Source organism: Choloepus didactylus, assembly GCF_015220235.1.
Source record: "Choloepus didactylus isolate mChoDid1 chromosome 11 unlocalized genomic scaffold, mChoDid1.pri SUPER_11_unloc2, whole genome shotgun sequence".
Lineage (NCBI taxonomy): Eukaryota > Metazoa > Chordata > Mammalia > Pilosa > Megalonychidae > Choloepus > Choloepus didactylus.
The window spans coordinates 1,375,607-1,447,695 of record NW_023637579.1 but is presented as its reverse complement, the minus strand read 5'-3'; the positions used below and the strand labels follow the sequence as shown (position 1 = coordinate 1,447,695).

Here is a 72,089-nt window from a genome sequence, read left to right as displayed (position 1 = left end):
AGTCATTACTCTTACTGGAGTTTTTATTTCTTTATGCAACTATTGTTCTCTACTCTCTGCCTACAGAATTCCCTATAAAATCTCTTGTAGGGATTGGTTGAGTGGTAATGAACATCCTTAGCTTTTTATCTAGAAATTTCCTGATCTTTCCCTCACTTTTGAAAGAGTTTTGCCAGATATAAAGTTCTTGGTTAGCATTTTTTTTTTTTGCTTTCACCACTTTAAATATATCATCTCACTGATTTTCTGCCTCCAGTGTTTCTATGAGAAATCAACACAATATTATTTACACTCCCTTGACAAATTGCTTCTCTCTTGAAGTTTACAGAATTATTTCTTTATCATTTTCAATTGACAGTTTGATTCTAATGTGCCACACTGTGAGTCTTTTTCCTTTATCTTGTTTGGGGTTCATTATGTATCTTGGCTATGTATATGAATGTCTTTTGTTAAATTTAGGAAGTTTTCAGCCATTTTCTTTAAACATTCTCTCCACATCTTTTTCCTTCTTGGACTCCCACAGTGTGTGTGTGTGTGTGTGTGTGTGTGTGTGTGTGTGTGTGTGTGTGTGTGTGTGTAGCAGTGGCCCACAGTTTCCTCAGGCTCTGTTCACTGTTCTTCAGTCTTCTTTTTACTCCTCAGACTGAATGATGTCAATTATTTTATCTTCAAATTCTCTGGTTCTTTCTTTTCCTAGCTCCAATCTGCTGTTTAATCCCTCCAAGGATTTTTTTTATTTCTGTTGCTGTGGTCTCTGGTTCAATTTTTTTCCTTTTAATAATTTCCATCTCTGTAATGATAGTCCCTTTGTGATCATCTATCATTTTCAAGATTTCCTTTAGTCCTCTGTCAATAACTTTCTTTTGTTTTTTGAGCCTATGTATGACCTTTTTTTAAACTATTAAATTCCTTCTCTGGTGTGTTTCAGGGCAAGTTCTCCTCATTGACTGTTTCTATTGCTATAAACTTTTCCTTTATATGGGCCAACCCCTCATGCTTCTTTTTATATTTTGCTATCTTTTGTTGAAACCTGGACATTTTGTTATTTTACTCTGCTGTTATTGGTATTTAGATTTTCTGTGGTGTTATCCTTAAGCTAGTAGCCAGCTAGTTTTATAGCAGAGGTTGCCTTGAAAGCCAGGAACAACAAAAAGGAAAGGAAAAAGAAAACATCTTTCTGAGTCTTTGCAGATTGAATTCTACCAGTGCTGTCCTTTGGTTTTTATCCAGACAATCAGCTTAGAGAAAAACATGAAGACAAAACCTAGGGGCCTCCCTGGTCCCTTCTGTGCGTGAGTTTTGTTTTGGGTATGAAGTTGTGGCTGCAGGAATTCCCTCATTCACAGGGATATGAATGTCCCCTCTTCCCTGGGAAACAGTTTCCTCATGCTACTTGGCACTGCACTCTATGTCCCACAGCCAGCAATTCCTTGCCTGAGGCAGCCACGACCTAACTGCTCTCCCAGAGCATTTGGCAGGAGTGCTCTCTAAGCTGTTTTCTACATGTGGGGAAGTTCCTTTCATGTTGATCCTCTGACAGGTGTCCTGGTTCAGTCCCTCAGGGCACTATGAGAGAGATTGGGACAGGCATATATGCTCCCATTACGTCCACAAGGGTTCCTCTGCTTCCTCCAGAACTGGGATCAGGGATCTGTACTGGGGACATGGACCAGCTCTGGACTGTGCTAGTGAACCTCTGGGGAGTGGTTTGCCTGTGCATCAGAGATGTTACCACTTTTTATTTCTCAGTAGTAAAATATGGGAACATACTCAGTGAAGGTTCTTGTGGCTTTAAGAAACAGAAACCAGTTCAATCTAACTTAAACAAGAAAGGAAAATGGACTACCTTGATAAAAGGGTGTGTCTCCTGGGGCACACAGAAATGCAGCTTGCTGTCCAAAGGACTTGAATCCTGGGAATTAGAAAGCTCTCAGGGATCCTGGCAGAATATTTCTTTCTCTCTTATAATAAACCACAGATACAGTTTCTAATCTCTGTTTATTTGCATAAGAAGCACCTTTTCTTTTTTCTACAGAAAATACCAGCTTTGTTTATAGAATTCTCTACACACTTGATGGCTGACAGATTTCCACCCCTACAAATATCCCTCTGAACAAGCAAATATTTCATATTGAAAATAACGTCTGTCCCAGTCTCAAATTTATGAGAGAGAGAGAATCTGATTAGGAAAATTTAGGACAACAGCCCAAACCTGGTTCAAACAACTATGAACCAGGAATCAGGCCCATGGATAAAATTATGACTTCCAGGGCCCTTTCCTATGGAGTATGAGGCAGTCAGTTCTCAGAGCTCTTTGGCCCACTTTCTGGGAGGTCATTTTCTATCTTACTTGGTCACATCCAAAGTGGGTGTTGGGGATAATCCCTTCCATTCCATTGGGATACCAAACTTTCCCAGACCACTTCCTGCCTTGTACTGGAGATGGGTCCCAGGCTTTTTAGACCAGGCTCATGTTTCTTTGGCAATGCTTCCAATTCTCTAAAAATATCCAGTCTTCTATCAGATTCCAGACACTTCTATGAGCCAACAACCATACCTAAAGTTTTCTTTGAGAAACTTCTATTGTACTTTTTTTTTGTCATTAGAGTTTGTGTATTTTATATCAGGTAGGAAGTAAATAGTGTGTGTGGACTGCTCCACTCTCCCAGCCCAAGGCCTCTTGACTCCAGACCTCAACCTCCATGGCTCTGTCTTTGAAGAAATTTTTCCTTCAGTTTGTTCCTTGTCTGTCTTCTCCACACTGTTCTGAAGGGGTTGAGCGTGTGCCCCAGAGATGGAAGGGAATCTGGGAGCTGCCCCGATGTTTGAGGGGGGGTGGGGCCGAGAAGGTGGTCTCCCCAATGTGTGGCTATGTTGGAGCACTCACCTAAGCATTTGGAGAGGAAACAGCTGCCAGAAAGGCCCTTAGGAAGGGTTAGACTCCTGCACTCTCAAGCCCCGAGGATGCAACGTTTTTCTGTAAATGACTCTCAGACTTTGAAATCTAATGGAGTTTGTCCTGCGGGTTTTAGGAACTATTTTGGTCCTGTTAACCCTGTTTTCCTTACTCTTTGTCCTTATGACAATGGGAATGTTTATCCTATGAATGTACCTCCTTTGTATATTGGAAGCATATAACTTGTTCTAAGTCCACAGATCCAAAGCTAAAGGAAAAGTATGCTTTAGGACTGACCACGCCTATATTTGATTTTGAAGGGATTTTGTACTTAACTATTGTTCCTGAAATGATCTAAGTTTCTGTGGTATTGTGAGATGAATGTATTTTGTATTTGGAAAGAATATGTTTTTCTGGGGTCCAGGGGGTGGAGTGTGCCGGTTTGAATGTATTATGTCCCCCAGAAAAAGCCATATTCTTTGATGCAATCTTGTGGGGCAGACAGAATAGTGGGGATTAAGTTGGAATGTTTGGATTAGGTTGTTTGCATGGAGATGCACCCCACCCAACTGTAGATGATAACTGATGGGATATTTCCATGGAGGTGTGGCCCCACCCATGCAGGGTGGGCCTTGATCAGTGGAGCCATATAAATGAGCTGGCTCAAAGAGAAGGAACTCAGTGCAGCTGTGAGTGACATTTTGAAGAGGAGCAAGCTTGCTAGAGAGGAAACGTCCTGGGAGAAAGCCATTTTGAAACCAGAACTTTGGAGCAGACGCCAGCCACATGCCTTCCCAGCTAACAGAGGTTTTCCGGACGCCATTGGCCATCCTCCAGTGAAGGTACCCGATTACTGATGTGTTACCTTGGACACTTTATGGCCTTAAGACTGTAGCTGTGTAGCCAAATAAACCCCCTTTTTATAAAAGCCAATCCATCTCTGGTGTTTTGCATTCTGCAGCATTAGCAAACTAGGACAATGCGTCATGTTGAAGTTAAGTTGGTATCAAAGAAAAAGAAGATTGTTATAGATTTAAGATGTTAAATTTAAGCCCCACAGTAAACACAAATAAATTATCAGAGAATATGACCATAGAGATGAAAAGTAGAGTAGGGGTTACAAGAAGTGGGGGAAGGGGCAATGGGGAGTTAAGAAATAAGTGTAGGGTTTCTCTTTGGGTTGAAGGAAAACTTCTAGAAATGGATGGTGGGAAGGTGATAGCATTGCAACATTCTAAATGTGATTAATCCCACTAATGGAATGCTGGGGGGGGGGTGGAATAGGAAGATTTAGGCTATATATATGTTTCCACAATTGAAAAAAAAGTCAGTCTAAATAGATGACAATTAAATGCCAAGGATGATCCTGGATGGGATCTGAGGATGGAGGACAGGAGGCTCAAAGGGACACAGATGGGACATAAGAAAAAAAAAGGAAATATAGAATGTAAGCTTTGTATCAATGTTGGATCTCTTGTATTTCTTAGCTGCGCTTAATGGGATTGCATAAAAGAATGTTCTTGTTCATGGGAATTGTATATGTGAATTATAGTGTTTGTTCAAGGGTGTGTGCAGCTAGCTCTCATATGTTCAGAGGACAGAGCAATAGATGATGGATGATAGGGAGGAAGGGAGGGTGGGAGAGAGAGAAGGAGGGAAAGAAAGAAATGGTGGTGTGACAGGATGTTAAAGGTGGTGGATCGGGGTATCAGGGGAGGGGGGTCGGGGTATGCTGGAGTTCTATGTATGGGGTTTGTACTATTTTTGCAACTGTTCCTGTAAGTTTGAATTTATTTCAAAATAAAATTTATTTTAAAAAAAAGGCACTATAAGAGATAAAAAAAAATTAACAATGAAAAAATATGCAGAGCCCCCTTGAGCAGCTGGTGGAGAATGCAGGGGTGTTGGGCTTCCCCACCTTGATGGTTGCTGATGTGCTCATAGACATAGGGGACTGGTGGTTTGATGGGCTGAGCCCTCTACCACAGGACTTGCCATTGGGAAGACTGTTGCTGCAAAGAAGAGGATAGGCCTGTCTATACTTGTGCCTAAGAGCCTCCTCCAGAATGCCTTTGTTGCTCAGATGTGGCCCTATCTCTCTAGCTAAGTCAACTTGACAGGTGAAATCACTGCCCTCCCCCCTACATGGGATCTGACACCCAGGGGAGTAAATCTCCCTTGCAATGTGGAATATGACTCCCAGGGAGGAATGTAGACCTGGCATCATGGGATGGGAACAACTTCTTGACCAAAAGGGGAACATGAAAGGAAATAAGCTTCAGTAGCAGAGAGATTCCAAAAGGACCCAAGAGGTCACTGTGGTGGGCACTCTAACACACAATACAGACAACCTTTTTATGTTCTAGTGAATTGGAGTAGCTAGCAGTAAATACCTGAAACTATCAAACTACAACCCAGAACCCATGAATCTTGAAGACAATTGTATAAAAATGCAGCTTATGAGGGGTGACAATGTGATTGGGAAAGCCATATGGACCACACACCCATTTGTCTAGTTTATGGATGGATGAGTAGAAAAATGGGGGAAGAAAAAAAAAGGCATACAGTGTTCTTTTTTACTTTAATTGTTCTTTTTCACTTTAATTTTTATTCTCATTATTTTTTGCGCGTGTGGTAATGAAAATGTCAAAAATTAATTTTGGTGATGAGTGCGCAACTATATAATGGTACTGTAAACAACTGAACGTACGCTTTGTTTTGTATGACTGCATGGTATGTGCACATATCTGAATAAAAATGAATTAAAAAAAAAAAGCTAAGAGTGTTCATCACCATAAGAACTGCCCTACAAGCAGTGCTAAAGGGAGCTTTTCAGACTAAAAGGAAAGTACACTAAACAGTGGTTTAAAACAGAAGAAAGAAAGGAAAAACTCTAATCATATGGGTAGGTTAAAACGCCACCACTTCAGAATATATAATGGTGCAACTGCTCTGGAAGGCAGTTTGGGACTTCCTCAGGAAGCTAAGTATAGATTTGTCTTATGATCCAGCAATCCCATTACTAGGTATACACTTGGAGGAACCGAAAGCTAGGGCATGAACAGATATTTGTAAACTGATGTTTATAGTGGCATTATTCACGATTGCCAAGAGATGAAAAAAGCCCAAATGTGCATCATTGGATGCGTGGATACACAAACTGTGGCATATACATACAGTGGAATATTCCACAGCTGTAAACACAATAAAGTCATGATGCTTGCAATAATATGTATGAACTTTGAGGACATTATGTTGAGTGAAATTAGCCAGAAACAAAAGGACAAATACTTCATTGTCCCACTGATATGAACTAGGTATAATGAGTAAACTCTGAGGATTCAAATTAAGAACACAGGTTATCAGGAAGTAGAAGGAGGATAGTGATTGGGCATTTGATGCTGAAGGAGTATAGTGTTCTAAAGCCCCAGAAATGGATAGCACAATACTAGGTAGTGACAGTACAATATTGCACGTATAATGAACAAAGCTGAGTGTGAGTATGGTTGAAGGAGGAATGCTAGGGGCATGTATGACAGCAGAAGGATAGACAGAGGCTAAAACTGGGACTGTAAAACTTAACAAAAACTAAAGTGGACAATCATGGTGATTAAACATAGAAATGCAAAAAGTTTTTACATGAGGGAGAACAAGTAAATGTCAACATTGCCAGGTGTTGAAAATGGGACGCTATATGGGAAAAATACAATCAATGGAAACTAGGGTCTACAGTTAACAATAATATTGTAATATTCTTCCATTAATTATAACAAAGGCAATAAACCAAAGCTAATGTCAACACAGGGAATATATGGGACAGGTATGGATTCTTTTTTTTTCTCCCTTTTTCCCCTCTTCTTTCTTTGCAGTAGAAATTAAAATGTTCTCATATAGAGTACCATGGTGAAAGCATAATCATGTGATTATACCAGGAGCTCTTTATCACTTAGGATAGGTTGCATAGTGTGTGAATAAATGCTACAAGTGCTGGAGAAGATGTGGAGAGAGAGATATCTATTCACTGTTGGTAGGGAAGTAGAATGGTGAAGCCCCTCTGGAGGGCAACGTGGTGGTTCCATAGGAGTCTCAGTACAGGGTTGCCATATGATCCTGCAAACCCATTATTTGGTACATGCTGGGAAGAACTGAAAGCAGGGACATGAACAGGCATTTACCCATCGGTGCTTATGGTAGCAATATTCATTGTGGGGGGATAAGGGACATAGAGTGATTTGGGTGTTCTTTTTAATTTTTTTTCTTTACTTTGGAGTAATGAAAATGTCCTAAAATTGATTGTGGTGATGAGTGTACAATTACATGTTGATACTGTAAGCCACTGATTGTATACTTTGGATGGATTATATGTTGTGTGAATACACCTCAGTAAATTGGCACTTAACAAAAAACACCACAACTACTGAATAGAATTTTTGCAACATTACTCTGCTTCTTTCAGGCCCTATCTATAATTAAATGTGTAAAATTAATGATAAATTTTTGGTTTCAGATATACAGCATGTAAAGACGTAATTTGTAAAAACTGAAACAAAAAGGTAGGGGAGAAAGGGGTATAGTAACAGTGTATGTGTGTGTGCTATTAAAATGAAGTTTGTATCATATCAAACATTTTTGTTACAGATATATACTAAATATAGCCTGCTGGAAATCACAAGAAAATACATGACAAATATATACAGAAAAACAATGAAAGAACTCTGTGCCAGTTTGAATGCATTATGTCCCCCAAAACACCATTATCTTTGGTGCAGTCTTGTGTGGGCAGACATATTAGTGTTGATGAGATCTGCAATTCTTTGATTGTTCCATGGAGATGAGACCACACAACTGTAGGTGATAACTCTGATTGGATAATTTCCATGGTGGTGTGGCCCCGCTCATTCAGCATGGGCCTTGATTAGTTTACTGGAGCACTATATAAGCTCAGACAGAAGGAGCTCACTGCTGTAGCTTAGACCGACATTTTGAAGATGATCATTGAAAGCAGATGCAGACATTTTGGAGAATGCTTCTGCCAAGAGGGACAACTTGAAGAATGCACAAGAGTTGAGAGAGGAGCTGCAGATTACACAGACATTTTGGAGACAGCCTTTGAAAGCAGACTTTTGCTCTGGAGAAGCTAAGAGGGGACAAACACCCCCAAGAACAACTAAGAGTGACATTTTTGAGGAGCTGCAGCCTAGAGAGGAACATCCTGGGAGAAAGCCATTTTGAAACCAGAACTCTGGAGCAGATGCCAGCCGCATGCTTTTACAGCTAACAGAGGTTTTCTGGACAACATTGGCCATCCTTCAGTGAAGGTACCCCTTTACCTTGGATACTTTATGGCCTTAAGACTGTAACTTTGTAGCCAAATAAACCCCCTTCATAAAAGCCTATCCATTTCTTGTGTTTTGCATTCTGGCAGTATTAGCAAACTGGAACAGGCTCCAAATGGCACAAAACAAAAAATCAAATAAATACGAAAGAAGACATTAAGGAAAGAATTGAGGGGGAAAACATATGACTTACAAACAGCAAACAGCAAAATGGCAGTTTAAGGTTCTGCATTATCAGTAGTTACTTTCAATGTATATGGATTAAATGTGCCAGTCAAAAGGCAGAGATTGGCAAAATGGAAGAAAAAGCATGACCTAAGTAAATGGTATTTACAAGACACCTTAAATCGAAAGGCACAAGTAGGTCAAAGGTGAAAGGTGGCAGAAAAATATAACATGCAAACAGCAACAAAAAGAGAGATGGAGTAGTTATACTATTATCAGATTAAAACTGTTTATGAGGATAGAAAATACTCGGGAGTTGGAGATAAGAGAATAGAGTTTGACAGCCTTAGATTGTAAGCAAAAGAAATCAAGGTCAAGATCTGGAAGCAAGAAGAAAATGCTAACATTACCTTATGATGCTGATAAGGTTTACATTCTCCAATGCAAGTTTTGTGGCCTAGTCTTTTGAGGACCATTGTCTGTTCAGGAAGATTGGATTAAGCACATAAAGCAACATGTTGTAAACGCTAATCTTCCGTGGAATGGAGCTGGCATGGTGGAAGTCATGTCACTAACTTAAAAGCTGGCCTCCATTACAAAGACTTCATTTTCTCTACTAATGGCAGAAGCAGCTTCATAGAACAAGGAAACCTTTCAAATAGCAAATTTGAATTGGATGTAAACTTGAATTTCTTTGTCTTTTTTTTAAAGCCACATTAAATTATCCATTTATAAATACTAAAGCAGGAAAATGGGGAGAAATTGAATTATAGTGACATCAGAGCAAACTGAGTACTTAAAACAGTAAGTAGTCTATGTGTTTTATATATGGTAGAAGATGTGTTTTTAAGGTTTACTAAATTTTGTTGGTTAACTGTTCACTCAAAAGATCGTTACATGTAAGCAGCCATTTATAAACTGTTGCACATGGGTGCTTACAGACAGACAATTGGAAAATTATGTTTTCTGCAGTGTTATCAGAATCAAGGCTCTGTTTATTCCCAAGACTTGCAGAGAAAAATGAGATATTGTATCTGTATGTATTTAGTGTTTTGTATAATACCAGGAAGTCCTAACTAAATTTACTCAATTTAGGGCCTTAAATATCATGTACTTCATAGTTTGGGACTGTTCACTCAAATAGGGCAAGGAGTACTATCTATCTAGATGTGTAGGTATTTTTGTTTTTAAATCACATGAAACTTTTTTTTAATACTAAAAAGAGGATTTGTTTAAACAAATATTTCTAAAAGAAATATGTACATAGTCCTGGAAATTATTTGTGGTAAGGAAATATTCTTTGCCCCAGTAACATTTCTCAGACAATAAAGTATTGCATGCATGCTACCTCCTACTTTGTCAACAAAAATGCTATTACCCTTTACATTTTTGTATCATAATAGATTTTAAAAATCTAATGTTCTTTATTGCAGGACATCCTTTGGTTAACAAATTTGTTTCTTTTTAATGTTTTAAAATTTGACATGCTTACAGGACAGGTTTGCCTCGTACTTTAATTAACATTGTAGAAATGCAATTAATAAATGATGCTCACTACACAATTTAGAATTGAGTTTCTCATTTATATTCTCTTCCAAATTTGATCAGTTAGCAAAACTTAATACATCATTTGATATACTTCTACATATGCTAAGAATGTTTACAATTTAAATTTTAGAACTTGTTTAGGATGTGATAATACATATGAAAATTTTGTTAACACTATTCTCATGCTAAGAACTGACATAACTGAATTACTGAAATAAAGATGCTATGAGGAATGGAAAATGTAGCGCAGGTGTCTTGGTCATGATAAATTGTGATTCTTCTTTTAAACACCTTCAGCAAAGAAATTAGTTCTTTTAATCTGAAATCAGATTCCTTTACAAATGACAATTTTGTATGCAAGCACTATTTCATTTTTTATTTCATGTAGTATGGCTAATACTATAATTGAACCAAAGATATGCATTGATACTTCATATGTAAATAAAGTCAAAAACCATTAAAATAAGGAGTATTTTGGTAGAGTATATACATACCTCATTGCCAGTTAAGTTGCTTTCCTTTGGTCTATCTCCTTACCAGAAAAAATCTGTAAATATAAAAAGGCTTAAAGAGAAAAAAAGCCTGTTATGAGGAATAAAGAACATTACTAAATACAATAAAGGGGTTAATTCAACAAGAAGACTTAACAATTATATGTATGTATGCACTTTAAGTGCAGGACCCCCAGATTATGAATCAAATATTGGGAGATTTGAAGAGAGAAATGAGTAAACATTAAGAGTAGGAGATCTCAATACACTACTTTCAGAAAGAAGAGCAATAAGGAAATAGAAGTCTGGAAAGATAATATAAACTGACCAACCCTAACAGATACTTAGAAAGAACACTATACCCAACAGCATCATAGTACACATTCTTCTCTAGTGCACGTGGGTCTTCCTCCAGGATGGTCCATGTTTGACCAAAAATCAAGTGTCAATAAATTAAAAATATACATAAATCATACGAACTACAGTCTCTAATCACAATGAAATGAAACTAGAAACCAATCACAGAGGTAGAAAAATTAAACTAAGAGGCAAACCTGTCCTGTAAGCATGTCAAATTTTAAAACATTAAAAAGAACTGGAAAATTCACAAATATGTGGAAATAAACTCTTAAGCAACAATGAGCCAAAGAAGAAATCAACTGGAAATTAGGAAGCATCTTCAGGTGATGAAAATGAAAACACAATGTAGCAAAACTTCTGGGTTAGATCAAAGGCAGTGCTGAGAGGAAATTTTATAGCTCTTAATGCTAACATTGAAACAAAGAAAGACTCACCTCCTCAGGCAGATGCAGGAGGCAGGACCCACCCAGACCCTCCTCCTGCCTTGAGCAGGCGAGAGCTGTGAACAGCCTCCACCCCGAGGGCGGTGACCTTGGGGCAGCCGGGCTGGCGCAGTCCATGCAGCAGTGCCCGGGCTGGCGGCTGCAGTGCCCAGGAACGCTGGGGCTGACTGAGGCTCCAGGGAGCTAGACTTGGAGCCGGAGCCCGGACGCCCTCTCCCGCGGTTCCTGGGCGCCTCTCTCCGTTGCAAAGTCCCCAGCTGAGAGGAAACCCGGTGGCAGAGGCCCAGAGGGGTGGTGGTGGGCGGGTGGGTATGCTCCTGACCTCCACTAAGAAGCTAGAAAAAGCAAAGCAAATTTAATCTAAATAAATAAATAAAAGGAAGGAAATAATACCTACAACTGTGAAAAGCATTGAAGTAAAAGCAGGAAAAAAATATAAAAAGTTGGTTCTTTGATATATTTACAGCCTCCCCCTCCCCAGCCTCGAGGATCTGGGGGAAGGTGCGGATGTGTTGGACATCCTCACCTGGACTGGTGTTGATGTTGTCACAAACATTGGGACTGGCGGTTTGATGTGCTGAGCCTTCGAGCATGGGACTTGCCCTTATGACGCTCATTACCACAAAGGAGAGTCTAAAGTTGCATGTAATGGTGCCTAAGAGTCTCCCCTTGAGTACCTCTTTGTTGCTCAGATGTGGCCCTCTCTGTCTCTAACTGAGCCATCTCGACAGGTGAACTCACTGCCCTCCCCCCTACATGGGACCCGACTCCCAGGGGTGTAAATCTCCCTGGCAATGCAGAATATGACTCCCGGGGATGAATGTGGACCCGGCATCGTGGGACTGAGAGTATCTTCTTGACCAGAAGGGGGATGCAAAATGAGACGAAATAGTTTCAGTGCCTGAGAGATTTCAAATGGAGTCGAGAGGTCACTCTGGTGGACATTCTTATGCACTATATAGATAACACCTCTTAGGCTTTAATGTATTGGAATAGCTAGAAGTAAATACCTGAAACTACCAAACTCCAACCCAGCAGTCTGGACTCCTGAAGACAATTATATAATAATGTAGATTACAAGGGGTGACAGTGTGATTGTGAAGACCTCATGGATCACCCCCCCTTTATCTAGTTTATGGATGAGTGGAGGAATGGGGATAAAAACTAAAGGACGAATGGGGTGGGATGGGGGGATGATTTGGGTGTTCTTTTTCACTTTTATTTTTTATTCTTATTCTGGTTCTTTCTGATGTAAGGAAAATGTTCAGAGATAGATTGTGGTGATGAACGCATAACTATGTTATCATACTGTGGACAATGGATTGTATACCATGGATGATTGTATGGTGTGTGAATGTATTTCAATAAAACTGAATTTAATTAAAAAAAAGTTGGTTCTTTGAAAAATGAATAAAATTAATAAATATCTAGCTAGACAGATTAAGAAGATAGGAAACACAATAACAATACTGGAGATGACAGAAGGGAACAAAAAGAGACCTAAAGTCATTAAAAGGAAAGTAAAGGAATATTATGAACAATTTCATGCAACTGAATGAAACCATTTAGACAAAATGGAAAATTTCCTTAAAATACACAAATTACCAAAACTGACAGAAGAAACCAATAATCTGAATTGCCCAATGAAGAAATTAAATTTATAATTTAACATTTTTCATATGGGAAACACCAGAGCCATATGATTTCTTTGCTGAAATCTATGAAACATTTAAGGGAAAAATAGTGAAAATCTTCCCCAACCATTTCAAAGAAATAAAAGAGGAGGGAGTACTTCAGAACTAATTTTATGAGACAGCATAACCCTAATAATCAAAATCTGGCAATGATATTGAGGAACAAGGGAAATTTTGGAGTTTCTACCAGATGTTGAGGGTCTTGCTTTACATTCTTGGACACTAACCACGGGATGCCCTCAGCACCTGTCCTTCTCCGCTCTGGTTAAAGCACCCAAGAAGGGCCAGGGGTTAGAGCACTGGATATAGGGAGGGAGGCTGCCACCAGCCAAAGCCTTTTCCATCACTGATAGGAGTTTGGGCATCAGCAACTCCAAGATTCTCTGCCTCTGATGCTCACTTTTGGAGGCAAGGTATGTCTCTGGCCTCAGATCTCTTGTCTTCCAGGGCTCAGAAGTTTCTCTTTTAACTTTTTTAAGCTTTGCATCCTTATTCCCTATCCCCACCCCACCCCCTGTTAATCTATATTCTAGATTTTTCTTTTATGTCTGGCTTATTTCACTCCACATAATGTAGTCAAGGTTCATCCATGTTGTCACAATTATCAGAACTTCATTCCTCTTTATGGCTCCATTATAATACATTTAATTGAGGTTTAATTTACATACGGTAAATGCACCATTTTTAGTGTATGATCTGAGTTTATCAAATGCCAACAGTCATGGAACCACTACTACAATAAAGATATAACAATTTTCATCAACTGCAAAGAGGAATTGATTTGAAAAGTTGGGTGGAACTTGAGTGAAGGTGACAAAGTGATTCCTGTTTCAGATTAGCCAGGAAAAAGGACTACAGATGTGATGAACTTATGTTCTATTCTGTGTCTGCTGCTCAGATATCCAGACATCACACTCTTTTACTCTCAAAAGGGACCCAGTTTGTCTGATAAATTCAAGTATCAGAGATCTGGCTCCAGTCAAGATAGAGTAGCCCCATTCCTCACTAGTTCTCTCTCTTACAACAGGAAACCTCAGGCATCATAAAACACACAAATGTAGGAAAGGCTCTGAACCATGGAAAGAAAAAGGTGAGTTGGCTAGGGACCTCAGGACTTGAGAGAAAATGTGGTGGTGAGTTCACAGTGCCTCCCATATATCCCAAGTGTGGTGCTAGAAAAGCCCACAACCCAGAACCAACAGGTGCAGATAAGGACGCCCGACCCTCTCACTAAATGACCATGAAAGTCACAGCAAAAATGTTTTCAATAATACCTTCATGTCCAAACCCCAAAGGAAATGCTGTCCAAGGTGTCGGCAAGCCGAACAGGGAGCTGAATGTCCACCCCAGCTGGCAGTAACAAGCCAGAGTGAGGTGGCAGGAGTTGGGGCTCTGCCTTAGGGGTGGTGTCAGCAAGGCCCTTCAGGGACCTGGACTTCTACCTTCACACATCAACAGCGAGGTGGAATGACTCAGGGCAAGGCAGTGCTGGTAAACCCTTTGCAGCCCTTTCCTCACCCACTGACTCCTGGTATCAGCAATTCCAAGCAGGAAGCTGAACAGGCCATCCCATCTGTCAACTACCAGATGAGGCTGAGGCAGAGTGAGGAGTGGTGGAAACACACAAGGGCTCTATTTTGTGCCTGGGTGGTGTCAGGTGGCCCAGAAGGGAGCTGAACATCTCCCTCCAACTGGAACTGTATACTATCAACAGAATCTAGGGTCACATAACATAACACCCAGTGTCCAGGATACAATGGAAAATTACTTGTTATACCAAGAACTCAGAAAATTTCAACATGCATGAGATGACAATCATTAGATGACAAGCCTGAGATGGGATAGGTATAGGGATTATCAAGAATGATTTTAAATTGTATGACTGCCCTAAATGTAAACAAAATGTAGATTGGCTTCCAGTCTCTACACTGTTTGGTTAGGCCTGCTATCAAAATTAATTCCAATTATTTTCATTTTAAACACATATATCTCAAAACAATTCAAACCTCTGGGTACTTTGCTAAATTTCACCACTTCTTTGCAGCAAATAATATACTATTTTGGTATTTCAGCAATCAGAATTTGAAGAATGCCTAAACTAACCCCATTTAACTACATCAAAGAATTTCAGACTTTGAGATATTTAGGTTAGTGTCTCAAGTCACTTTCTGGTTTGGGTTTATACTCTATGTATGCATGTCATGTACATCATCCTTTATTTGCAGCCTGGGATTTTTTTTATTTTTTTTATTTTTTTATCTTCATTTTATTGAGATATATTCACATACCACGCAGTCATACAAAACAAATCGTACATTCGATTGTTCACAGTACCATTACATAGTTGTACATTCATCACCTAAATCAATCCCTGACACCTTCATTAGCACACACACAAAAATAACAAGAATAATAGTTAGAGTGAAAAAGAGCAATTGAAGTAAAAAAGAACACTGGGTACCTTTGTCTGTTTGTTTCCTTCCCCTATTTTTCTACTCATCCATCCATAAACTAGACAAAGTGGAGTGTGGTCCTTATGGCTTTCCCAATCCCATTGTCACCCCTCATAAGCTACATTTTTATACAACTGTCTTCGAGATTCATGGGTTCTGGGTTGTAGTTTGATAGTTTCAGGTATCCACCACCAGCTACCCCAATTCTTTAGAACCTAAAAAGGGTTGTCTAAAGTGTGCGTAAGAGTGCCCACCAGAGTGGCAGCCTGGGATTTACTGGCATAAACCATCCATCCCAAAACTCATCTTCATTACACAAATTGATCAAATCATTGGGTTAGTTTTGGGAAAGATACAATGGTGTGTGAGATGGCCTGATCAAATTCTAGGGCCAATAACACACAGAAAGAAGGAAGTTACAAAACAGGTCACATGTTCAAACTAATGTAAAAGTTTCACAAACAGTGCACAGGCAGATCTGAATTTTTTGTTATCCATAAAGCAACAATTGTTCAATATCTGAACTGGCATGAAGATATGTTTCTTATTTCTTAAAGAATATGTCATTTAGATAGCATATAAATGAATATATATCTTGAAGACACTACCTGTTCCAGACTTGCTATCATAGGCATGCCTATCTGGGACTAACAATGTGAGAAACAAAGCCTGAGAGAATCCATTCTTAGCAGAGTTGCCTTGCAAGAATTACTAAAAGAAATCCTTCAGGTTCAAAGGACATGATATCAGATAGTAAGTTACATTCACTGGAAGAAAGGAAGAGCAAGAAAAATGGTAACTATGTGGGTAAATATGAAAGATGACATAAATAATTTTTTTCTCTTAATTTCTTTAAAAGACATAAGATTTCAGGATGAGCCTGAAGTAGAATGAATAAATTAAAATTAATATTTTAATCCCAGAGCAACCATTAAGAAACTAAAAATTATGTAGGTAAGAAATCAACAGAGGGTCTGAAATGGTAAACCAGAACAAAATATTTGTTTAACACAAAAGAAGGCAGACAGGAGGAAAGAGGAACAAACACACATGCACACAGACCCACACACACCTATGAGACAGAGGGGAAAAACAGCAAATGGAAACTGTAACTGCACTGATTTATCATAATTACATTAAATATGAATGGACTCCCACTCCAATGAAAATGCAAATATTGTCAGAATAGACAAATAAGTAAGGTCTAACTATCTGTTGTATACAACAGACACCCTAGATTCAATAACATAAATAAATTGAAAGTAAAAGGATAGAAAAAGATATGCAATGCAAACAATAACTATTATAGCTGGGAAAACTATAGTCAATACCGGAGAAAGCTGACTTTTTTTACATTTGTCATTGTGAAATATAACATATATACAGAAAAGTGATAACTTTCAAATTACAATTTAACAAGTAGCTACAGAGCAAATTTCAAAGAATGTTATGGGCTACAATTCCACAATTTCAGTTATTTCCTTCTAGTTATTCTGATACCCTAGAGTCTAAAAAGCAATTATATAAAGATTCAGTAATCATTATCCCTTGTTAAATCCTCTCTTGTCTGTTGCTACTCCTCCCTCTCATTTCATCATTGTCTCAATCTTCAGAGATATCAAAGTTAACTTTAAGGCAAGAAATATTACTAGAGACAAAGAGGGAAACTCATAAAAAGGGTGATTCATCAGGAATACATAACAATTATAAATGTGTGCATCTAACCACAGAGTCCCTTCATCATAAAGCAAAAACTGACAGAATTGAAAAGAGAAATAAACAATGCCAGAATCACAGACGTTTTAATATCTCACTCTAATAACTGATAAAAACTAGACAGAAATACAGCAGGGAGATAGAAGAGACAAAAAAACACTATCAACCAACTCGATTTACTGACATTTATGAACACTTCACTCAGCAGAAGGCACTTTTTTAGCACACTTAGAACACTAACAAGACAAATGCTAAGCCAAGAAATGCTTGCAATAAATTTTAAAATAGTTGAGTATGTTCTCTAAATGCAGTGGAATCAAATTAGAAATCAATAACAGAAAGGAATTAGGGAAACCCCCAAATATCTGGACATTAAACAACCTACATCTATATAACCTATTAGTGAAAAAGAAATCACAGGGGCAATTAGAAATTATCTTGAACTGAGTGGGAACAAAAACAAAACAGCAAAAACTGATGAAACGCAGCCAAAGCAGTATTGAGAGGGAAATGCACAGCTTTATATTAGAATGAAGTCTCATAAGAGTAATCTAACATTTCACCTTAAGAACCAGAAAAATAATAGCAAACTAACACCAAACAAGTAGAAGGAAGGAATTTATAATGAGCAGAGATGAATCAATGGCATACAAAACAGAAAGATAGTAGAGAAAATCAATGAAATCAAATGTGCCTTTGAAAAAGTCAAAGAAATTAAGTGGTATGCTAGACGATCCAAGGGGAAAAAAAGAGAGAGAAAAGACAAAGTTCACAAAAATCAGGAATGAGGGGAGGAATAACACTAATAACTCAAGAGAAATTAAAAGGATGATAATATTATGGATACCTATATGCCAACAAACTAGACAACTTAGATGAAATAGCCAAATTCCTAGAAAAGATATAAATCACCAAAAGTATCACAAGAAGAAAGAGAAACAAGTAAAGGTGTTAAATGAGCAATTAAAAATATTCCTACAAGCAAAATCCTAAGGCCAGATAACTTTATTGATGAATGTAATCAAATATTTAAAGAAGAAATAATACCATGCCCATGTAAACAGTTTCAGAGGGAAAACTTCCAACCCATTCTTTGAAGCCAGTATTACCCTGACAACACAGCCATGAAAAGATGTCACAAGAAAAAAATATTACAAACCAATATCCTCATGAACTCAGGTACAGAAAGGATCTTTAAGAAAATATAAGGAAAACAAATTTAGTGACGTATAAAAAGGATGACAAAACATGACTGATTGGGATTTATCCCAGGAATGCAAGGTTCATTTAATATCTGAAAATAAATTAATGTAATGCACCATATTAACAAAAAAGGGAAGAAAACCCATGTGATCATCTCAAGTGATGCAGAAAGACATTTAACAAATTCAACATCCTCTCATGACAATAAACAACGATGACACAGCAGCCAATATTTATTAAGTAGTAACCCCACACCACTCTGTGCAAGTGCTTTTTATTTAGGTAAATTACCTGAAAATCTCACAGGTAAAAAATGGCCATTATGACTTGAATCTAGACCTGTCTGATACCAGAGCCCATGATTTTAAATGCTACATTCTGCTGAAAGAACAAGGTGTTTTCAGAGTGAAGGTTTGTTAAAGTCTCCAGAATTCACTGCTGATAGAGTCAGATACAATTTGTAAACTGAAAGTCTTTATCTATGGTTTCCAGCTCACTAGGCTTCTACAAAAAATGACTGACAGGATCAGGGATGGGAAAATAGGAATATATTGAGAAATTGTCCTAATAGAAAAGGTTACATGGAAAATTCTTCTCATGAACTGGGCAGCCTTACCATGTGTCCTTGAACACTATTACAAAATCTAAAGTTTTACATTTACAACTAAATTATTCCTAACTTGGAAGTAACTGTGTCTGCAGTACTTTTTATGGCCCATGTACAACATAAGACTGTGATAGAAATGACAATGTTCACTTTAATCTGAATCCATTCCTTAACTGGCTTGTCTTCCTCCAGTGAGGAGGCAGATTCTATAAACCTGGGACGTGGACTCTCACTTTTTTTCCTGCATGCTTACATCCTGGCTGACTTAATCCCATTTTAAGCTCTCATCTCAACAGTTACCTCCAGAAGCCTTCCCTGTGGATTCCTACATCACTTGTACTTTAGTTTTATCATGGAATTCATTACACTGTACGGTAAATGCTAGACCACACCTTGCTGAGCTTTGTATCTCCAGCATGCATTCCACTACCAAGCACAGAGCAGGCAGTACATAGTGAATGGATGAATAAATAAATGCATTTGAGACTACTGTTTTATAGTCTTAAAAATGTATAGGGTTTAGAGGATCTATATAATACCTCAGGTGTTTTCAGTCTTTATTAAGTAAAACAATTCCCTTGTCCAGAAGAAAAATCTAAGCAAACGTCCAATATGTGAGAGACCGAAGTGAAGCTGCTCTGGAGGAAAGAGAGGTTGCCAGGGAGGGTCACCTCATCTTTGCAGATGAGCCCCACAAAGAGCCCTTGAACATACCAGGAGTTCAGAGAATCCAGTTTCAAAAATCACACCTTTGATATGTTAGAGAAGGAAGAAAGACAGCTAATAAAAATGAATACAGGAAAGATATGTTATATATTTTACACTTTCCATTTTGGTTGTTGCGTTCCTTTATCTTTTATTATGTCTTTGAGAGCCTCCTGACTTAGGACATGTTGACTTAAAAAAACTAAAATAAAATAGGAAAACCATCATGGGTAGGAAGAATCCTTAAAATTACAAACCAGAATTCTTCTCATGTTGTTTTTGATTCTACTCACCTTCCAAAGGGTGAAATTGTCTTCTCTGAATAAGACCAACTTGGATTAAATTGGAAAATACTGAAACTCTTTTGAAATCCTATTGTACATGAAGCCCTATAAATAAAACTTTTATGATTACTGACCCAAAATTTGGAAAAACCAAAAAAGAGAGAGCAGGACTATATGATTTTCAGTTTAAAGGCTCTGAATATGGTGTCTATTACAAACATGGATTATAAAGAACCAGAGAAAAATGGCTGTATACACTTAAAATTGTGCTCAATGTCTAAAGGTTTTTTGCTTTAAACTTGAAAAATCTTTGTTACATAGAAAAATCAATAAAATAAAATAATTGTGTCAAGAAAATTCAATTTGGAAAATACTTACACAGAGTCACATTTAGTTTATTTTATAGTAAATAGATAAAATAATAAGTGGGCAGACTTTATCCTGGAATCTGGTTTAAAAAGTAGCACTTCAATAACTCAAATAGTTCATTATTAGCATCATCTGCAATGCCAAAGATTTTAGATGTCAAATATTTGAGAAGAGTTCCAAATAACCATAACATCCCAAGATAACCTACAAAAGAAAAATAAACAACAAAAAAAATCTTGATATGTCCATTCCATAGATGTAGCCTAGAAAGAAAATAATAAACGCTTTAATGAAAAACCTCTATAGTCTGAGAAAATGTAAAAAGGCACCTTAAATCAATATAAAGAGTATTCCTCCAAAATTAAGAGGCAGTAACTAAAAATAAAAATATACAAACTTGGTATTGTCAAGTTAATAGACTTTGTAGATTTATAGAGCAATTGCAGTTAGATTCTCCTTTCTCTGACAGTTTCTTACCCATGAGTGCACAGACCTGAAACATGGATAAGAAGCAATAAAACTAAATTCTTTAACTACTTACCCAATATTACATCTTCCCTTGCTTCATGAAAAGGGCAATTTGACACACTAAAATTGAGCCTTAATATGTTAGAAAACTTTAGATCCCCTGTATTGCATAGATCATTTCTTTAAATGTAAAACATAAAACCACTGGCAGATTTTAGAGAAGGAAAATTTATGCATGCGGCATCATCATGTAGTTTTCATATTCACTGATATCCGCTAATAATTATTAACTCAAAACTGCAAAATAGATTTTAATAGAGCAACAAAAGGCTTTTCTGTCAAATCTTAAGTCTCCCCACTCCCTGGCTGGAAAACTGAATTCCAAGCTTGGGACTGGGTCCACCACATAGCGATTGCACAGAGCAGCTTTTCCAAAACCACAGATGACCACACCGAGCCTTTTTAAAAAGTTTAGTGAGAGGGGGACTTGCCTGCAGACCCTTCCAGACGGATTGGTTTCACAGGCCCCATCTGCGGTTGGAGGTCTACCTACTCTGATCGCTGTGTCACTAGCAAAGAGAAAATGCTGCCAAATTTAGCAAGAACACACCATTCATTCTTAGATACAAACTGACTTTTTAAACATGTTAAAATGCAAAGGACATGCATATTAAAATAGATGAAATATGGCGGTTATTTCGTCATTTTTCTCATCGTGATACTTTAGGAAGACGGTGCTTCTGCGGCTGAGCAATCCTTCAGCCCGGGAAGGGGTCGGCCGTTCTTCTCCACATATCACTGGTGAGAGCAAGCCGACTACAGCGGAGGTGCGCTCCTTCCTCGTTTCCCTTTACCCGGGGAAAGGCCTATCATCGCGAGAGTTCCGTATTCCCGGGAACTTCCGCCAGTTCTCAGATCACGCGAGATCACAAAGGGAGCAACAGCTTGGGGCACGCCATGCGGCAGTGACGCAAGTAAGATGGCGGCGGCGACTTAAGTGAGTCCGTTGCTCAGGCTCTCGTAATTGAGCTCTCGAGAGTCCGTCGTTCCCGCAGGCCGCCTGTCGGCTGGCGGGAGCTGGTCGCTGGCCCGGCTGCGGGCGGAGGGCTTCCCAGAGGCGCGGCGGCTGCCACCCGGGCCGTGTGAACCCTGGCCGCCCTTCCTCTAGAGTGGGGCGGGGGAGTGCGCTGGCAGCACCCGCCCGAGAATACCAGGTAAAAGTTTTTATTTATGTTAATTTATATTCAATTTATGAAAACTAATTTGTATAGATATTGCTGTTCTAATTATAATGCATTAAGATTTAAAAAGATAGTAGGTATTAAGAAAATTGTGAGCAATCGCTCACATATTCTAAGTGACTGAAGGTACTTAGGTCTATTGGGTTGCTAGTTCAGCTCTTCCTTATGGGTCTTATCAGTTTGCATGCGTTTTTCTAAGTTGATAAAAACTTCCCAAAGAGGAGTTAACCTTTCCTTTCAAAGCATAGGAGGGTTATCAGGTCATAATAAATCTCGCTGGAGACCTTAATGTACATCAGACAAAATTCTAAATACTTAGAATGTACTAATTCATTATTTCTCACAAGATATTACATAGGAAATAGTCATAATTGTTATTCACATTGGTAGATGAGAAACTTTAGGCAAAGAGAGGGTAATGAACTTGACAGATTCTGTCAGTTAATAAAACTTGCCACTCATGGTCGTCGGCGAGGGGGGGTGGTCTCAGGATCAAGGGTTATAAGGTTAAATAATAGGTAGGTCTTATTGTTCCCACCACACAGAGTGGAAATGAGAGCATAGAAAGGCCACCTCACCTCAAGACTGTAACCTTGGCGTTCGTGTTTTCTCCTATAGCTTTCCTTCTGGTGACATACAAGACCCTAGTCTTCCTCTTTCAACCATACTCACACTCAGCTCTGTTGATAATTACATTTATAGTATTGTGCTTTGCATTTCTAAACCTATACACTCAACTTTATTAAATATTCTGTACTCATTAATCATGAATTGCCCAGTTTCTACCCTCTTTATCTCCTGATAATCTGTGCTCTTGAAATTAATTCCCAGAGTTTGCTCCTTATAGTTAGTTCATATTAGTGAGGCCATAGAATATTTGTTCTATTATTTCTGACTTATTTCATTCAACATAATGTCATCAAGGTTCATCCACATTGTTGCATGCATGATGACTTGATTCCTTCTTACTACTGTGCAATATTCCATCATTTGTATATATCAGTTTGTTTATCCACTCATCTGTTTCTGGAGATTTGGGCTGTTTTCATCTATTGACAATTGTGAATAATGCTATTATAAACATTGGTGTGCAAATGTCTATTCGTGTCTTGCTTTTAATTCTTCCAAGTATATACCTAATAACGAGCTTGCTCGATCCTGTGACAACTTATACTTAGCTTTTTGAGGAATCATCAAACTGTCTTTCAGAGTGGCTGCACCATTTTACATTCCCACAAACAGTGAATAACTGTACCTGTTTCTCCATATGCTTTCTAGCACTTGTAGTTTTCTGGTTATTTTGGTAATGGCCATTCTGTATGTGTGAAATGGTGTTTCACTGTGGTTTTGATACATGTTCTAGTTTGCTAATGCTGCCAGAATGCAGAACACCAGAGATGGATTGGCTTTTATAAGAGGGGGTTTATTTGTTTACACAGTTACAGTCTTAAGGCCATAAAGTGTCCAAGGTAACACATCAGCAATCGGGTACCTTCACTGGAGGATGGCCAATGGCGTCCGGAAAACCTCTGTTAGCTGGGAAGGCGTGTGGCTGGCATCTGCTCCAAAGTTCTGGTTTCAAAATGGCTTTCTCCCAGGACTTTCCTCTCTAGGGTGCAGTTCCCCAAAAATGTCATTCTCAGTTGCTCTTGGCGCATCTGTCCTCTCTTAGCTTCTCCAGAGCAAAAGTCTGCTCTCAACCACCGTCTTCAAACTGTCTCTCATCTGCAGCTACTCTCAGCTTCTGTGCATTCTTCAAAGCATCCCCCTTGGCTGTAGGAAGCTTGCTCCTTCTGTCTGAACTTATACAGTGCTCTAGTAAACTAATCAAGGCCCATGCTGAATGGGTGGGACCACACCTCCATGGAAATTATCCAATCAGACTTATCACTCACAGTTGGATGTGGTTCATTTCCGTGGAAACTACGTAATCCAAAGGTTCCAACTTAATCCCCACTAATATATCTGCCCCCACAAGATTGCATCTAAGAACATGGCTTTTTCTGGGGGACATAATATATACAAACTGGTACAGTGTGCATTTTCCTGACAACTAGTTATGTTGAGCATTTTTTTCATAAACTTTTTAGCATTTGTATTTCATGTTTGGATAAGTGTCTTTCCATGTGTTTTGGCTATTTTATCCCTGCAAATTGTATCAAGATCTATTCATTTACCATATATTCCATCCAAAGTATACAATCATTGTATCACAGTATAATCACTTAGTTGTGCAATCATCATCCCATTTAGTTTTCAACCATTTTCATTGCCCCCAAATGAAAACTAATAGACATAAAAAAAGAAAACCCATTTGTATTTCGTCTTGGAAAAATGTTTATCCGTGTCTTTTGCCCATTTTTTAAGTAGGTTGTTTGTCTTTTTGTTGTTGAGTTTTAGGATTTCTTTATATATTCTGGATATTAAGCCCTTATCAGATAAGTAGTTTCTGAATATTTTCTCCCATTGAGTAGGCTGCCTTTTTACTTTCTTGACAAAGTCCTTTGATATCTTCTTTCATTGCGTTTGGTTTGGGTGTAATGTCCAGGAAACCACCTCCTACTGCATGATCTTTAAGATAGTTCTTTTATGGTTATATGGTCCCAGCTCTGTTGTTTTATGTCTTTGATCCATGTTGAGTTAATTTCTGTGTAACGAATGAGATAGGGATTGTCTTTCATTCTTTTTGATAATGGCTATCTAGTTCTCCCAGTAGCATTTGTTGAAGAGGCTGTTCTGTCCCAGTGAGTGGACTTTGCTGCCTAATCAGAAATCAGTTGGCTGGAGATGATAGGGTCTTTGCTGAACTTTTGACTTGATTCCATTGGCCAGTATATCTCTCCTTAGGCAATACCTTGCTGTTTTGACTACTGTTGCTTTTTAATATGTTTTAAAGCCAGGAAGTATGAGACCTCCAATTTATTTTTCTTTTTCAAGATGTTTTTAGCTGTTCAGGGCACCTTGCTTTTCCAAATAAATTTGATTATTGGTTTTCTAGGTCTGCAAAGCCAGTTGTTGGGGTTTGGATTGATGTTGTGTTGGCTCTGTAGATCAATTTGGGTAGAATTGACATCTCAATGACATTTATTTAACCTTCCACTCCATGAACACGGAATGTCTTTCCATTCATTTACGTCGTCTTTGGTTTTTTTCCACAATGTTTTGTAGTTTTCTGTGTGCAAGTCCTTTTTGTCCTTGCTTGAGTTTATTCCTAGATACTTGAATCTTTTAGTTGCTTTTGTAAATGGAATTTTTTCCTTCATTACCTCCTTAGATAGCTCATTTAGAATTTATAGAAACACCATTGATTATTGCGTGTTGATCTTGTATCTTGCCATGTTGCTGAACTTATTTATCAGCTGAAGTTGCTTTCTTCTGTTTTTTTTTTCCCAGAATTTTCTAACTACAGGATCCTGTCATCTGCAAAGAGCAAGTGTTTGACTTCTTCCTTTCCAATTTGGATGCCTTTTGTTTCTTTTTCTTGGCTAATTGCTCCAGCTGGAATTTCCAGCACAATGTTGAATAACAATAGTGAGAATGGGCTTCCTTTTCTTGTTCCAGATCTTAGAGAGAAGACTGTCAATCTATTCCCATTGAGTGTAATGTTAGCTGTGGGTTTTTCATATATGCCTTTTATCATGTTGAGGAAATTTCCTTTAGTTCCTATCTTTCCAGGTGTTTTTATCTAGAAAGGATGTTTGATTTATCAAATATGTTTTCTGCATTGAGATGATTCTGTCATTTTTCCTTTTCAATTTGTTAATGTGGTATATTTTATTAATTGATTTTCTTGTATTGAACTTTCCTTGCATACCTGGGGAAAAAACCACTTTATCATAGGGTAGCATTCTTTTACTGTGCTAGTGGATTCAACTTGTGTTTTGTTGAGGAGTTTTGCGTCTATATTCATTAGAGAGATTGGTTTGAAGTTTTCTTTTCTTGTAGTATTTTTGTCTGGGTTTGGTAGTATGATGATGTTGGTTTCATAGAATGACATATAGCAGTCCTTCCTTAATTTTTTGGAAGACTTTGAGCAGGACTGGTATCCTTACTGGAATACTTATTAGAGTTCACCTGTGAAGTCATCTGGTCCTGGGCTTTTCTTTGCTGGGAGATTTTTGATTACTGATTCAATATCTTTTTTTGTGATTGGTGTTTTGATGTCTTCTGTTTCTTTTGTCAGTGTATGTTGTCCATGTGTTTCTAGGAAGTTGTCCACTTCATCTAAGTTCTCTAGTTTGTTGGCATACAGTAGCTCATAGTATCCTCTTGTGATCTCTTTTATTTCTGTGGGGTCAGTTGTAACATCATCCCTCCCATTTCTTATTGTATTTATTTGCATCCTCTTTTTTTGTCAGTCTAGCTAAGGGTCCATCATTTTTATTCATTTTCTTTAGCAATCAACTCCTGGCTTTGTTGATTCTCTGTTGTTTTTTATTCAGTTTTATTGAGATATTCACATGTCATATAATCATCTGTGCTGTACAACCAACTGTTCATGGAACCATCATATCGTTGTGCATTCATCACCCCAATCTATTTTTTGAACATTTTCTTTATACCAGAAAAAGTAAAAATAAGAATAAAAAATTAAAGTAAAAAAGAACTCCCAAATCATCCCCCACCCTATTTTTTTTTATTTTTGTTTGTTTTTGTTTTTTAAAGTATCAAAAAACTAAAAAGCAAACAATAAAAAACATTTAAAACAAAACAAAAACAAAGCAATAAGAAAACACAAACAACCTAAAATAATTACATTGCTTCCCACCATGTTTTTCATTTAGTTTTTGTCCCCATTTTTTTACTCATCTGTCCATACACTGGATAAAGGGAATGTGATCCATGAGGCTTTCACAGTCACACTGTCACTGCTTGTAAGCTACATTGTTATACAATCATCTTCAAGAGTCAATGCAACTGGATTGCAGTTTGATAGTTTCAGGTATTTATTTCTAGGTATTCCAGGACATTAAAACTGAAAAAGGGTTATCTTTATAGTGCCTAACAGTGCCCACCTGAGTGACCGCTCAACTCAATTTGGAATCTTGGAGCCACTGAAACTTTATTTTGTTTCATTTCACATCCCCCTTTTGGTCAAGAAGATGTAGGGTCAGACAACAACACCACTAGCAAGAATCTCATATCCCTCCCTTACATCCTCCTCTCATACACATTTAGCTTTGGTATACTGCGTTTGTTATATTTAATGGAAGCATATTACAATGTGCATAGACTCCAGTTTCCTTTGGTTATATTTTTCCCCCCATATGTTCCTCTTTTCAACACTCTGCATGGTTGACATTCATTTGTTCTCCCATATGCAAGAACATTTTTATATTTGTACATTTAGTCACAATCATTGACTACTCCAATTTTTCCAAAGTTAAGCAGTCCCAGTCCTTATCTTCTGTCTTTACCTCAGGTGACATACATGTCCCTAACCCACCTCTTTCCGTTTTACTCATGGAAATCTTTGTTCAGTGTACTTACAATATTATGCTACCATCACACAGTGTTATGCTATCTATTTCTGGATCTATACAGTCAATCCTGCTGAACATTATGTGTCCTTCAACATCAAATGCCCCATCTCTACCCTCTTTCTATCTGCTGATAACCTGTGTTAGCTTTTAAATCTCAAATTTGCTCATAAATGTTAGTTCATGTTAGCGAGACTGTAGAGTACTTATCCTTTTGTTTCTGGCTAACTTCGCTCAACATAATGCCCTCAAGGTTCATCCACATTATTATATGTTCCATGTCTTTCTTCTGTCTTATAGCTGTGTAATATTCCATCATGTGTATGTACCAAGGTTTTTTATCCACTCATTTGTTGATGGACATTTGGGCTGTTTCCATCTCTTAGTTATCATGAATAATGCCGTAGTAAACATTGCTTTACAAATGTCCATTCATGTTAACTTTCAGTTCCTCTGAATATATACCTAACGGTGGAATAGCTGAGGAACCATCACAGTGTTTTCCAGAGTGGTTGCACAATTCTGCATTCCCACCAACAGTGAATAAGTGTGACTCTTTCTCCACATCCTCTCCAGCACTTGTAATTTACTGTTTTATGGCTAATGTCCATTCTGCTAGGTGTGAGATGATATCTCATTGTGGTTTTGATTTACATTTCCCTAATAGCCAGTGAAGTTGAGCATTTCTAATATGCTTTTGAGCCATTTGTATTTCCTCTTCAGAAAAGTGTCCATGTCTTTTGCCCATTTTTAAATTGGGTTATTTGTCTTTCTGTTGTTGAGTTGTTCAACTGCTTTATATATTCTGAATATCAAACTGTTATCTGATATGTGGTTTCCAAATATTATCTCCCATTTCATAGGCTGCCTTTTTACCTTTCTGACAAAGTGCTTTGATGTTCAAAAGTGTTTAATTTTGAGGAGATACCATTTGTCTATTTGTTCTTTGGTTGCTCGCTCTTTGAGTGTAAGGTCTGGGAAACCACCTCCTATCACAAGATCTTTAAGAAATACCCCTACATTTTCTTCTAAGGGTCTTATGGTGTTAGCACCGATGTTTAGGTCTTTTATCCATTTTGAGTTAATTTTTGTATAAGGAGTTTGATAGGAGTCATCTTCATTCTTTTGGAAATGTATGTGCACTGCCCCAAAGACCATTTATTGAAGAGGTTGCTCTGTCCCAGTTGATTTGCCTTGACTGCCTCAGATCAATTGTCTGTAGTGTGGAGTTTCTATTTCTGAACACTAAATTCAATTTCATTGGTCAATATATCTGTCCTTATGCCAGTACCGTGCTGTTTTTTGAGCACTGTAGCTTTGTAATATGCTTCAAAGTCAAATAGTGTGAGACCTCCCATTTCATTCCTCTTTCTCAAGATATTTTTGGTTATTCAGGGCAACTTGCCCTTCCAAATAAATTTGTTTATTGTTTTTTCTATTTCTGTAAAATAAGTTGTTGCAATTTTAACTGGTATTGCATTTAATATATAAATCAGTTTAGGTGGAATTGACATCTTAATTATATTTAATCTTCCAATTCATGAACATGGTATTTTTTTCCATTTTTTTAGGTCCTGTTCGATTTATTTTAGCAGTTGCTTGTAGTTTTCACTATATAGGTCTTTTGTGGTCTTTTTGTGGTTTATGTTTGTCATATATATTTTTCCCCCTCTCTATTAATATCCTTTATTGTACCCATACCGAATCTCTTTAGTACTGAACCTTTCTCCAAGTCTCTCTGTCCTTTCTTTGTTTCTCTGTCTGTAGGGCTCCCTTTAGTATCTCCAGGAGGGCAGGTCTCTTGTTAGCAAATTCTGTCATCATTTGTTTGTCTGTGAAAAATTTAAGCTCTCCCTCAAATTTGAAGGAGAGCTTTGCTGGATAAAGTATTCTTGGTTGGAAATTTTTCTCACTCAGAATTTTAAATATATCATGCCACTGCCTTCTCGCCTCCATAGTTGCTGCTGAGTAGTGACTACTTAGTCTTATGCTGTTTCCTTTGTATGTGGTGAATTGCTTTTTTCTTGCTGCTTTCAGAACTTGCTCCTTCTCTTCTGTGTTTGACAGTGTGATCAGAATATGTCTCAGAGTGGGTTTATTTGGATTTATTCTATTTGGAGTTTGCTGGGCATTTATGATTTGTGTATTTATGTTGTTTAGAAGGTTTGGGAAGTTTTCCCCAACAATTTCTTTGAATAGTCTTCCTAGACCTTTACCCTTTTCTTCCCCTTCTGGAACACCAATGAGTCTTATATTCGGACGTTTTATATTATCTATCATATCCCTGAGGTCCATTTCGATTTTTTCACTTTTTTTCCCCATTCTTTCTTCTATGCTTTCATTTTACATTGTGTCATCTTCCGGGTCACTGATTCGTTGTTCAGCTTTCTCTAGTCTGGTACTATGAGTGGCCAGAATCTTTTTAATTTGGTCAACAGTTTCTTTAATTTCCATAAGATCATCTGTTTTTTTATTTAGTCTTGCAATGTCTTCTTTATGCTCTTCTAGGGTCTTCTTGATATCCTTTGTATCCCATACTATGGTCTCATTGTTCATCTTTAGTTCTTTGAGTAGCTGCTCTAGGTGTGTCTCTTGTAATCTTTTGATTTGGGTGCTTGGGCTTGGGTTATCCATATCATCTGGTTTTTTCATTTGCTTTATAATTTTCTGTTGTTTTTGGCCTCTTGGCATTTGCTTAACTTGATAGGTTTCTTTTAGGATTTGTAGACCAATTGAAGTCCTTATCTCTAATTTATCAGATCTACAGCTTCGTGGAGTACACTTTCTCTAACTAACCAGCAGGTGGTGTCCATGAGCCACCTGTTCTCCACAAGCCAGTTCTCCCCTGCTTTGCCTTTGTGGTGAGTGGGGGAGTGAGTCTTGTGGGGTCCAATTGGTGTACCAAGCTTGTGTGTGTAGTTGGTGTTGCCCGCCCTGTATATGGGGCGTGTTTCTGAGTGGTCAGGAAGGGGAGGTGGCTCTAACAATCAAATCTCCATGGAGATCCTGGAGTTTTAAAGCTGCTGCAATAGTCTGATCCTTCAGTTCAGTCCTGTCACAGTTTGTCTCTGCCACTGACCCACAAGTCCTTGGTATTGGCGTATGGCTCCTGAGACTTGCGAGTGGGTCCCTATTCCAGGCTGGGCACCCCCAGTCCTCTGTTAAGGGATGACTGTGCTATGTCACAGGTGAGTGCCGTCCCCCCAGGGCGGTTCTGGGCTGCTGGGCTGTGTAGGGACTCTCCCAGTCTGCTGAAATGATGGCTGAATGGGGCTTTGTTAATTCACACTGCTCCACCTTCCCAACTCTGGGACAATCAGCTGAGGTTGCAGGGAAGGCTAATGTCCATTCCCAGTTTTGTGGAGTGTGCCTGTTATTTGAAGCACTTCAGTCACACTGGGTTGTCTGGGGCAGCTCTGGGCTATGGGGCTGGCAATGGGCAGGAGTGTTTCCTGTTCACCAGGATGATGGCTGTGAGCAGACACCCCCCTTTTCTTGGGAAGTTGTGGTGTTTAGTGAATTTTCTCAGCCACTGGATTATTACCTTTTGTCTCAGAGCTCTCTTAGTTCTGCTCTTGTCTTGACCTGTCCGAATTGCAAGTCTTTGAAGCTTTCTGTATTGGGCTTCTTAGAGTAATTGTTTTAGAAAAGGAAAAAAGGATTAAAAAAAAAAAAAAAAAAGGGCCCTCCTCACAGATCTAATGGGTTATTGAAATGCTAAGAGACAAAGCAATTTGGGCCATTAAGGAAAGGTCCACAGGGCAGAGAGATCAGCTTTTCTTTGGGATTTGCATATGAGCCTGAGGGCCTGAGCTCTGCCCTTCCCCTTTCTATGTTCACCAGAACTCCAAAAATCCTCTGCTTTTATTTTGGAGTTTTTCGTGCTGTTTTTTTTCTATGCCTGTCTCCTCTCTGCTGGGCTGGCTGCTCTCAGATTCTCTGGTGTCTGGTCTCAGTCTGTCTATGGTTGGAGTTTGGATCAGTAGAATGAGTTTCCGATAAGGGCTGCCACTGCAGTTCTCCCTTCTCCTTCCCGGAGCTGACAGCCCCTCCTCCCAGGGGACTGAGCCTGGCAGGGAGGGGTGCGGGTCCCCTGGCCACAAAACTTACAGATTTCGCTGATCTCAGCAGTTCCACGTTTTCATGAGTGTTGTATGAAGTATGCCCAAAGTCAGATTGCTCTGTGGTGTCCAGTCCACGCAGTTCCTGGCTTTCTACCTACTTTCCTGGAGGAGTAACTAAAACATACAGCTCACCAGTCTGCCATCTTGCCCTGCCTCAGGCCACATTCTTTTAACCCATCCATGTGGGTTCTGACCTATTATGGGTAGGACCTTCTGGTTCAGTTGAGATGTGACCCAGCCCTTTCAAGATGGGTCTTAATCCCCTCACTTGAGTCCTTTATGAGAGGATAAAAGACAAGAAAAGCCCAAAGAAACTTAAGAGAGGAAACACCCAGAAAGCTAAAAGAGGACCCACAGAAACTCAGAGAACCAGAATCTGAAAGCAGTGAAACCTGGGCACAAAGGACCAGCAGACATCAGCCATGTGCCTTCCCCTGTGACCCAGGTGTCCCACATGCTAGCAGCCTTTCTTCAGAGTACAGGTATCATCCTGTAGGTGCCTTAATTGGGACATTTTCACAGCCTAAGACCTGTAGATTGTAAGTTAATAAATTCCCCTTTTTCCCATTGTAAAAGCAAAACGATTTCTGGTATGTTGCATTCCTGCAGCTTTCGGAAACCATAACAAATTTTGTTGGAGAAGTGGGGGGCTGCAAGATGGAAATACCAAGAATGCTGGAATGGCTTTATAAAGGATAAGGGGAAGATTCTAGGAGAACTGGAAGGTGCATCATAGAAAAGACCTAGATTGCTTTGAAGAGACTGTTGGTAGAAGTAGGGACTCTAAAGATACTTCTGATGAGGCCTTAGACAGAAATGATGACTGTGTCATTGCCAACAGGAAGAAAGGTGATCCTTGTTTTAAAGTGGCAGAGAATTTGGCAAAATTGAATTTTGGTGTCATATGCAAGACAAAATTTGAAAATGATGAACTTGGATATTTGGCTGAGGAAATTTCCATTCTAAATGTGGAAAATGCACCCTGGCTTCTCCTTGCAACTTAGAGTAAAATGTGAGAGGAAAGGGATAATCTGAGAACTGAAATCTTGGGAATAAAACTGAAAACTGATAGTTTGGAAAGTTTTGAGCTTTTGAAAAGTGAGTCCCCAGAGAATAGTGCCCCATGTGAGATTTAACCAAACCTGGAACCAGTCAGCCATTTCAGTTTATATCAGGGTTGGAGATGAAGTTATCCAGAAAGGATTTGTGGAGAGTCCTATTGTGTGATGGTTGGGACCCTGTGTAATGCGTGCAAAACCAACGAATTTTCTGTGAGATCTGTATGAATGGAACCACTGCTGGTCTGGACTGAAAGGGAGAGAAAAGGGACAGATTGAAGGAAAAATAACCTCAAAGGCAGAACCACAGGAACTGAGGTCTGAAGTCGAGCCAGGAGAGCAGACTCACCCATGCACATGGAAAGAGAGAGTTTGCAGAAGGCAGGCCTTCCTCCCTGTTATTTAGGAGAGTGCTGCTGCCACAGGCCTCACAGAGGGTGAGCACATTCCCTGAGATTGGGGACAGTCTGGTCACCACCTCAGTGTTTTGAGGGGGCTGAGCCTGTGCCCTGGAGGTGACAGAGATTTTGGCTGCTACCCAGATGCTTGAGGAGGGTGGGGCTGAGAACATAGCAGAGTGTTGCTACCTTGACTTTGGTAACCATGAAAATATTACAGATTTATCAATCACAATAGGAGAACTTGCTGAATCTACTGCTAGAGCTACAGCTACACAGCAAAAGTCATTAGATTTATTAGGTCAATTTGATTTAAGACAATAGCATTGCTTGCTTGACTACTTACTAGCTGAACAGGGAGGCATTTTGCCATTGCCAATACCACCTCTTGTACCTGGGAATACACCTGGGGAAGTTGAGACACAATTACATTAAATAAAGTCTTCCTCAAGGCCATTTTTAAATCTCTTTGATTTCAACTGGCTTCAAACATTAGACTTGTGCTTAAGAGCATGATAAGAGATAGGCATTTGGGCATTTTATTAGTCATAGTACTTATTATAGTCTCCCTTGTGCAGTGTTTTCCCTCCACATTATTACATGGGTGCATGTAGCTGCTTGTGAACCAGCAACTGCTTTCTTCATGTCTGGAACAAAAAAAGAGATGAACAAGGAAAAACTGACATCATCATGATCACCTATGAGCGCAACGTTAAAACAACTTGCAATTAATACACCCAAGACCTTAGACCTTAATGGAGATTCATGCTGAACAGCAAAAATTTTGATCACAGCTGTCAATGGCTAAGAGCCAGATCAAAATGGGGGTAATTGTTAAATATATTACATTAGGCTTGAGATGGAGTCCCTCATGCTAAGCCCTGTGTAAGCAAACTGAAGCTTACCTAAGTTCCTATGTCTTGTAAGTGCCTGTTCTCCCAGTACCTGAAACCTGAGACACAAATCATAACCTCCTGTTTTTTTTTTTCTGTAGCTTAGTTCCTCTAACTCTAAGCTAAGCCAAGAAAACTTTCCTGTACTAACCAATGTTATTTTTTTAAGACATCCTTATGCTGCCTGCATACACCTTGGTCTTCATCTTTAGACTGCCCCTGTTTTATGGATTGGATGCTGCCTGTTTTGGTTTGCTAAGGCTTCCAGAATGCAATATACCAGAAGTGGATTGGCTTTTACAGTGGGGGTTTGTTAACTCAAAATTTACAGTTCTAAGGCCATGAAAATGTCCTAAAGACATCAACAGGATGATACGTGGATTCTGAAGAAAGGATACCTCTGTTACATGGGAAGTACATGGCAATGTCTGCTGGTTCTTCTCCCAGGGGTTCTGGTTTCAGTGACTCTCTCAACTCCTTCAGGGGCTTTTTCTCTCTAAGCTTTCTCCAAACTTATCTGGATGTTTCTCTGTTTCTGTCTGGGTTCTATGGACAGTTTCTGTCTTTTATCCTCATAAAGGACTCCAGTAAAAAGGGTTAAGACCCACCTTGAATTGGGTGGGTCACTTCTCAATCAAAACAACCTAATCAAAGGTCCTGCCCACAGTAGGTCTGCATCCACAATTTACTTCTATTTTTAATGGAAACAAGTCTTCATTTCATTTGAAATTGTTTTTTTTTTTTTTTTTCCTTCGTTTTTTCTAAGCAGTTACTTTCATGGTAAGTTACTTACCCTAACACATAGATGATAAACTTTCTGCAAAAGATGTCTTGATGAAGGAAACAGAATGTTCTCAAATGAGACAAAGAAGGTAGACACCCTGTAAGGGGAAAAGCTGATGGTAAACCAAGGGCCTGGAACACTAAAACATGCTTTGCCTGATACCTAACACTGTTTAAAAGGCCCTTCTCAGAATATCAGGCTATGGGTTCTTGCCTAAAAGGAAGCAGCTATTGACAGATATGTGGTCTTGTTCTGTTACTCACACCAAAGGCCCACTGGATAAAAGCAGGTTAATATTGCTTTAATGGTGGCGGATTAGATATTTGGCTTGTTCATTAGACATAAATGAATCTGCTTTTTTGAGAGCAGCTTTTGATACACAGTGTCACAAATCCAATATAAGATGTGCAGAATACATACATTAGTGGATGAAAGATGCTAGTATGTATGAGAAAGTCATGGAAATATACAGTATTGGAATTGTGAACTCTCTGGGTAATTTCCGTTTTTTTTTCTGAGAATGTAGGTGAGGGGAATAGTCCAGTGAGAAGTTACAGATTGATTATAAAAGTGCTAAGGGGTTAGGCAGGAGACCAAGTGCTTTTTGGCCAGACATTTACTAGCTATTAAGGCAATTTAGTGCCCAGGCAAATACCTTATCAAAGCCTCCTTGAATAAGAAGATACCCTGGCAGAACAGTGTGACTCCAGCCAACGTAATGCTTTTTATACACCCTTTATTATGAATACTATCATTTGGCCTTAGTAATTGAGGGTCTGTGATATTGGGAACACAAATAAGGAGTTGGTGGAAATTTATTTGTGTTGTGAGTCTTTCTTACAGCCATGGTCTTAAACCTGAAAGTGAATGTGCTTATTTATTATTTTTTTATTTTTTGGCTCAACAGGAGATTATTGGCTCATGGTTTTGAGACTAGGGGAAGTCCAAAATCAAGGTGTCTTCAAGGCTTTTTCCCAGAAGACTGACTTTCTGCATTCTGAGACTGGCTGCTGGAGATCCCTTGTCCTTGGCTTTCTGTCACATGGACACACATGGTGTTTTCTTTCTCTTCTGTGTTCTGTTAATGTCCAACTTCTGGCTGCTCCCTGGCTTCTATTTCTATGTCCAATGTCCTTTGCTTATAAGGACTTGGCCATATTATGTAAGGCCCATCATTCACTTTGTATATTCCTTGACTATTAAGATCTACAAAGGTCTTATTTACAAATTTGGTTCATACAGGACCAGGGATTGGAACTTGAACTTGCTTGGTGTGGAAGACATGGTTCAGTCTCCCCAAAATGTTTTTCTGTGTCAGTCAGATTAAAAGTCCAAGTCCTCTACCCACATACAGAACTCCATGTAATTGTGCCCCTCTTTGTGTGTTATTACATCATCTCTTACTACCTTTCTCCTAACTCTGCTCCAGCCACACTTGCTTAGTATTTTTTTTGTGTTCCAGGCAGAGTCTCACTGAGGGCATTTGCACTGACTGTCCCTCCCTCCTTTCTGCTGTGCCTGTTCCTTTAAGTCTTTGATGAGTTGTCACCTTCTCGCTGCGGCTTACCCTGACTTCTCCATTTCAAACTGAAATCCCCCACCCCATCCCTGCACTCCCAGTCTACCTTATTCTGGTCTCTTCCTCCAGACCAGAACTTACTCATTCCAGAATGTTGCAATGCTATCACCTTCACACCATCCATTACTAGAGATTTCCCTTCACCCCAAACGGGAACCCTACAGTGATTTCTTAACTCCCCATTGCCCCTTCCCCCATTTCTCATAACCCATACTCTACTTTTCATCTCTATGGTCGTATTCTCTGATACTTTCTTTGTGTTTACCCTGGGGCTTAACTTTAACCTCTTAATTCTATAACAATCTCGTTTTTCTTTGATACCAACTTAACTTCAATAGGAGATGTAAACTATGTTCCTATACTCCTCCATTCCCCCACCTTTATGTAGTTCTTGTCAAAAATTACATATTTTACATTGAGTCCAAGACCACTGATTTGTCATTACAGTTTATGTATTTTAGATCCTGTAGGAAGTAAATAGTGGAGTTCCAAATCAAAAATACAGTAATATTGGTATTTATATTTACCATGTGATCTTTACTGGAAATCTTTATTTCTTAATGTGGTTTCAGTCAATTGTTTAGTGTCTCTTCCTTTCAGCCCGCTCAGTTCCCTTTAGCATTTCTCATAGGACTGATCTACCGGTGATGAAGTCCCTCAGCTTTTGATTATCTGGGAATGTTTTCATCTCCCCCTCATTTTTTTTTTTTTTTTTTTTTTCATGTATCTACAATTTATTCAATTAAAAAAAACTCAAATAATACCCTTTCTAGGAAACTCTTCAATCATGTGGTCAAAATCAACTCATCCCTTATCAGTGCTCCCAGTTTTCTGTCTTGATGTCTGAAAGCTCCTCAGGAGTTTTTTGTCATGTCTAGGTCCATCACATTCTTTGGTGGATGTAGCTGCACAAATCTTTCAACCCAGCTTCTTAGGCAGCCATGTACTGGTAGGTGCTCTGCTCAGACACAAGATCCAGAATATTTGAATGCCATGTTGAGACCCTCTTGATGGTATTCTTTAACTTGCCATATGTCTTCCTCTTCTTTCTGTATCCAGACTTAGTTTAACCAAGGTGTTCAGACTGAATGTCCTTGGGCATCTGTTTTAGTTTTCTATTGATGTCTGGACAAGCTTGACTGGATTCTTTGTTCATGGGCTCACAAGGTACAAATAAAAATGTCCATTGGACTGAGCTCTTGGCTTGAAGCTCTGGGGAAGAATCATTCAAGCTCCTTCAAATTGTTGGCAGAATCAAGTTCCTTGCAGTTGTAGGTCTGTGGACTCTGTTACCTTGCTGGCTGTAAGCCAAGAGTTGCTCTAAGGTCCTTTCCACATGCCTGCCTCTCCCTCCATCTTCAAAACCAGCAACGGCTCATCAAATTTTTCTTGCACTTCAATTTCTCTGATTTCCCCTTCTGCTACCTGCCAGAGGAAACCGTATGCTTTGAAAGGGCTTCTGTGATTACCTTAGATCTACCAGGAGAATCTCCCAACTTAAAAATTAACTTATTGGAGCAGTGTGAAGAGGCGAGAATGACCCCTGGACTGACCAAAAGCCGGTGTGCCGCCGCACCCTCAGGTCCAGTGCCTATGTCCCACCGCGGCCACCACCATGCCCAAGACAAAGGCTGAAGGGGATACTATAGAGATGAAGCCAAGGTACAAGATGAACCACAGAGAAGATTTGCAAGGTTATCTGCTAAACCTGCTCCTCCAAAGCCAGAACCCAAGTTTAAAAAGGCCCCTGCAAAGAAGGGAGAGAAAGTACCCAAAGGGAAAAGGGAGAAAGCTGATACTGGCAAGGACGGAAATAACTTTACAGGAAATGGAGATGCCAAAACAGACCAGGCACAGAAAGCTGAAGGTACTGGAGATGCCAAGTGAAGCGTGTGTATTTTTTTTTTTTTTTTTTTTAATCATCATTTTATTGAGATATATTCACATACCACGCAGTCATACAAAACAAATGGTACTTTCGATTGTTTACAGTACCATTACATAGTTGTACATTCATCACCTAAATCAATCCCTGACACCTTCATTAGCACACACACAAAAATAACAAGAATAATAATTAGAGTGAAAAAGAGCAATTGAAGTAAAAAAGAACACTAGGTACCTTTGTCTGTTTGTTTGCTTCCCCTACCTTTCTACACATCGATCCATAAACTAGACAAAGTGGAGTTTGGTCCTTATGGCATTCCCAATCCCACTGTCACCCCTCATAAGCTACATTTTTATACAACTGTCTTCGAGATTCATGGGTTCTGGGTTGTAGTTTAATAGTTTCAGGTATCCACCACCAGCTACCCCAATTCTTTAGAACCTAAAAAAGGTTGTCTAAAGTGTGCGTAAGAGTGCCCACCAGAGTGATCTCTCGGCTCGTTTTGGAATCTCTCTGCCACTGAAGCTTATTTCATTTCCTTTCACATCCCCCTTTTGGTCAAGAAGATGTTCTCCATCCCACGATGCCGGGTCTACATTCCTCCCCGGGAGTCATATTCCACGTTACCAGGGAGATTCACTTCCCTGGGTGTCTGATCCCACGTAGGGGGGAGGGCAGTGATTTCACCTTTCAAGTTGGCTTAGCCAGAGAGAGAGGGCCACATCTGAGCAACAAAGAGGCATTCAGGAGGAGACTCTTAGGCACAAATACAGGGAGGCCTAGCCTCTCCTTTGCAGCAACCGTCTTCCCAAGGGTAAAACTTATGGTAGAGGGCTCAACCCATCAAACCACCAGTCCCCTATGTCTGTGGTCATGTTAGCAACCATGGAGGTGGGGTAGGCGAATACCCCTGCATTCTCCACAGGCTCCTCAAGGGGGCACTACATCTTTTTTTTTTTTTTTTTTTTTCCTTGTTTGTCTTTTTTCTTTTCTTTTTTTTTTTTTTTAACTTTCCCTTCTTTTTTCAAATCAACTATATGAAAAAAAAAGTTAAAAAGAAAACAAACATACAATAAAAGAACATTTCAAAGAGACCATAACAAGGGAGTAAGAAAAAGACAACTAACCTAAGATAACTGCTTAACTTCCAACATGTTCCTACTTTACCCCAAGAAAGTTACATACTATAGCAACATTTCAGTGAACTTGTTCCTACTACATCCATCAGAAATTAACAGACCATAGTCATTTCTGGGCATCCCCAGAACGTTAAATAGCTTATCTGTTCTTCTTGGATTATTGTTCCCCCTTCCTTAATTGCTCTCTACTGCTAGTTCCCCTGCATTCTACATTATAAACCATTTGTTTTACATTTTTCAAAGTTCACATTAGTGGTAGCATATAATATTTCTCTTTTTGTGCCTGGCTTATTTCGCTCAGCATTATGTCTTCAAGGTTCATCCATGTTGTCATATGTTTCACCAGATCGTTCCTTCTTACTGCCGCGTAGTATTCCATCGTGTGTATATACCACATTTTATTTATCCACTCATCTGTTGATGGACATTTGGGTTGTTTCCATCTCTTGGCAATTGTGAATAATGCTGCTATGAACATTGGCGTGCAGATATCTGTTCGTGTCACTGCTTTCCGATCTTCCGGGTATATCCCGAGAAGTGCAATCGCTGGATCGAATGGTAGCTCTATCTCTAGTTTTCTAAGGAACTGCCAGACTGACTTCCAGAGTGGCTGAACCATTATACAGTCCCACCAACAATGAATAAGAGTTCCAATTTCTCCACATCCCCTCCAGCATTTGTAGTTTCCTGTTTGTTTAATGGCAGCCATTCTAACCGGTGTTAGATGGTATCTCATTGTGGTCTTAATTTGCATCTCTCTAATAGCTAGTGAAGCTGAACATTTTTTCATGTGTTTCTTGGCCATTTGTATTTCCTCTTCAGAGAACTGTCTTTTCATATCTTTTGCCCATTTTATAATTGGGCTGTCTGTACTATTGTCATTGAGTTGTAGGATTTCTTTGTATATGCAAGATATCAGTCTTTTGTCAGATACATGGTTTCCAAAAATTTTTTCCCATTGAGTTGGCTGCCTCTTTACCTTTTTGAGAAATTCCTTTGAGGTGCAGAAACTTCTAAGCTTGAGGAGTTCCCATTTATCTATTTTCTCTTTTGTTGCTTGTGCTTTGGGTGTAAAGTCTAGGAAGTGGCCTCCTAATACAAGGTCTTGAAGATGTTTTCCTACATTATCTTCTAGGAGTTTAATGGTACTTTCTTTTATATTGAGATCTTTGGTCCATTTTGAGTTAATTTTTGTGTAGGGGGTGAGGTAGGGGTCCTCTTTCATTCTTTTGGATATGGATATCCAACTCTCCCAGCCCCATTTGTTGAAAAGACCATTATGGCTCAGTTCGGTGACTTTGGGGGCCTTATCAAAGATCAGTCGGCCATAGATCTGAGGGTCTATCTCTGAATTCTCAATTCGATTCCATTGATCTATATGTCTATCTTTGTGCCAGTACCATGCTGTTTTGGCAACTGTGGCTTTATAATAAGCTTCAAAGTCAGGGAGTGTAAGTCCTCCCACTTCGTTTTTCTTTTTTAAAGTGTCTTTAGCAATTCGAGGCATCTTCCCTTTCCAAATAAATTTGATAACTAGCTTTTCCAAGTCTGCAAAGTAGGTTGTTGGAATTTTGATTGGGATTGCATTGAATCTGTAGATGAGTTTGGGTAGAATTGACATCTTAATGACATTTAGCCTTCCTATCCATGAACATGGAATATTTTTCCATCTTTTAAGGTCCCCTTCTATTTCTTTTAGTAGAGTTATGTAGTTTTCTTTGTATAGGTCTTTTACATCTTTGGTTAAGTTTATTCCTAGGTAGTTGATTTTTTTAGTTGCTATTGAAAATGGTATCTTTTTCTTGAGTGTCTCTTCAGTTTGTTCATTTCTAGCATATAGAAACATTACTGACTTATGTGCATTAATCTTGTATCCCGCTACTTTGCTAAATTTGTTTATTAGCTCTAGTAGGTGTATCGTTGATTTCTCAGGGTTTTCTAGATATAAGATCATATCATCTGCAAACAATGACAGTTTTACTTCTTCTTTTCCAATTTGGATGCCTTTTATTTCTTTGTCTTGCCGGATTGCCCTGGCTAGCACTTCCAGCACAATGTTGAATAACAGTGGTGACAGCGGGCATCCTTGTCTTGTTCCTGATCTTAGAGGGAAGGCTTTCAGTCTCTCACCATTGAGTACTATGCTGGCTGTGGGTTTTTCATATATGCTCTTTATCATGTTGAGGAAGTTTCCTTCAATTCCTACCTTTTGAAGTGTTTTTATCAAAAAGGGATGTTGGATTTTGTCAAATGCTTTTTCAGCATCTATTGAGATGATCAATTGATTTTTCCCTTTCGAGTTTTTAATGTGTTGTAATACATTGATTGTTTTTCTTATGTTGAACCATCCTTGCATGCCTGGAATGAACCCCACTTGGTCATGGTGTATGATTTTTTTAATGTGTCTTTGGATTCGATTTGCAAGTATTTTGTTGAGGATTTTTGCATCTATATTCATTAGGGAGATTGGCCGGTAGTTTTCCTTTTTTGTAGCATCTTTGCCTGGTTTTGGTATTAGATTGATGTTAGCTTCATAAAATGAGTTAGGTAGTGTTCCATTTTTTTCAATGTTTTGAAAGAGTTTGAGTAAGATTGGTGTCAGTTCTTTCTGGAAAGTTTGGTAGAATTCCCCTGTGAAGCCATCTGGCCCTGGGCATTTATTTGTGGGAAGATTTTTGATGACTGATTGGATCTCTTTGCTTGTGATGGGTTGGTTGAGGTCTTCTATTTCTTCTCTGGTCAGTCTAGGTTGTTCATATGTTTCCAGGAAATTGTCCATTTCTTCTACATTATCCAGTTTGTTGCCATACAGTTGTTCATAATATCCTCTTATAATTTTTTTAATTTCTTCAGGATCTGCAGTTATGTCACCTTTTTCATTCATTATTTTGTTTATATGGGTCTTCTCTCTTTTTGATTTTGTCAGTCTAGCTAGGGGCTTGTCAATCTTGTTGATCTTCTCAAAGAACCAACTTTTGGTGATATTTATCCTTTCTATTGTTTTTTTGTTCTCTATGTCATTTATTTCTGCTTTAATCCTTGTTATTTCTTTTCTTGTACTTGGTTTAGGATTGGTTTGCTGTTCATTTTCTAGCTTCTTCAGTTGATCCATTAGTTCTTTGATTTTGGCTCTTTCTTCCTTTTTAATATATGTGTTTAGTGCTATAAATTTCCCCCTTAGCACTGCTTTTGCTGCATCCCATAGATTTTGGTATGTTGTGTTCTCATTTTCATTCGTCTCTATATATTTAGCAATTTCTCTTGCTATTTCTTCTTTAACCCACTGATTGTTTAGGAGTGTGTTGTTTAACCTCCAGGTATTTGTGAATTTTCTAAGTCTCTGATGGTTATTGACTTCTAATTGTATTCCATTGTGGTCAGAGAATGTGCTTTGAATAATTTCAATCTTTTTAAATTTATTGAGGCTTGTTTTATGTCCCAGCATATGATCTATTCTGGAGAAAGTTCCGTGAGCACTAGAAAAGTATGTGTATCCTGTTGATTTGGGATGTAATGTCCTGTAGATGTCTGTTAAATCTAATTCATTTATCAGATTGTTTAGGTTTTCAATTTCCTTATTGGTCTTCTGTCTGGTTGATCTATCTATAGGAGAGAGTGATGTGTTGAAGTCTCCCACAATTATTGTGGAAACATCAATTGCTTCCTTTAGTTTTGCCAATGTTTCTCTCATGTATTTTGTGGCACCTTGATTGGGTGCATAGACATTTACGATTGTTATTTCTTCTTGCTGAATTGCCCCTTTTATTAGTATGTAGTGGCCTTCTTTGTCTCTCAAAACATCCCTGCATTTGAAGTCTATTTTATCTGAGATTAATATTGCTACACCTGCTTTCTTTTGGCTGTAGCTTGCATGAAATATTTTTTTCCATCCTTTCACTTTCAGTTTCTTTGTGTCCCTGTGTCTAAGATGAGTCTCTTGTATGCAACATATTGATGGTTCATTTTTTTTGATCCATTCTGCGAATCTATATCTTTTAATTGGGGAGTTTAATCCATTTACATTCAACGTTAAAACCGTGAAGGCATTTCTTGAATCGGCCATCTTATCCTTTGGATTATGTTTGCCATATTTTTCCCTCTCTCTATTAATATCCTTTATTGTACCCATACCGAATCTATTTAGTACTGAACCTTTCTCCAAGTCTCTCTGTCCTGTCTTTGTTTCTCTGTCTGTAGGGCTCCCTTTAGTATCTCCAGTAGGGCAGGTCTCTTGTTAGCAAATTCTCTCAGCATTTGTTTGTCTGTGAAAAATTTAAGCTCTCCCTCAAATTTGAAGGAGAGCTTTGCTGGATAAAGTATTCTTGGCTGGAAATTCCTCTCACTCAGAATTTTAAATATATCGTGCCACTGCCTTCTCGCCTCCATGGTGGCTGCTGAGTAGTCACTACTTAGTCTTATGCTGTTTCCTTTGTATGTGGTGAATTGCTTTTCTCTTGCTGCTTTCAGAACTTGCTCCTTCTCTTCTATGTTTGACAGTGTGATCAGTATATGTCTCGGAGTGGGTTTTTTTGGATTTATTCTATTTGGAGTTCGCTGAGCATTTATGATTTGTGTATTTATGTTGTTTAGAAGATTTGGGAAGTTTTCCCCAACAATTTCTTTGAATACTCTTCCTAGACCTTTACCCTTTTCTTCCCCTTCTGGGACACCAATGAGTCTTATATTCGGACGTTTCATATTATCTATCATATCCCTGAGGTCCATTTCGAGTTTTTCAATTTTTTTCCCCATTCTTTCTTTTATGTTTTCATTTTCCATTCTGTCATCTTCCAGGTCACTGATTCGTTGTTCAACTTCCTCTAGTCTTGTACTATGAGTGTCCAGAATCTTTTTAATTTGGTCAACAGTTTCTTTAATTTCCATAAGATCATCCATTTTTTTATTTAGTCTTGCAATGTCTTCTTTATGCTCTTCTAGGGTCTTCTTGATTTCCTTCATATCCCGTACTAGGGTCTCATTGTTCATCTTTAGTTCTTTGAGTAGCTGCTCTAGGTGTGTCTCTTCTGGTCTTTTGATTTGGGTGCTTGGGCTTGGGTTATCCATATCGTCTGGTTTTTTCATATGCTTTATAATTTTCTGTTGTTTTTGGCCTCGTGGCATTTGCTGACCTTGATAGGGTTCTTTTAGGGTTTGTAGACCAGTTGAAGTCCTTATCTCTAATTTATCAGATCTACAGCTTCGTGGAGTACACTTTCTCTAACTAACCAGCAGGTGGCGTCCACGAGCCACCTGTTCTCCACAAGCCAGATCTCCCCTGCGTAGCCTTTTTGGTGAGTGGGGGAGTGAGTCTTGTGGGGCCCAATTGGTGTCCCAAGCTTGCGTGTGTAGTTGGTGTTGCCTGTCCTGTATGTGGGGCGTGTTTCTGGGCAGTCGGGGAGGGGGGGTGGCCCTAACAATCAAATCTCCCTGATGATCCTAGAGTTTTAAAGCTACTGCAATAGTCTAATCCTTCAGTTCAGTCCTGCCACAGTTTGTCTCTGCCACTGACCCACAAGTCTTTGGTATTGGCGTATGGCTCCTGAGACTTGCAAGTGGGCCCCTCTTCCAGGCTGTGCACCCCGGGTCCTCTGTTGAGGGATGACTGTGCTATGTCACAGGTGAGTGCCGTCCCCCCAGGGCAGTTATGGGCTGCTGGGCTGTGTTGGGAGGCTCCCAGTCTGCTCAAATGATGGCTGAATGGGGCTTTGTTAATTCACACTGCTCCCCCTTCCCAGCTCTGGGACATTCAGCTGAGGTTGCAGGGAAGGCTAATGTCCACGCCCAGTTTTGTGGTGTGTGCCTGTTATTTGAAGCACTTCCGTCACACTGGGTTGTCTGGGGCAGCTCTGGGCTATGGGGCTGGCGATGGGCAGGCGTGTTTCCTGTCCACCAGGATGGTGGCTGTGAGCGGACACCCCCCTTTTCTTGGGAAGTTGTGTTGTTTAGTGAATTTTCTCAGCCACTGGATTATTGCCTTTTGTCTCAGAGCTCTCTTAGTTCTGCTCTTGACTTGACGTGCCCAAATTTCAATTCTTTGAAGCTTTCTGTATTGAGCTTCTTAGAGTAATTGTTTTAGAAAAAGCAAAAAGGATTTAAAAAAAAAAAACAAAAAAAAAAAACGGCCCTCCTCAGAGATCTAATGGGTTATTGAAATGCTAATAGACAAAGCAACCAGGGCCATTAAGGAAAGGTGCCCAGGGCAGAGAGATCAGCCTTGCTTCGGGATTTGCATATGCGCCTCAAGGCCTGATCTCCGCCCTTCCCCTTTCTGTGTTCACCAGAACTCCAAAAATCCTCTGCTTTTATTTTGGAGTTTTTCGTGTTGTTTTTTTTCTATGCCTGTCTCCTCTCTGCTGGGCTGGCTGCTCTCAGAGTCTCTGGTGTCTGGCCTCAGTCTATCTATGGTTGGAGTTTGAATCAGTAGAATGAGTTTCCGGTAAGAGCAGCCACTGCAATTCTCCCTTCTCCTTCCTGGAGCTGACAGCCCCTCCTCCCCCGGGACTGAGCCTGGCAGGGAGGGGCGCGGGTCCCCTGGCCGCAAAAACTTACAGATTTCGCTGATCTCAGCAGTTCCACGTTTTCATGAGTGTTGTATGAAGTATGCCCAAAGACAGATTGCTCTGTGGTGTCCAGTCCACGCAGTTCCTGGCTTTTTACCTACTTTCCTGGAGGAGTAACTAAAACATACAGCTCACCAGTCTGCCATCTTGCCCCGCCCTCCCCCTCATTTTTAATCTCCAGGTGTTTGTGAATTTTCTGAGTCTCTGATGGTTATTGACTTCTATGTGTATTCCATTGTGGTCAGAGAATGTGCTTTGAATAAATTCATTTTTTTTTTTAATTTGTTGAGGCTTGTTTTATGTCCCAGGCTATGGTCTATTCTGGAGAAAGATCCGTGATCACTAGAGAAGAATGTGTGTTCTGCTGATTTGGGATGTAATGTTCTATATATGTCTGTTAAATTTCTCTGTATCTCTCTTTAGTATCTTAAGTAGGGAAGGTCTTTTATTAGCAAAATCTGTCAGAATTTGTGTGTGAAAAATTTTATCTCTTCCTCAAATTTGAAGGAGAGTTTTGCTGGATAAAGTATTCTTGGTTCAAAATTTTTCTCTCTCAAAATTTTAAATATATCATGCCACTGCCTTCTTGCCTCCATGGGGGCCGCTGAGTAGTCACTGCTTAATTTTATGTTGTTTCCTTTGTATGTGATGAATTGCTTTTCTCTTGCTGCTTTCAGAACTTGCTTCTTCTCTTCAGTATTTGACAGTCTGATCAGAATATGTCTTGGAGTGGGTTTATTTGGATTTATTCTGTTTGGAGTTTGCTGGGCATTTATGCTTTGTGTATTTATATTGTGTAGATTTGGGAAGTTTTCCCCAACAATTTCTTTAAATACTCTTTCTAGACCTTTACCCTTCTCTTCCACTTCTATGATACCAATGAGTCTTAAATTTGGACATTTTATTTTATCTGTCATATCCCTGAGATCCATTTCAATTTTTTCGATTTTTTTCCATTCTTTCTTTTGTTCTTTCATTTTCTTTTCTGTGGTCCTCGAGGATGCTGAGTCATTGTTCAACTTCCTCTAATCTTGTATTATGAGTATCCAGAGTCTTTTCACTTTGGCCAACAGTTTCCTTTATTTCCATAAGATCTATTTTTTTATGTACTCTTCTAATTTCTAATTTATGCTCTTCTAGGGTTTTCTTTATGTCCTTTATATCTTGTGCCATGCTCTTCTTCATGTTGTTTATATTCTGTGCCATGCTTTCATTGTTTATCTTTAGTTCTTTGATTAATTGTGCCAAGTACTCTGTCTCTTCTGATCTTTTGATTTGGATGTTTGGGTTTGGGTTCCCCTTGTCATCTGGTTTTATCATATGCTTTAAGATTTTCTGTTGTTTTTGCCCTCTTGGCATTTGCTTTACTTGATATGGTTCTTTTGGGTTATAAAAAACACCGATCTCTAGTTTGTCAGATCTACATCTTGGTGGCCTACACTTTCTGTAACTAACCAGCAGATGGTGTCCAGGAGTCACCTATTCCCCTCAAGTCAGTTCTCCCCAACTTTGTCTTTGTAGTGTGTGGGGATCTGATTCTTGTGGGGTTCAATTGGTGCATTAAGTTTGGGTGTGTTGGTGTTGTCCACCCTGTATGTGGAACGTGTGTCTGTATGGTTGGGGAGGCATGGCAGCTTTAATAAACCTCCCAGGTGTTCCTGGAGATTTAAGGCTGTTGCAAGAGTAAGCCTTCATTTCAGTCTTGCCACAGATTGTCTCTGCCACTGACCCACAAGTCCTTGGTGATGAGATAGGATCCCTGGGATTTCTGAGCGGGTCCTGCTTCTCAGCCATAGTCTTCCAGGACCTCTGCTGACAGAAGGCTGTGCCACATCACAAGTGTGTACTGGCCCTCCTGGGAAGCCCTGGGCTGCCAGGCCTTGCAGGGGCATTCCCAGTGTGTTGTAAAGATGGTGGAATGGGGCATATTAATTTCCCCCTTTTCGCACAGCTCCACCTTCCCAGCTCCAGGACAATCAGCTGTGGGTGCACTAAAGGCCACTGGCCATGGCCGATATTGTGGCATGTGTGTGGTGCTGTGGGAAACACTCCCCATCACACTGGGTTTCTCGGCGTGGTTCTGGGCTGTGGGTCCGGCCCTGGGCAGGAGCATCCCCAGGCCACCAGGGAAATGGCTGCAGTGGGTTTGGTTTCTTTTTCTTTTGGCTCCCCTCTGCCCCCCTGGCCCCAAGACAATCAGCAGCAGGTGTGGGAAGGGCTATTCTCCACGCCAGACACCAAGGCATTTGTACAGCCTGCTCCTGCTGTGCTTCACTGTGTGATTCTCCCCGTGGTATCCGCAGCTACTCCCAGGTTTTTTGTTTTTTTTTAAAAAAAGAACTAGTCCGTCTCCAAACGCCAACCCACAGTTTCCTCACACCACAGCATGGCTGCTGGACTTTCAGCCAGCTCACTCAGTCATTTCAGAATGCAGACTCCCAGTTTCACCAAATGCATGGTCCCTGTGGATTTAGCAGACCTTGTCTGGCTGGTGCATTGCTGGAACTAGTGCTCTGGGGCACTTTCTGTTTTTTTTGTAGTATTTTCAATGGAGGTGTTTTTTCACCCTGTCTCAGCTAGCCACCATCTTCTGTGCTGACTATTGTCAAAGGGTTTTAAGCCCAAGAGAATACCAAGTTTTTAGCCTGGAGGCAGGGAAAAACATGGCTTTAGAGGAAATAACAGAAATCAAAAGTTGACAAACTATGTTAAAAAAAAGCTAGCATAAAGAAGAAATTCAGCATCAGGCAGTGTAATGTAAATATAAAGACAAAGGAAATTGAGGGTTAAATGTAAAAAAGTTAAAATACTAGAAAAAAATAGGTTAATATTTTTTGATATTTGGAAGAAATTTTTAATCATAAAAGCTGAGGAAAAGCTAAAAGCAAAACAATAGATTTAGCTACATAAGTAAAAAAGATCTTTTGAATGCTTGGTGAAGAAAGTAAGTTTCAGTGAGGTTAGGTTGATTTGTCAGAATCACAGAGCTAGTAATCATGGAGCTGAAGATTAGATCCTAGGTCATTTTCAGAGCCTGAATTCTTTTTTTTTCCTTTAACTTTATTAAAAAAATAGACAACAAACAATAATTAAAAAAACTACATTTCAAACAAAGCAAAGGAACAAGAGAAACAACCTAAAATAACAACATTGCTTCCAACATGTTCCTACCCTGAGAGCCTGAATTCTTCATATTATACATTTCTGCCTCTCTAAATCAAAGAAAGGTATAATTCTGCACATATTTAAAAAACTTTTTGGCCATCTTATTTCTTTTCTAAGTGATGTATTTGTTGTTAGTTTCTCAATAGTAGCTAGGTTTGTGATTTGTGACTTAATATTTTTTTGTATGTTTATAGGTCACATATGTATTTTCTGAGGTCTTACCTTGATCCTGATTCCCTAAATGTTTCTTTTTTTCCATTCGTTTTTATTGAGATATTCACATACCATGCAGTCATACGAAACATACATTCAGTTGTTCACAGTACCCTTGTATAGTTGTGCATTCATCACCAAAATTAATTTTTGAACGTTTTCATTGTCACACACACAAAAATAATAGGAATAAAAATTAAAGCGAAAAAGAACAATTAAAGTAAAAAAGAACACTGGGTGCCTTTTTTTTCTTTGCTTCTATTTTTCTTCTCATTCGTCCGTAACACTGGACAAAGGGGAGTGTGGTACGTATGGCTTTCCCAATCACATTGTCACTCCTCATAAGCTACATTTTTATAGAATTGTCTTCAAGATTCAGGGGTTCTGGATTGTAGCGTGATAGTTTCAGGTATTTACTGCTAGCTATTCCAATTCATTAGAACCTAAAAAGGGTTGTCTATATTGTGCATAAGAGTGCCCACCAGGGTGACCTCTAGGCTCCTTTTGGAATCTCTCTGCCACTGAAGCTTATTTCATTTCCTTTCAAATCCCCCTTTTGGTCAGGAAGATGTTCTCCATCCCACAATGGCAGGTATATAATTTTATTAGTGTTTTCAAAAATACAGTTTTGTGATATTGATTTTCTCTTATTTGCATGTTTACTTTCTACTTTATCAATTTCTGTACTTATTTTTCTTATCCTTCTACTTTCTTCGGATTTAACTTAGTTGTCTTTTTCCAGATTCTCAAGATTGAAACTTAGATGACTAATCATTGACTTTCCAACATTTTTTCTTTTCTAATTTATGAATTTGGAGGTTTAACTTTCCCTCTTAACCTTGCTTTAGCTCATCCTATGAGTTTTTTAATGCATTTTTTATTGTGACCTTTAACATATATTCATATCAGTGATAACTTTCAAAGTATGATTTAACAAGTAGAAAGCAAATATCAAAGAATGTCTTGGGTCACAGTTCCACTGTTTCAGCTATTTCCATTGTGAAATATGCATGCAGAGAGGTGTTAACTTTCAATGTATGGCTCAACAGTTACATATGTAATTTCAAAAATTATTATAGGTTACAGTTCCACAGTTTCAGTTCTTTCCTTATTATGCAATATAGGGTATATACAGAAAGGTGAGGGCTTTCAAAGAACAATTCAGTGAGTAGCTCTAGAGCAAATTTTAAAGGATGTTATAGGTTATAGTTCCACCATGCCAGTTACCTCTTTTCAGCTATTCCCACACCCCAGCATCTAAATATATATATATATATATATTTACATAAAGTTTCAGTACTCATAAGTCTTTGTTAAATCTTACCTTGTTTGTTGCTACCTCTGCCTCTCTCTTAATTTCTTTCTCCATCTTCAGAGGTGTCTATGCAGTGAGCACCCTAACTTGTTCATATTGAAAGGGGTTGTTCACAGTATGTGGAAGGAGTTTGCATGTGTTGTTTTTCTTAATGAGGCTGTTTCCTCTGGGTTTTAAGACTTGCCTGGCGTAGGAATACTCTGGTGGGTTTAAGTTTCTGAGAGAGAAAACTTAGTGAATCTTTTATGTTTTATATAACTCATTCTAGCAGTTTTGTCATTTTCAAAATTTATGTTTTCTAATTTCAATTATTTCATCTATCTCTTATTGGTTATTTAGAAGCATGTTGCTTGATTGCCGAATATTTGAGAATCTGGTTATCTTTTATTTTGGACTTCTAGTTAAATTCCACAGAGTCAGAGAACATGTGTCCTGGTTGGACATATTATGTCCCTCAGAACAAGTCATACTCTTTAATGCAATCTTGTGGGGGCAGATTGATTCATCTTTTTGATTAGGGTGTGACCTGTTGATGGGATGTTTCCATGAAAGTTTGACTCCACCCATTTAGGGTAGATCTTGATTAGTTTACTGGTGTCCTTTAAAGAGAACTTGCACAAAGAATGGAGATGTGAAAACATTCTGGGTTATGCTAAGCCAAGACCCGGATGCTTACTGACACTTAGAGATGCTTGGAGAATGCCATTTTGAAAGGCAAACCAGGAGCAAAGGAACAGCAGCCAGCCACATGCCTCCCCAGCTAACAGAGGTTTTCTGGATGCCAAAGGCTGTTCTTCAGTGAAAATACCTTCTTGTTAATGCCTTAGTTTGGACACTTTTATGGCCCTTGAACTGTAAATTTGTAAGTTAATAAATTCTTTCATAAAAGCCATTCCATTTCTGGTATTTTGCATAATGGCAGCTCTAGCAAATTGGGACGATACTCAATATGATCTTCATCTAAAATTTTTAGATACTTGCTTTATAGCCCGGCATATGATGTCTTTTGGTAAATGTTTCATGTGCAATTACAAAGAATGTTTCCTGCATTCATTGGATACAGAGTTCTAGATAAATTGGATACAGAGTTCTAGATAAGTCAGATGAAATTGATTAATCATGTTATTACAGCTTCTAAATCTTTACTGATGTCTTTGTTCTATCAGACAGACAGTTGTGTTAAAATATTTTAGTGTAATTGTGTGCTTGTTATTTCTTTTACTTTTGTCATCTTTTATTTTGCATGTTTGAAGCTGTTATTATATATAGATAATCTTAGTATTGTATCTTTCTGTTGAGTTGACTTTTATTGTTATATTCTAATAAAACTTCTTGATATAAAGTCTATTTTGTCTGAAATTAAGTATCTGTACAAGCTTTCTTTATAGTAGTGTATTCCTGATGTGTATCATCTTTTTGTTTCAACCTTTCTTTGTCGTTACATTTAAAGTATGTCTCTTTTTTTCCATGCAATTTTATTGATATATTCAGACACCAGATAATTTATCCAAAGTATACAATCCACGGCTCATAGTATCATCATATAGTTGTGCATTCAACACCACAATCAATTTTAGAAGGTTTTCATTACTCCAAAGAGAAAAATTAAAAATAAAAATATAAAAAGAAACCCCAAATATGCCATTCCCTTTATCCCACCTACCCCCATTATTAACCCAATTTTGTTCTGGTACATTTGTCACTGTTGGTGAAAAATAGTACATTACTGTTAACTGTTGTCCATAGTTTGCTATAGATACATTTTTTTTCTTCTATACCTCTCTTATTAACTCCATCTTAAAGTGTCATATATTTGTTCTGGTTTATGAGAGAACTTATTTACATTTGTGCTGTTAACCGTAGTTATTGTCAATGACAAGGTCCACTGTATTATACATTCCCATATTTTAACTTCTAGCTTTCCTTCTGGTTACATGCATGACTTTAAACTACTCCTCTGAACCACATTCACATAAAATTCGGCCTTATTATATTCACAATGATGTGCTACTGTCACCTACATCTATTTCCATTTAAGTTCATCCTAGTTAAAAATTCTGCACATATTAAGCAGCTACTCTGTATTCTCTACTCTCATTTTAACTTCTGGTAAACTGTATTCTAGATTTTATGAGTTTACATTTTATACTTAGTTCATATTAGATTCCTAAAATGTGTGTCCTTTTGTATCTGCCATATTTCACTCAGGATAATGTCCTCAGGGTTTATCCATGTTGTCATATGCTTCAGGAATTTTTTCCTTCTTACTGCACAATAATTTTCCTTATAGGTATATACTACATTTGTTTATCCTTTCATGTGTTCATGGACACTTGGTCTGTCTCCATTCCTTTGGCACATGTGAATAATGACACTATGAACATTGCTGTGCAAGTGTGTGTTCACATCCCTGCTTTCAGATCTGGTTTATACCGAGTAGTTGGATTGCTGGATTATAAGGCAACTCTGTACTTAGCTTTTCTCAGGAACCACCAAACCATCTTCCACAGTGTGTATCATTTTACATTTCCAGCAGCAGTGAGTCAGTGTTCCTGTTTTTCCACATTCTCACCAACAGTTGTATTTTGCTGTTTAGTATCAGGCATTCTAGTGTCTATGAAATGATAGCTCACTGTGGTTTTGATTTGCACTTCTCTGATACTGTGTGAAGATGCTTTTTAAACACTTGTATGTCCTCTTTGGAAAAATGGCTGTTCATATCTTTAGCCCAGTTTTTAATTGGGTATTTTTTTCTTTTTGCTGAGCTGTGGTATTTCTTTACATTTTCTGAATATCAAACCCTTATCAGAGATGTGGTTTCTAAATAATTTTTTGTATTTATTTTGTTTCCATTTCACTCTTTTGACAGAGTCATTTCGTCCACAGAAGTATTCAGTTTTGAGGCGATCTCTTTTGTCTGTTTTTTTTCTTGTGCTTTGGGTATAACACCTAAGAAACTTACCTCTAATCACTATATCTTGGAGGTTTTTCCCTATATTTTCTCCTAGGAGATTTATGGTACTGGCTCTGATTGATATTCAGGTCTTTGATCCATTTAAATTAATTTTGTGTAGGGAGTGAGATGGGAGCCCCTTTGGTTATGGATTTCCAGTTCTCTCAGCACCATTCATTGAAGGGACTGTTCTGTCCTGATTGAGTGCCGTCAGGAGCCATGTCAGAAATGAATTGACCAGAGATGTGAGGGTCTATTTCTGAACTCTCAATTCAATTCTGTTGACCAATATTTCTATTTTTATGCCGGTAACCTTGCTGCTTTGACTACTGTGGCTTTATAATATGCTTTAAAGTCAGGAAGTGTGAGTCTTCCCACTTCTTTTTCAAGATTTTTTTTTGGCTATTTAAGGCCCCTTACCCTTCCAAGGAAATTTGATAATTAGATTTTCCATTTCAGCAGAACAGGCTTTTGGAAAATTTTTGCTATTGCATTCAATATGTAGATCAATTTGGGTAAGAGACTTTAATACATCTGTTATGGTTTGCCAAATCTGCCAGAATGCAATATACCAGAATTGGATTGGCTTTTATAGTGAGAATTTATTAGTTACAATTTAGTTTTAAGGCCATGAAAATTTCCAAATTTAAGTCATCAGAGGAAGATACCTTCTCTTAGGAAAGGCTGTTGACATCTGGGTTTCCTCTGTTACATGGGAAGGCATACTGTAATTTCTGCTGGTCCTTCTCTCCAAAATGTCTCTGAGCTTCTGTGTACATTTTTCTCAATAGGATATTAAAAAGATAATTCACCATGATCAAGTGGGGTTTATACCTTGTATGCAAGGTTTGTTCAATATAACAAATCAAGGTAATACAGCACATTAACCATATGAATGGGGAAAACACACATGAAAATCCCAATAGATGAAGAAAAGTCATTGGCAAAAATCCAGCACCATTTTATGATAAAAACACTTAGAACACTTGAAAGAAAAAGGTTCAACATGATAAAGGGCATATATGAATAGCCCACAGCTCACATCCTACTTAATGGTGAAAGAATGAAAGTTATCCCTCTAAGATCAGGAAGAAGACAAGGATACCCAGTGTCTGCACTGTTATTCAACATTGGACTTGAAGTTCTCACTAGAGCAATTAGGCAAGGAAACAAAAAAGACATCCAAATTTGGAAAGCAGGAAGCAAGACTTTACTTATTTGCATTTGATTTGATTCTATTTACACAAATTCCTGAAGCATCCATAACAAAACTCCTTAAAGTAATAAATGGATTCAGTAAAAAGGCAGGGTACTAGATTAACCCCCACAAATCAGTATTTTTCTACAGAAGGGATGAACAGAAAAATTGGGCAGAAAAATCAAGAGAAATTCCATTCATAATTGCAACTGAAGAATCAAAGATATAGGAATAAATCTGACCAAAGAAGTGAAGAATTTATTCAAGGTAAGCTACAAAACATTGCTGAAAGAAATCAAAGTCTGAAGGAAAAGGAAGGACATTCTACATTTATGGGTTGGAATTCTAAATGTTAAGATGTCAATCCTGTTATATCTGACAACGTGGATGGACCTTGAAGATATGTTGAATGAAATCATCTAGACAGAAAAGGACAAATATTGTATTGTCTCACTGATTTGAAACAATTAGAGTAAGGAAACTCATGGAGTCACAATCTAGAATATAGGTTACCATGTGAAGGGGTAGTGATAGGGAATGGGAATTTAAGGTTTAAAATTTGCAGGATTCCTATTTGGAATGAAGGAAATGTTTTCAAAATAAATGGTGGTGATGGTAGTACATTATGAATGCAATTAACAGCACTGAAATATATGTATGAATATAACTAAAAGGGAGAAGTGTTAGATTGTATATCACAATAAAATAAAAATTTTTTTAAAGTCCATAGAACTACAGTACACAGTGAACCCAAAGTTGAACCATGAACTATAATAGTAAAATTATAAAAATGTGCTATCATCAGTTGTAACAAGTGTTCCATGCCAATGCAAGTGTTAGTTATCAGTCAGTATTTGGGAATCCTGTATTTACTTCGTGATTGTTCTGAAAACCCACAGGTTTGTAATAAAAAAAAAATCCTTTTACCAAAAGGAAGTCCTGCTTCAGATGGCTTCACTGGTTTATTTTCCCAAATAGTCCAAGAAAAACTAACACCTTTAATGCTGAAAACCTTCCAAGTCTGAGGAATAATCAACTACTCCCAACTCAGTCAATGAAGCCAGCATCATTTTAATACCAAAGTCTCCAGAAAAACAAAATACAATCCAGTATCTCTAGTGAATATATACAGCAAAAACCCTCAACAAAATACTAACAAAATCCAACTGTACATTAAAATTATTATATAGAATCTCCAGCTTGTTGCCAGGAATAGAATGGTGGCTCAACATAAAACAATCAATAAACCATATTAAAGAAATGAAGGGGATAAATGACATGGTAATGCCATTTGTCACAGAAAAGCATTTGACAAAATATAACACCCTTTCTAAATTAAAATACACAAAAAACCTAGAAAGCATTGGAATCCTTAACATGATAAGACATATATGAAAAGCTACAGGTAACTTCCTAGCTAGTGAAAGACTGCTAGATTTCCCCCCAGATCAGGAGCAAGAAAAGGATGCCCTCTTTCCCCACTGCCTTTCAACATTTTACTGGAAATTCTATCCAAAGCAATTAGGATAAGACAATGGAATAAAGTGAGTACAGAATGGAAAAGAAGAGGTAGAACTCTTCCTATTCACAGATGACATGATTCTAAGTGTAGAAATAGAAAAAAAATCTAGAAAGAAGCTACTTGAACTAATTAATGGGTTAAAGTTCAATATAGAATAATCAGGATGTTTTCATTTTCCATCAAAGAACAATCCAAGAAGGAAATGAAGAAAATAATTAAATTTACAAAAGTAACTAAAAGAATAAAATATTTGAGAATAAATTGAACCAAGGGATGTAAAGGACTTGTGCAAGTCAACTGTGAAATATTGCTGAAAGAATTTAAATAGAACTAAATAGACAGCCATCCCTCTTCATGTATTGGAGAACCTAAATGTTAAGATGCCAAAAGTACCCTGTTCCAGTTTGCTAATGCTGCCATTATGCAAAATACTAGAAATTTATTGGTTTTTATAAAGGGGGTTTATTGGTTACACAGTTACAGTCTTAAGGCCATAAAGTGTCCAAGGAAAGGCATCAATAGAGTACCTTCCCTGGAGAAAGGTCATTGGCATCTGGAAAATCTGTTAGGTGGGAAGGCATATGGGTGGCATCTTGCTCCCAGGTTGTGTTTCAAATCGCATTCTCCGAAATGACTCTTGTGGCTACAACTGCCATCATCAGGGACCCACAACTCCAAGCATGTCTCAGCATCAGCATCAGCAAGAGTCTGGGCCTGTGTGGCTCTTTTGAAAGTACTCCACTACCCATTCAAGACCCTTGCTGAATGGCCAGGACTGTATCTCCATGGAAACAGTCCTATCAAAGGTATCACCTGCAGTTGGGTGGGACACATCTCCATGGAAGCAACCCAATTCAAAGAATGGATAAGTTATTGTGGGCAAATTTAACATTTTGGGAATGCTTCGGGATGACTGTTTTGTTAATTTCTGATAGGTATGGTAGGAACAAGTTCACAGAAATATAGTTATTGTAGGTTATCTGTTTCTCTTATTCCTTTCTTGGGTTATAGTCTGTATATGTTCTTGGGGTACAGTAGGAACATGTTGGAAGTAGTTAGTTATTTTAGGTTATTTCTTTTTTCTTATTGCTTTGTAATGGTTTTGTTTGAATGCTTTTTTATTGTTTTTTTAAAAAAATTTTGATAGTTAATTTTAAAATAAGAAGAATGAAAAAATAATATGCAGAGCCACTCCGAGGAGCTGGGGGGAAATGTGGAGTTATTTAACAAAAAAAGCAATACTGTAGTACTGGTATTTGAAATTACCCATAATGTTACCTTTATGAGAGCTTTATGCTGCTTTGGTCCACTGTCTAGTGGTCTTCCTTTCAGGATGAAGAACTCCCTTTAGTCTTCATGTTAGGATAGATCTAGTCATAATTAACTCCTTCTATCTGGGAATGTCTTTCTCCCTCAGCAAGAAGGGAAGCCTTGCTAGATACAGAATTTTTGGTTTGAAATTGTGTTCTTTCAGCACTGTAAATATTTCATGCTACTGCCTTCTTGTGTCCATGGTTTCTGAATATATATTAGAAGTTAATTTTATTGGGATTCCCTTGTAGATAAGTTGTTGCTTTTCTCTTGCAGCTTTCAGGACACTCTCCTTGTTCTTGGCATTAGACAATGTGATTACTATATTTCTGAATATGGTTATCATTGAATTGATCCTGTGTGAAATTTGCTGAGATATGTGAATCTCATATTCATGTCCTTTGTTAAACTTGCATAGTTTTATGCCATTATTTCTTTGAATATTCCTCCTAACATTTTCTTCTCCTTGTTACTCCTCTAATGCATTTATTGTTATGCTTGATTATGTCCCACAAATCTCTTAGGCTCTGCTTGTTCTTTCTTACTTTTCCTTTTATTTTTCCTCATATCCTTTAGTTCTTTCTTTGTCTTCCTTTATCTCTTTGAACATACTGAAGATCATTTTTTTAAAAGTCTCTCTCCAGTAAGTCTAAAGTCTGGTCTTTTTGGGTGGTTTTGGGATTTTTATCTTTTGCCTTCAGGTGACCTATCATTTCCTGTTTCTTTGTCTTGGAATTTTCTGTTATACACTATACATTTGAGTAATTTACAGTGTTACCTCTAGGATTTAGTTTCTTAGCTGTCTTTTTCTTTTTCTTTTTCTTTTTTTTTTTTTATGCTTGATCAAAATTTGTTCCTTGTATTTTATTTTTTATTATTATTATTTTTTTTAATCTTCATTCTATTGAGATATATTCACATACCATGCAGTCATACAAAACAAATCGTACATTCGATTGTTCACAGGACCATTACATAGTTGTACGTTCATCGCCTAAATCAATCCCTGACACCTTCATTAGCACACACACAAATAGTAAGAATAATAATTAAAGTGAAAAAGAGCAATTGAAGTAAAAAAGAACACTGGGTACCTTTGTCTGTTTGTTTGTTTGTTTCCTTCCCCTATTTTCTACTCATCCATCCATAAACTAGACAAAGTGGAGTTTGGTCCTTATGGCTTTCCCAATCCCATTGTCACCCCTCATAAGCTACATTTTTATACAACTGTCTTCGAGATTCATGGGTTCTGGGTTGTAGTTTGATAGTTTCAGGTATCCACCACCAGCTACCCCAATTCTTTAGAACCTAAAAAGGGTTGTCTAAAGTGTGCGTAAGAGTGCCCACCAGAGTGACCTCTCGGCTCCTTTTGGATTCTCTCTGCCACTGAAGCTTATTTCATTTCCTTTCACATCCCCCTTTTGGTCAAGAAGATGTTCTCCGTCCCACGATGCCGGGTCAGAGGGACCTCAGAAATACTGTTCTCGGGAAATATATGGAGGAAATTGACATTTATTATCAGGATTAGTATGAGGATTAAACTTTTAAAAATATGTAATTCTCCAAGTATATTTAATACAACCGTTTTTTCCCTGCTCTTCAGGTACAAACGAGTAAGTTAATCCTACCTCTTTGTGGCACATTGTCATTATTCATCCATGCAATGCATGCAGTGATGTTTATAGGAGACTTTACATTATACACATCGGTTCACATATGTAAATACTGAAATATGGGATGTTGCAGCTGATGATTAATACGTGAAAAAGCCTTCAGCTACCCCTTCACAAAAATATCAGAATGAGCAAATAGATTTTCTCCCAAATCTTTTCAGTCTGTATATTTTGAGCCTTCTAATATTATGAGGTTTGTGGGACATGACAGTGACATTAGGACCCATATATTTCTAGTATTTTCCAGTGCAGGGGATATTCATGGTTAGGTTTGCATATTGGGAGCCACTTATCCTCCAAATTGATCAAGACCTTGAATAGTTCTACCCTATAAATAACCATAAAGTTTATTGGTTGATATCCACATCCGTTGGAGTGAGATCTTGAATTTAGTGTTGAGGGTGTTAAATTGTTTACATCACATGTGAAAGAACCAAGATGATTTAGGGCAAGTGAACCCAGAAGGTCAGATGCTGGTTAGAGCAGGTAGGGAGTGAGAGTCCAGAGGACAGGGATGGAGTTTGGAGAACCAGTGCTAGTGCATCAACCAAGAATAATTATACCTGAGGAATTCCAGACTGCTTTCTCTGGTGGTGGAGACCGAGTTGTATATGAAGCATGGGTCAGGAATTACTGTGTTTTGGAAAGAGAATTAGTAAAAGTTCCTGAACACCATGGGATAATTAATATGTAACACTCAGTAATTGTCATATCCTTATTTGTAAAATGGAGGTATTCTTATTCTCATTATTTGCTAGAGAAGACAGGACCTCTTACGTCTTGACCCTGGAAGAGAAGAAACCTCCTCCTGTTTCTCTTGGAGCATACTTCATATTCATATTGATTGGACTGGGTTTACTCCAAAGTGAAGGATTTGGGATTCATGACCGGCAGGTCTGCAAATTGTGGTCAAGACTTGAGTCTGAAGGCTTCTATCTCTTTTCTCAGCTTTGCTCACCTACTGCCTGTCTGGTTGTGAGTGAAAATCCAAAGGAAGACAGTTGTCAGCTGAGCTATTAACAATGCAACCACAGGTGAGTAGGGAGTTCTTTACCTCAAGTTACACCACTGTTGCCAGCAGATGTTGAGGTTTCTCCTATTAGCATGAACATTCTGAGTCCATTCATGAACTATTCAAGGATCTGGGCTCATCAAGCTGTACTTCCAAACATTACAATAGTTTGTTCCAGACTCCATTAAGGTGGTGTATTCTTTTAAGGGATGAGCGATATTTTCTTTTTCTCACCCAAACTATGGCCTCATTGGAGAAGTAATGCCTTCATGGATCATGTCAGTGCCTCAAGTTGGCTTAGGCATGCAGTGAACATAGAAGATAGAGATGAGTAAGAGCAGAAGTTAACAGTCAGTGGGAGGCTGATGTTTCAGCAGGTTCTTTCAGTTAATGCAGCTCTACATGTGCTGGGGTATAAGACTGGGCAATATTGACCTGAGCACTGGAGAAGGTTTAGAAATAAAAGTAAATGAAGAATCATTTATTTTCCCCAATTTTATTTTCTTTAAGTGTTGATGGACTATATTTGCACATTTTTTGAAATGTAAGAAACTAAAATTTTCCTTACAAATATTGTTCCCAATTAATTTTTGTAAATTAAGTTTATTGAAATTTTGTAAATGGATGCAATGCATAAGAAGTATTGTTCCCTTAGGAATACTTCAGAATGTGGGTCTTTACCACAGGAATGGTCAGACTAGGGCCATTGTTCAGTACAGCTGGGTCTGCAGTCCCTGACCTGTGATCATGCTCCATCTGTAGTTTACATTATCATGAACTGAGTTGTCTAGAATTGAGGGAGGCGGCACTTACTGATACAGATTTCTGTATGAAACCTTTTCAGTTTTGCAGAATTCTAGATGTTGCTTCAAAGTTCCCTGCTACGTTAATAATTAGGCCAGTGAAATGAATTTAAGTAGAAAGTGCCTTATACATTAAGACATTGGGTATGTTCAAATGCATGACATAGTGTTAAGCAGTGTTATAAATGAGATGAAAGTAAGGTCATCCAATTCACGAATAATGTCTCTAGTGAATTTTTATGAGTGATATATCATGGATATTTCTTGCTTTATGATGACTATGGATTTCCCTGAAATTGGTGGAAAGTATTTAAGTTAATGGATGCTCTAGGGCAAGTATCATAATCAGCCTCAGAAAGTCATGATTTCGTCTTTTGGGAAATTTCCAGATTTATGTCACACCACGTCATGTAATAATCCTTTACAGTGCAGTTGTATGTATTTAAAATGTTTGTGTTTCTGAGTGTATCTAAAAGGCAGATAGGAAGTTGAGCATTGAGATTGATCTTACTGGACCTTCAAACACATTTTCAGCTTTATATACACAGTCTCTGCTTCCTCAGTGCTGTCATTTTGAGCATCATATTCATGAATTTGTTAAGTATGGGCTTGTGTGAACGGAAACTTCTGTGATATGTTAGCAGTTAATGTCCTTCAAAGATGTAGCTGTAGACTTCACCCAGGAAGAGTGGGCATTGCTAGACACATCTCAGAGACAACTGTTCAGAGAAGTGATGCTGGAGAATATTAATCATCTGGTCTCAGTCGGTGAGTCTCTGAAAATTTACCTGTCATTGATATGTATATATCAATCACCTATCTAAACTATCTACTGTCTGCCTGTGTAGCTATCATCTGTCATATTTTTTTTATTTCAAGTACCTATGTCAGCTTCCCCATATTGTATCAACTTTTTATACATGTTTATATTCTTTATATGTTTATATTTTATATTAATATTTAATATATAATATTAATATAATATATATAAATATATATAAATATATAATATTTAATAACATTTAAATTATTTTATATTATTTTAAAAACCAACTAAGTGAAATATTCTTTCTTACTCTTCATTTACATCTAATTCACCCCTTAGAGTTTAAACTTCTTGACCACAACTTAATGTCTTTCTTGAATCTCAGTCTCCAACATCAAAGCAATGCTGGGAAGTCAATGAATACTTTTCGAATGGATAAATAAGGGACTGTACATTTTGAAATTATTGTGGCCTAAGGACTATGCCAAGATTTTACACAATAGTAAAAGTACCACATATATCATGTTCCACATGTAGTTTAGATTGTTTCTGTGGAGTTTAAGCTTATTGGATTGTTTTTGAAAATAATCTACTGTGGAAACAATTTCTCTCCATTTGGAATTTGGAGTTTTCTGCAGTCTCTCTGAACTTGTGCATGGGCAGCAACAACCAGAGGTCCCCACTATAGTGAGAGCAATGTCGAGAGATACCCTTTGTTGGTGAAATATTGTCAATGTTCTGTATTCAAGTATACTTATATATATTTTGCCTTACTGATCTCTAGTGCTTACCTTTTCCTTTGGTAGCCTGCCATGAACTTGATGATACGCTACTTACACTTAACTCAGATTCCAGGTATTTTTTTTTCTACAAACAGGATGTGAGGTCTGCAAATCAAATGTGTTTTCCCAGTTGGCCCAGGGAGAGGTAGTGTGGAGAGAAGGAATAAAATGTCTCCAAAACCAGAAGCCAGGTGAGTTCTAGCAACCTGTGCATCAGTAGGTGCAGGGGCCTTGTCAGTAAGTCCTTGGAAGTATCAAGTTCAGGTTTCCTTAATTGAGTTACGATTTCTGAAATGTAGGTGAGAATATTGGGAAGTTTTCTTCATACATGATCATTCTATAAATTTATCAAGTTCTACTCAATTGTCTTTAACTTTGCTAAGGGAATATTCTTACACTATTGCAACTAAAATTTTACTTAATGAGTCTTGTCATTGTCTTCCTTTTGGCAGATTTTCCCTCTTTTTACTTCCCTGATATCCCAACTTCTTTTTATTTTTCTCATGTTTCAATCCTGAAACTCTTCTCTGATTTTCAATTTGCTATAATGTTTTCTTCTGCCTATAGTATCTCTTTATTTGATATTATTTCTCAGCCAAGTGTCAGTGTTTGAAACATAGTGACAGGTATATTTTGGAAATGAAATGTTTTTTTTTTTCCCGTAATGCTACTCTAACAGTGTATGTTTCTTCCCCCAAATAATTATAGGCATGAAAATTGCCTGTGCAAAGCAAGAGATGGTAATGCAACTTATCTACAGTAACTACAATTCTGAGGACACATCATTGGTAAGCTTCATTAGTGTGAACCCTAATTTTCCAAATAAATCCCTGAAGATTGAATAAATGAGGAATTCAATACAAACACCTAGGTGTAGTTAATATTGGAGACAAGAGCTAATCCAGAAGTCCAGTGGGGAGGGGCAAGATGGTGGTATAGAGAAGAGCAGAATTTAGTCACCTGGAACAACTAATAAGTAACCGGGAACAACTAGTAAATAATCTGGAGCAACTACTGGGGGGACTACGACTGTCCACACTTTGTAAAACAACCTGGATTAGGTGGAATGGCTGAAATTGCAGCATAAAATTGTTAAGTAAAAACTGTGGAACTGGGCCAGGAGCCCCTCCTCCCATGGCAAGCTGAGCTATAAGACCTCACTGTAGAAGAAAGCAGGAGTCCCAGAGCAAGTGAACAAAGCTTAGCCCAGCTCCAACTTGGGTTTTTTTTTTTTTTTAAACAAATGTTGACTGCTGAATGCAAGCCATAAAGATAGACAAACCCCTAACAAGCAAGACGCTTTTAGAGGTGACTGAACTTAAAGTCCCTGGAAAGAGACCAGGTGCTGTCTTTGAGCAACAGGCAAAATTGGGGGGCCATGGACTGGCTATGAAAGGTGGCTTTCTTTGCCTTTCTTTTACTCTCAACCTGAGTGGCTCAGTGGAGAGAGCCTCAGCCATTTTCACTTCCCAATGCTCTGACCCAGACTGCGGTGGAGGTAACAGATTTAGAGAGACAAAGGAGCAATTCAAGTGTACAATATACTTCCCTAGGGGGCATATCTTCCCTAGGAGGAAGGAGGTGGGACCCTCCTGTAGTTCCAGCCTTCTCTTCAGAACTCAGACCCCAGAACCTGGGGGAAAATAGCCAAAACAGAAACTAAACCGGCCACACCTCCTTACACCAGTTGGAGCGACAGGCTGTCAGGTGCCACCTGCTGGGCTGGCTAGAAAAAGCACAGTGGCTAGAGGCCTCACAGGAAAGTCTGTCATCCTTCTAAGATACACCCTCAGGGAAACTTGAAACTGAATATAACCCCATTCTGAGACAAACATATGACCCATACAAGGGAGGAATCTTGCACCTCAATTAAGATACAGTGAGATATTGTTTTACTTGAATGAAACAAAGATTTTCAAAGAAATATGCCAAATCAATTCAAAAACCAAATCAGTGAGTTCAGGGAAGATATGGGAAAAGAGATGAAAGGTATAAAGGAAACACCGGGTGAACATAAGATAGAAATCAAAAGTTTATAAAAACAACTGGCAGAATCTATGGAAATGAAAGGCACAACACAAGAGATGAAAAACAGAATGGAGACATACAACAGCAGATCTCAAGCAGCAGAAAACACTCATGAAATCAAGAGCAAGACATCTGAAATCTTACACACAAAAGAACAGGGAAAGGAATGGAAAAATATAGGCACCATCTCAGGGAATTGAATGATGACATGAAAACACATAAAATTACAGATGCAAGAAGCACAGTGTACCCCAAACAGATCTGAATAGACCTACGCCAAGATACTTAATCAGATTATCAAACATCAAAGAGAATCCTGAAAGCAGCAAGAGAAAAGCAATCCATCACATGGAAAGGAAGGTTTATAGGACCAACTGTGGATTTCTCAGTAGAAACCATGGAGGCCAGAAGGAAGTTGTGTGATATATTTAAGATATTAAAAGAGCAAAACTGCCGAACAAGAATACTATATCTGGGAAAACCATTCTTCCAATATGAGGGAGAGTTTAAAATAATCTCTGAGAAACAGACAATGAGAGTTTGTGAACAAGATACCTGCTTTACATGAAGTACTAAATGGAACACTACAGAGAAATAGGAAAACACAGGAGTAAGAGGTTTGGAACACGGTTTTGGGTCATGAGAGCACAGAAGTGTAACTACACTGTACAAAAATGACTATAAGTATGGTTGAAAGATCATGGTTAAACATAATTATGGTTAAGATCATGTGGGACACCAGAAGGAAAGAGGAAAGATAAAGACTGGGACTGTTTAACTCAGTGAACCTAGAGTGCTCAACAATTGTGGTAAAATTTACCAATATGTTTTTTGTTTTTGCTTTTTTTAAATCTTCATTTTATTGAGATATATTCACATACCACGCAGTCATACAAAACAAATCGTACATTCAGTTGTTCACAGTACCATTACATAGTTGTACATTCATCACCTAAATCAATCCCTGAAACCTTCATTAGCACACACAAAAATAACAAGAATAATAATTAAAGTGAAAAAGAACAATTAAAGTAAAAAAGAACACTGGGTATCTTTGTTTGTTTCCTTCCCCTATTTTTCTACTCATCCATCCATAAACTAGACAAAGGGGAGTGTGGTCCTTATGGCTTTCCCAATCCCATTGTCACCCCTCATAAGCTACATTTTTATACAACTGTCTTTGAGATTCATGGGTTCTGGGTTGTAGTTTGATAGTTTCAGGTATCCACCACCAGCTACCCCAATTCTTTAGAACCTAAAAAGGGTTGTCTAAAGTGTGCATAAGAGTGCCCACCAGAGTGACCTCTCGGCTCCTTTTGGAATCTCTCTGCCACTGAAGCTTATTTCATTTCCTTTCAAATCCCCCTTTTGGTCAAGAAGATGTTCTCCATCCCATGATGCCATGTCTACATTCCTCCCCGGGAGTCATATTCCACGTTGCCAGGGAGATTCACTCCCTTGGGTGTCTGATTCCACATAGGGGGAGGGCAGTTATTTCACCTTTCAAGTTGGCTTAGGTAGAGAGAGAGGGCCACATCTGAGCAACAAAGAGGCAAATAGGAAAAGAGGAGTAAGAGGTTTGGAACACAGTTTTGGGTCATGGGAGCACAGAAGTGTAACTACACTGTACAAAAATGACTAAGTATGGTTGAAAGATCATGGTTAAACATAAGTATGGTTAAGATCATGTGGGACACCAGAAGGAAAGAGGAAAGATAAAGACTGGGACTGTTCAATGAACCTAGAGTGCTCAACAATTGTAAAATTTACCAATATGTTTTTATGTGAGGGACAACAAATAAATGTCAATGTTGCAAGGTGCTAAAAATGGGGTGGTTTTGGGGAAAAAGTACAGTCCATGCAAACTGGAAACTATGGTTAACAGAACTATTGTATTATGCTTCCCTTAATGTAACAAAGGCAATATACCAAAGCTAAATGCATGTAAGAGAGGGACTTAAGGGAAGGTTATGGACTGTTGGTATTGTTGATGTCTGACTTTTATTGCACTTTAGCTTAATTCTTTTGTTGCTTACCTCATTTTTTCGTCTTTTCTTTTTTTTTTTTTTTGTCTGTATACTTCGACTCTTCCTCCTTGTTTGTGGGAGAAATGGAGATACCCTTATATGGCTAGTGGTGATGGTGGTGAATGCATAAATACCTGATTATACAGGGAACCAATTGTTTACTTAGCACAGAATGTATGGTTAGTGAACAAAACCGCCTTAAAATGGGTTGATGAAGAAACTGTCAGGGCACTGTATTCAGTGGTATAAATCAGACCCGTAAGAACAAATATTGCATGGTCTCACTGATATGAACTAATTATCCTATGTAAACTCATAGACATGAAATATAAGTTACCAAGATGTAGAATGAGACTAAAGAATGGAGAGAGTTGCTTATGAACAAAATATTTAATTTGGTTGAACTTAAGTGTTTGGAACTGGACAGAGGTGATGGTAGCATGTTATTCTGAGAATAAATGTGCTGAATGGTGTGTGAATGTGGTGGAAAGGGCAAGCTGAGAGTCACATATGTCACCACATGGAAAGTTGGAGGTTAAAATATGGGATTGAATAAAACTGAATTTTGTTGTGGAATATGACCATAATTAATTGTACAAATATTAGAAATCTTTTCCATGAAAGATTACAAATTCTTAGAGTACATCTAGAAGTCAACAATAGAGGTGTGTAATGGGGAAAATATACCTATTGCAAACTATGTACTACAGTTAGCATTTTAACATTCTTTCATCAACAGTGACAAATGTACTGTACCAATACTATGAGTCGGTAATGAAGGGTGGGTGGTTACAGGTATGGGAGGATTTTAGTTTTCTTTTTTGCCTTTATTTCTTCTCTGTGGTAATGAAAATGTTCTAAAAATTGAAAAAAAATCATTTTGATGTTGAAAGCACAGCTGTATGATGGTACCATGGGCAATTGATTGTGCAGTTTGGATCTCTGGAGGATTGTATGCTATTGAACAATCTGAATAAAATTTAAAAATAGGCTATCCATATCACTTTATTAAACTAACATAGCAAAAATCTGTGATAGTTTGAATTTAGGGAAATATTAAATGCAAAATTGAGTTATAAAAGATTCTGTAAACATGGTTGACATATTTAAACTTTTAAACATCATGATCAAAATTTGATAGCTCTGCAATTGGAATGGTATATTAGAGAAAATATCCGTGTAGGTAAGTAATGTGTATATGAAATTAAAATGGAAATTATTTTAATTGGAGATTTTTGCTGAAGGATTAGCCAATTTATATGTAGGGAAATGGACTAATGCATGTATATGGACAGTGCTTGACACTCTTTTATCTAATTCCCCACAACAGATATCTCACATTCAGAAGAATTCCTTTAAATGTAATTATTTGCAAGAGGATTGCACCCTCAGATCCACAGTGACTCAATATGCATTAATTCCCATTGGAAAGAAACCATATTTAAGGAAACCACTTGGAAAAGTCCTCGGTGACCATTCATCTTGTAATAAACATGAGCAGAATCACAATAGAAGTAAATTCTATGAAGGCCATCAAAATTCTAGCCCCTTTATTAAAAGCACTGGCCACAAACAATACAATAGAACTCAAAATGGTGATAAACCATACAAATGCTTTCTATGTGGGAATGCCTCCATTGGATTTATTGATTTTAGACGACATGAGAGAACAAACACTGGAGAGAGACTCGATGAATGTAACCTGTATGGAAAAGCCTTCAGTCAGTCTTCTAATCTTCAACAAAATGGAAGAACTCATGCTGGAGACAAACCCTATGAATGCAGTACATGTGGGAAAGCCTTCATTTATTATTCCACCTTTAGAGTACATGAGAGAACACACACTGGAGAGAAACCCTATGAATGCCACCTATGTGGGAAAACATTCAGCCAGTATTGTCATCTTAAACGACATGAGAGAACACACACTGGAGAGAAACCTTATGAATGCCATGTATGTGGGAAAGCCTTCAGCCAATCTCATTATCTTAGAGAGCATGGGAGAATACACACTGGAGAGGAATGCCCTGAGTGTCTTCTTTGTGGAAAAACCTTCATTCGTTATTCTCACCTTAGCCAACATGAGAGAACTCACACTGGAGAGAAACCCTATGAATGTAATCTATGTGGGAAAGCCTTCACTCAACTTTCTAGTCTTCAACAACATGAGAAAACTCACACGGGAGAGAAACCCTATGTATGTAATCTGTGTGGGAAAGCCTTCACTCGACTTTCGAATCTTCAGCAACATGAGAGAACTCATACTGGAGAGAAAACCTATGAATGTCATATATGTGGGAAAGCCTTCAATGATTGTTCTTCCTTCAGACGACATGAGAGAACTCACACTGGAGAAAAACCCTATGAATGTAATCTGTGTGGGAAAGCCTTCACTCGACCTTCTGGTCTTCAACACCATGCGAGAATACACACTGGAGAAAAACCATATAAATGCCATATATGTGGGAAAGCCTTCACTGGTTGGTCTGACCTCAAACGACATGAGAGAACTCACTGGAGAGACAACCCATAAATACCGTATATGTGGGAAAACCTTCAGTGGTCTCACCTCAGACAACATGAGAGAGCTCACACTGGAGAGAAACCCTTTGAATGCCTTACCTGTGGGAAAGCCTTCGTTGATATCTATGCCCTTCGATGACAGAAGAGGACTCACTGTAGAAAAACCCTATGAATGTGATACATGTGGGAAAGCCTTCAGTTCTACCCTCAGATGACATGAGACAACTCACACTGGAGAGAAACCCTATGAATGTCATACATGTGGGAAATTGTTAATTGATATCTCTGCCCTGAGATAAGATGAGAGAACTCACTGGAGCGAAAACCTGTGAATGTAATCTATGTGGGAAAGCCTTCACTTTTTTAGTCTTCAACAACATAAGAAAACTCACTGGAGAGAAAACCCTATGAATGTCATACATGTGGGAAAGCCTTGAATGATCTGCACACAAATGACATGAAAGAGCTCACAATGGAGAGAAACCCTATGAATGCTATACATGCGTGGAAGCCTTCATTGATTTTTCTACCCTCAGATGATGAGAGAACACACTAGAGAATCCCAGTGAATACCATACATGTGATAAAGCTTAAATTCAATATTTTTATCTTAACATGAGAATGTACATGGGAGAGAAACCCTGTGAATGCCAAATGTGCAGAAATTAATATAAAGAGTAGTGTTCCAAAATTAAGAGGCAGTACCTGGAAACATACACACTTGGCATTATGGTCAAGTTAATAGATTTTTTAGCTTTGTATAGCAATTACAGTTAAATTCCCCTTCCTCTAACAGATTGTACCCATGCATACATGGCTGGAAACATGGATAAAAATAAATCCAAATAAATTCTTTCATTACCTATGCAATAATTATTTTTACTTGCTTCATGAAAAGGACAATTTGACATACAGAAATTGAGCTTTAATGAGTTAGAAAACTGTTAAACCCCCTGTATTACATTGATCGTTTTTTTAGATGTAAAATATAAAACCGTTGGTATATTTTGGAGAAGGAAAAGTTACTTACGTGACAGCACTGTATGGCATTTTGCATGTTCACTGATTTTGAGCTATTGTTCTATTATACCCAATGTAGATTAGATCAGTTAGTGATTTTTTGAAAGGCTCAAAACAGAGTTAACCATACCTAAATTGCTATGACTAATTTTACATATCTGTTTACCTGAGAACAAAGAGTTACAAGATAATATCAGAGTTTTAGATAGCCATCATCAAAGTGTATGATTTACTTTAGGCTACTAATAACTCTTAGAATAAAACTACAAAATAGATTTTAATAGAGCAACAAAATGCTTTTCTCCTCAAATCTTAAGTCTCTCCAGAGACTCTGGAAAGACTTGGTTTTTCCTGGGACTGAAAACTGATTTCCAAACTTGGGACTGGGTTCACCATACAGCAGTTTCAGAGTTTTTCCAAAACCACAGATGACCACACTGAGCCTTTTAAAAATGTTTAGGCATTAAGGGGGCTCTGCCTGCAGAGCCTTTAAGACAGGTTGGTTTCACATGCCCCATCATTTGGGTTGAAGTTCTGCCTACTGTGTTCTGAGTCCCTAGGAAAGAGAAAATGCTACCAATTTAGCAAGAACACACCAGTCATTGTTAGACAGCCTGGCTTTTCAGAGATGTTCAAATCCAAGGACTATGCATATTAAAATCAATGAAATATGGCAGTTCTTTCGTCACTTTTGTTTTTGGGATAGTTTAGGGAGATGGGCTTCTGCGGCTGAGTAGGCTCCTTCAGCCTGGGAACCGGTTGGCCATTCTTCTCCCTGCCTCACCAGTGAGAGTTAGCAGATAAAAGCGGAAGCGTGTTCCTTCCTCCTTTCACTTTGCTGGAGGAAAGGCTTATTATCATGATGGTTCTGTAGTCCCGGGAACTTCCACCAGTTCTCAGTGGGAGACCACAAAGGGAGAAACAGCCTGGGGTGCACAACGGGGCAGTGATCCAGGTAAGATGATGAAGATGACTTGAGTTCATTGTTCACGCTTTCACAATGGACGTCCTGTGAGTCCGTCAGTCCTGCAGGCTGCCTCTTGGCTGGTGGGAGTTGGTCCCTTGTTTGGCCTGGGACATGGAGGGCTTCCCAGAGGCATTGCAGCTGCCACCCATTCTTTTGTGAATGCTCACTGCCGTTCGTGTTGAGTGTGGCATGGGAAGTGCACTAGCAGCATGCACCCTAGGATACCAGGTAAAAGCTCTTAATTACACTATTTTATTTTCAATCAATGAAAATTAACTTGTAGAGATAATGCATTAGGATTTCGAAAAGATAGTAGATATTAAGAAAATTGTGCTTGTATATACATTGATTGGATTGCTTATTCAACTATTATGGTTCTCATCTATTTGCCTGCATTTTTCTAATTTGACACAAACTTCCTAAAGGGGAGTTAATCTTTCCTTTGAAAGCATAGAAGGGTTAGCAGGTCAGAATAAATCTTGCTTGAAATCTTAGTATATACCAACCAATTCTTTGGACTTAGAAGGCACTGACTCTTTAGTTCTCACAAGAGTATGTAAGAGATAATCATAATTATTACTCACATTGGTAGATGAGGAACCTTAGGCAAAGAGAGGGTACTCAACTTGACAAATTCTGTCAATAAGACTTGCCACTCATACCATCCTCAGGTGATCTCGGTATCAACTGTTATAAGCTTAAATAATAGGTAGGTCCTCTTATTGTTCCCACTTCACAGAGTGGAAAATGAGAGCATAGAAAAGCCAACTCACCCGAAAACTCAAACTTGTGCATTCATGTTTTCTCTTAAAGCTTTCTTTCTTGTGACATACATGACCCTAGTTTTCCTTTTGTCCAGAATCACAATCAGCTTGTTTTTTCACTTTTGAGGTAATTTTTATTTTTTATGATTTACTTTTCACAGTTTC

The 72,089-nt window shown here is 38.3% G+C and overlaps 1 protein-coding gene and 1 pseudogene across 3 annotated transcripts; both read left to right on the top strand.

Annotated features, from left to right (window-relative positions):
- The first annotated feature begins 6,376 nt into the window (after positions 1-6,376).
- On the top strand, positions 6,377-9,037 carry LOC119524512 (annotated as a pseudogene).
- Positions 9,038-21,709: 12,672 nt separating this feature from the next.
- LOC119524545 (zinc finger protein 596-like) lies at positions 21,710-70,031 on the top strand. 3 transcript variants are annotated; one of them, XM_037823233.1, is made up of 6 exons: positions 21,710-21,952; positions 60,181-60,266; positions 61,708-61,815; positions 62,691-62,786; positions 63,304-63,383; positions 67,981-70,031. In XM_037823233.1, the coding sequence occupies exons 3-6, from the start codon at positions 61,782-61,784 to the stop codon at positions 69,181-69,183; spliced, it is 1,413 nt and encodes a 470-aa protein (XP_037679161.1). In that variant the 5' UTR covers positions 21,710-21,952; positions 60,181-60,266; positions 61,708-61,781; the 3' UTR covers positions 69,184-70,031. The 3 variants fall into 3 exon arrangements, with proteins under 3 accessions (XP_037679161.1, XP_037679160.1, XP_037679159.1); XM_037823232.1 differs by having other exon boundaries at positions 61,692-61,815; XM_037823231.1 differs by having other exon boundaries at positions 61,689-61,815.
- Positions 70,032-72,089: the final 2,058 nt, after the last annotated feature.

Coding starts and splice junctions, on each gene's coding strand:
- LOC119524545 (XM_037823231.1), top strand. Junction 61,816..62,690: donor TAATCATCTGGTCTCAGTCG/GTGAGTCTCTGA, acceptor TTCTACAAACAG/GATGTGAGGTCTGCAAATCA. Junction 62,787..63,303: donor TCTCCAAAACCAGAAGCCAG/GTGAGTTCTAGC, acceptor AAATAATTATAG/GCATGAAAATTGCCTGTGCA.